General features: G+C 42.9%; 1 protein-coding gene across 6 annotated transcripts; it reads right to left on the reverse strand.

Annotated features, from left to right (window-relative positions):
* Positions 1–2,783: 2,783 nt before the first annotated feature.
* On the reverse strand, positions 2,784–53,898 carry BDNF (brain derived neurotrophic factor). Of its 6 annotated transcripts, none has more exons than XM_081154616.1 (2): positions 52,447–52,864; positions 2,784–4,086 (listed from the first exon to the last, which is right to left on the reverse strand). In XM_081154616.1, the coding sequence occupies exon 2, from the start codon at positions 4,063–4,065 to the stop codon at positions 3,322–3,324; it is 744 nt and encodes a 247-aa protein (XP_081010742.1). In that variant the 5' UTR covers positions 4,066–4,086; positions 52,447–52,864; the 3' UTR covers positions 2,784–3,321. The 6 variants fall into 6 exon arrangements, with proteins under 6 accessions (XP_081010742.1, XP_081010743.1, XP_081010739.1 ...); XM_081154617.1 differs by lacking the exon at positions 52,447–52,864 and adding an exon at positions 34,886–35,102; XM_081154613.1 differs by lacking the exon at positions 52,447–52,864 and adding an exon at positions 53,517–53,898 and having other exon boundaries at positions 2,790–4,086.
* Between the last annotated feature and the right edge of the window lie 18,191 nt (positions 53,899–72,089).

Here is a 72,089-nt window from a genome sequence, read left to right on the forward strand (position 1 = left end):
CTGGATCCTGATGTTGCTAGGATACATAGTTTCGTACTTGATGAAAGTATATCACTTCAAAGGGGAAAATTTTCAAGTGTCCTAGAAAACGACACTCCCATCTTCCACTGTGGAAGACAGGCCCAATCCTCGAGCTTCGTGGGAGCTCAGACTGCAGGATTGGCCTCCCATGCTTTGAAATAAGCATCCTCTCTGGAGGGCTGTGCAATTGCTAAAACCAGTCAGGTTGGTCTTAAAGCAAGGAACACGCGTATTTATAATAAAACACGTTTTCATGTTTGTTTTACAGTGAAGAGAAAAAAACCCAGAACCCCCAGATTTTATGTACTTTGAAAATATATTTAAAAACATTAAAAATTCTATATTTAAAACATATATTATATGTTAATTAGTACACTTAAATAGAACTTGTATTTACAATAGGCTTCTGATGCGGTTAAGTTTTAATGCCAATTTTTTTCAATAACATAATTATATAAATATACTAAAATACAATAAATATTTTTTTGTTTGTTTTACATGGTGAATAATATCTTTACCATAGAGAGAACAAGGCCACAGACATTTACTTACATTTTCAATGGGAATCACCATAAAAAAGCAACAGGCCCGCTGCCATGCATGAAACACTTCTGCCACAAAGAGACCACAGCAAGACTTTAAAACAAAACAAAACAACAGAACGGAACAAAAATGAACAGCAACAGAGAAAGGTCTTAACAAAATAAATCTTAGGTCAACGTAAACCACCAAGCGTGTGACTGTGATGTAACTTATTGGGTAAGAGAGAGCCACTGACTGCACAATTGCTGAATATCTCCTACTCAACCTCTCAACAGACCTGCTCTTTGCAGCACTTGTGAGACTGTGATGGGGACTTTTTTTTTTTTTAATATAATTTTGTCCCTCAAAATGGAGCTGCAAAAAGTTAACATACAGTGGATATTCCAGGTATTCAATACATGTTCAAAATAATTACAAAGACAGTATTTTCAAACAGAACAAAACAAACCTATGCTACATAAATTCTTTCTTCTTTTAATGACAGGTATTCGGATGGTGCTGTAAAAGATAGGCTCATTCTAAATGAAAGACTGAACAAAGAGAAATTATTTGCTGATGGTATCTTCATCCCCTGGGTCATGGTGGATGTCTTCTTTTGTTTATCCCTTGCTCTACTAAGATATGGTAATTTCTTGAGGTTTTCTGATATTCAAGGACACTGGTCCAGGACACTTTCAGAGTTGGACAGTAGAATGAATGGGTAGATAGGTTTAGCCCTAACTTTCCCCAGGGTCCATTTTTCCTAGGACCACTATTCCAGGCTCCCTACTCCGCTTCTCCTAACCCAAGCTGGCAGAGGTGAGGCAGGGACTCTCTCCATGAACAGACAGGATAGGCAGGAAGTTGCTGTGGCCTTCACTGGGGAGCAAAACTTTGCCAGCTCTGTCCTGGCCTCTTCCGCTGAGCAAGGCACCTTCAAGTCTCCGGTGTCTTAAATGTGTAGACACCTTCCCAAAGTCTTGTCTCTGGACAAGCTTTTCTATTGGTAGCCTTGATCATTCAACCTGAGTTTTGGGGTCTTTTCCTGTTCCCTTCCCCCCTTACCAAAAGTTCTCAAAAGACAAAAACCCTGGTTTCCTCAAGTCTAATTTCAAAGCAGTAAGCGTTCAGGTAGCAAGCATCTTGCATCTCACTGCATGGGTCTCATAGTCACAATGTCACATTTGGTTCTGAACCTGCTCCAGGCTAATCCAGCTTTATGCAGCTATCCAGGGGTGGAGGGCATTAAGTCGGCTTGAGCATGGTCCTCCAGCGAGAACCTCTTAGCACAGTTAGATAATGTAGGCACTTAAAGCGTGAGGTCCAAAGCAACTTGACACATGTCATTCCAGAGCCACCTCTGAAGGGTCCTTCAGAGGCCTCCCTCTTGGAATGTCTCAAGTACCATTCCCCACCCCCACCTAGACCTCAGGATGGCCACTCAGAAATTCCTCCCACACCGCCCGAAAATGATATGTCAGCTCCACACAGCCTCCGTACGGCTGTTCAGTCTCATTTCACTGGCAGTGTGGGCTCCTGTTCTGATCTAGGCGATTCTGGGTCCACACAGAACTCCGCCTTTTGCTCGAAAGACATTTTAAAGCCTTACCATGATTTTACCCAAATTGTTTTCCTCTTATTTAAAAAAAAAAAAAAATCTTTATTTTTAACTTTTTGGTTGTTCTTTTTCTCATTTAAAAAAAAAAGCAAAGAAAACACTGTTCTCCATGCTTGAGAGTGCCACGATGTGACAAAATGTGTTCACTCGTTCACAGCAGTGGTAAAATATTTCAGAGCACGGAACTGATTTTTCTCCCTGAAGAGAAAATAAAACAAAGAGGGGACCAAGGAGGGGAGAGGGGAAAGAATGTGCTCGAAGTAAATGTAGGTGTTTGTAATAAAAGGAGCTCCCCCTGACCGAGGCCCAGAGGGCGAGCGAGAGCCTAGGAGGTGCATCGTGGGAACGGGACTGAGAGCTTCATTCAGTAGCCTCAATTTTTATGGACTTCCTAGTCATCTGATTGATGCTGCAAACACCTTTACGGCATACAAATGAACCTATTATCAACCAGAACATATACTGAAGGAATGCTTTCCCCATCCCTACTCCCTGCGGGAACCTAAAAACAAAACAAAACAAAACGAAAAAACAAAAACAAAAAACAAAAGAAAAACACAAAACAAACAAAAATATACCCCTCCCATCCCCCGTCCCCTAAGCCAGTAAAGCGATGACAACAGCACCTTGACATTGTTTTAATTCCAATGCTATCAGAAGTTTGAAAGCAGTAAAACAGAGAGAGCACTGACAGGAACTGAGATACTTACTGTCTAAACTGTAAACGGAATGTTTTGGTTCAAATCTCGGTTGTTGGTTTTGTGTGCGCGCGTGTGCGTGTGCGTGTGTGTCGTCTGTTTTCTGAAAGAGGACAGTTTATTATCGATTCACAAGGAAAGCAGCATGCAATTTATTATTATTATTATTTTTCGAAACTTTTTTTTTAACGTTTTCAATTCTTGGCAACGGCAACAAACCACAACATCATCGAGGAATGTAGATGCAGACGTTTTAAAAGTTGTGCGCAAAATGACTGTTTCCCTTCTGGTCACGGGTATGTCCAATAAATAGATTGTAGAACCACGGTACTGTATAAACTTCATTTATACATGCAGTTCATAAAATTATTTTTTTTTTCCTTAACTGAATAATTTACCCTGTTATGTATATATACAAATAGATAATTTCTGTCTCCATATAATCTATACAGCATAAACGCACTATCTGCCCCGCTTAATGGTCAATGTACACACGCAGGAAGTGTCTATCCTGATGAAGCGCCAGCCGATCCTCTTTTTGCTATCCATGGTGAGGGCCCGCACGTACGACTGGGTAGTTCGGCACTGGGAGTTCCAGTGCCTCTTGTCTATGCCCCTGCAGCCCTCCTTGGTGTAGCCCATCGGGTTGCACTTGGTCTCGTAGAAGTACTGCTTCAGTTGGCCTTTCGACACAGGGACCTTCTCGAGGACCGTGACCGTCCCGCCCGACATGTCCACCGCGGTCTTTTTATCCGCGGCTGTGACCCACTCGCTGATGCTGTCGCAGACGCTCAGCTCCCCGCGGCGGGCCGGGTCCGAGTGGCGCCGGACCCTCATGGACATGTTCGCGGCATCCAGGTAATTTTTGTATTCCTCCAGCAGGAAGAGAAGGGGCGGCTCCAAAGGCACTTGACTGCTGAGCATCACCCTGGAGCTGTACAAGTCCGCGTCCTTACTGCTCTCCTCGTGGGGCCGGGCTTTCTGCTCCTCCTCCAGCAGCTCTTCGATCACGTGTTCGAAAGTGTCCGCCAGGGACGTCAGGCCTCTGGAACCCGCCTTGGGCCCACCGGCGCTCTCCAGGGTCCCATGGGTCCGAACACCTGGGTAGGCCAAGCTGCCTTGTCCTCGGACGCTCGCTTCTTTCATGGGGGCAGCCTTCATGCAACCGAAGTATGAAATAACCATAGTAAGGAACAGGATGGTCATCACTCTTCTCACCTGGTGGAACTGTGGGGAGAGAGCAGAGACAGGACAGAAAACGGGTTAGGGCTTCCTTTTGCGGGGCGACAAGGCAGCAGCCCATCTGATTGCAATTCCCGGCCATTCTGCGGGGTCAAGGTTTTTTGTTGTTGTTGTTATTTATTTATTTATTTTTTTAATGTATCGGTGATAAACTCCAGCTGCACCAGACACAAGTTAATGTCAGTAGTGTGCTGTCCGTGGTTTAACAGAAACCAGAGGCGTGCAGTGCTTTCCCTGAGATTTAGCATATAAACCCGAGATTAGATGGCGTCTAAGCAAGCGAAAAAAATGTGGCTTCGAGTTTTCCTCCTTCCCCTCACTTTAGAAGCTTTGTAAGTTAAATTTTTAATGATCTCTGCTCAGGCTGTCACGAGAAGCACAGAATCAGAAATGTTACTAAGCAACAACTGCAAGGGTAATCGTAATTTTTTTTTTTTTTTTTTAAGTTAGCAAGCGGGTCCTCTTGCGGGAGTGTGTGGCCTGGGGGATCTGAGGGGGCCTTTCTAGCTATGTGATAACTAGGCATGAATAGTGCAATAAAACAGAAGTCAGGGAGCTGTAAGGAGCCTTTCCATTGACTTGCGTCTCCCATAGAGATAATCTATTACAGCAAAGGAGATCCAGCTGTCCTGTTTTACAGATAAGGAAACCAAAAGCCACAGAGGACTCCCCTTGTGTCATGAAGAAAGACTGCATTAGGAGGGGCCAATGGGGGGAAAAAGGGGAACATCTGTAATACTTTCAACAATAAAGATAAATTAAAACAAAAAACCAAACAAAAAAAGAATTCGGGCTCCCAACCCCAGCTCCAGTGTTTTCCTACTACACCTGGGTGGTCATAACTTGAAAATGTTTTGCTTATTTCCAAACAGAAATCATTTTCTACACATTGATTTTAATGATGTGTCTGTGCCTGGGGCTGATATCATGAAAACAATGTGTCTGCTTAAGAGAAAACTGGAGGAGTCAGCATTACAAAGGCACTGAAGTCAAGTTCAAATGCCTCCCATATGCGGATCCACATTTATCTCTGTAACTCTCACAGCCCCTCACCCCTTAGCTTTTCCAGCTCCTCTACAGAACCCATCTAAGAAAGCGCAGCTTCTCTTTTTATTGGAAATGGGGTCCTGCGTGTGTGTGTGTGTGTGTGTGTGTGTGTGCGCGCTCTCTGAGTTTATCATACCTTTAAAAAGCTGAGTGCCATTTTGCACGTTTTGGAATAGGCAGCCAGTGCTTCTTTCTGTGCTTTTGAAGTTTCCTGGGAAGTCCCTTAACAGCACACCACAAAATTAATCTTTTCCTGTTTGCCAGAGGGTTGCTGTACTCTAAATTTGGCCCTACATCTACAAGCATGCTCCGGGACGCCAATTAGGACGGATGAACAAGCAAAATGAGACATACCTACAGACCAACCCAAGGTTACCGTCAGACGGCGAAGGACTTCAGCACCACTTACCTGAAGCGTCGCACCCCTCAGAGCAAGAGAAGCCCAGACGCTCTAACTTTATTCCTACTCTCAGTTCTGGAGGATGGCCTTACGAGAAGACACACATGTGCCACACCTGGCACACGCACACTGTGCCAATCAGTAGGAAAAGGGACTGTGTTTCTGTCCAGGAGGTGCTAGTGAGTGGAAGGGAAACTGCCTCCGGCCAACACGTCACGCTGCAGAAGTGGCTGAGGGCTCTGGTCTTGAGAACCAAATGTTTCTGTTCTGCACTTTTACAAGAGAGCACATTTTCTACCACTAACAGGCTTTACTATCATCCCCGAACACCAACAAACTTCCCCATAGATTCACTCTCACTTTGCAGAAAGGGCAAGCGTGCTCAGAACTGCTTGGAGTGAACACAGTCTGAGATTAGGAAGGGTGCTCTGGTTTGAATAAAACCTAGATATCCATTCTGCTAATACCTGGACTTTTTGTGAATGTTCTGGATTCTGCACCATCAAAGAAACGGATCCTCCAAGGAGGTTGCTATTCCTGGCAGGTGGTACTTACACCGTTGAATGAAAATCCTTTCTCCTAATGTTCCCAGTCCAAATTAAAATAGCCCAAGGGACGCCTCTAATGTAGGTCGATGAAAGAATGCAAATTTAGAATATTTTACTCCAGCCATCTCTAGCACACTGGTAGGGATTTGCTGTGATCAGCTATCTTTTAATATTGTATTTCATTAAATCTTAGATACCATCATTTTAAGACATACCATTTTAGGTACCACTAAGAAATAAAAAATGAAGCCAGTTCGACTGTTGTTTACTTTATCACTTAGAACTGTTACAGTATACTTACAGAAAAGAGTTCTTTTACACTGATTTGGTTACATTGGTCATATGTAACTTTGGTGCATATGTAATAAAATTAAGCAAAATAAATTGGTTAAGGTAATGACAATTATCTTGTGACTGCTGCATGGCCAATAAGAATAAAATGATGTCAGCTGTAAGACACTACCCCAATTCAGAGATGCTAAAGAGAAGAGAAAGACCAATGTGCATCTTAGAAGGAAGGAAGCAGAGCAAGTCTAAGGAGTGTTTACTGAGTGTCCACGCTAACTGCTTAAATGGCCAAGATACTGAGTGAGGTGTCCTAACCTACAGAGTTGGAAAACTGTTTTATCATCACTAACACAGTACTGAGTCTTTTTTTTCAATGTTAAATTTTTTGTAATGAGTCCTCTAATGATACCTTTTTTTATACTAGACTTAAAGAAGTTTATCCTGCCCTTCACTGGGCTCATTTATCTTTGGATTAATAATTTTTTGGTTGAAAAAAAGTAGTACTTTATATATCATTTTCTTATCAGTCCCACAAGCAAATATTTCGGAGGGACAAACGGCATCTGAGTAAATATGACTTGGCAGGCATCCCTCACAGCAGAACATCTGCACAGATTCAGTAATTACCCACCTGGTGGAACAGCCCAGCCCCTTCCCCAGCCCCCATGAGTGACGCTTCTTCAGTGCTAACTGCCTACTCACTCACAAGGCCTTGAAATCAAAGGCATCTGACACCAAAGCCATACTTTTTGTCAGAACATGTTACTTCCTAACTTTTCTGTTTCTGACAATGGTTTCTTGACACTTCGCACCACCCAGGCCGCAGGCTGGAAATCTTGAACTCATGTTTGACAATATATTTCTAGTGCAGCCTTCAAATCTGCTCAGTGGAGCGGCCCTGCTCATCTCCCCTTTAAAACATCTCTCCCGTCTGTCCCTTTCTCTCCAGCCCACTGCCATTCTCTTGGCTCTGCCCTCACCATCTCACTGTGTGACTGCAATGTCCCTCTGATGTGCTCCTTTCTGTCCCATTCAACTCTGATAGCCACTGCCCGACTAACCACACTCATCTTATCATTCTCTTACACAAAAACTTACAATAGTTGTTTTTTTCTCTCTACCAGATCAAATCTAACCTCTTTTATCTGGTCTCACCCTACTTAGCTAACTCTGTATATTACTCATTGCTCCATCTCTGCTCTGGTCAGGCCAAAGTCCTTGGAGCCCTATAAACCTTATTTGCCTGTAAGTGACTTGTTCTATCTCTTGGCAAACCCCTTTCTCTCTATCTGACTAAATCTTGAGGATCTTTCATGGCCCAGTTCAGGTATCATACCTTCTCTAATTACTCCAGCACACACGCTCCTCCGGCTCCTCTAACATTCCACATTACGTCTCATTTAGTACTTCATTCCCTACTCGCTTGTTCAGTGTTAACTGTATTTGCTAATGATGGTCAGTCCTCAGTTGAATGATAAGCTCTCTGAGGGAATGGATCGTGTCTGATCCCCCATAATGCTTAACACAGAATAATGTTAACAGTTACCCAGTAAAAACTTACTGATGAGCTTATTAAACCACGAGAAAAGACAGTCCTGACATCATTTCATGATGTCCTTTGGAAAGCATCAGTGAACTCCCTGAAATTATTAGATCAAGCATAGGCTGTGCTAAACCCAAGTTATAAGCCCTAAGAAATTTGATGGATGGCAATCATCATCCATGAGCAATCTCCGGAGTTCCTCTAACGGGGTAAAGCTTTACTTCAATAATTAAGCCAACAACACTACAGCATGCTAACTGCCCCTACTATCTGTTTCTAACATCAACAGAAGACTTGGACAGTACTCAGGAATAATCATAATAGAAAAGTTGGAAATGCTCAGTGTTTTAACTTTTTTTTTTTTTTAAACAGACCTCTTCAATAGTTTTATATACTGTATTAGGAAATGATACAAGTTTAAGAGCTTCCAAGACAATTCTTATGTGTTAGCCATTCAGATGAGTCTTTATCATGCAAAAGTTAAAGAGGCTGCGCAACACTGCTAAGGAGATCATGAGTCTGTAGATCTGTTTATACATAATAAATTCATTGGTGCTGTGTAATTCTGCTCCAGTGCTCACAACAGTGTACAGTTACACTCAAGGCAACCACATCTCGAAAATGCTAGGAAGGTCTTCTTTAGACCAACTCTTAAAAATTAAATATGGCATATAGGACTAAAAAGGAAATCAATAGAGAAGGAATAAAGATTAGTTCTAAATATGACTCACAAGTCTTATACTTTCAACCAGATGACTACCCATGTGAGGCATGCTCCCCTGCTGTAGTAATAACTGGCATTTATCTAAACGACTGTAGAACATTCGAAAGTATCATCTAACTTGGTTCTTACAAGGAGACAGGACGGGTACTGTTATCCCTATTAAACAGATGAGGCAATTACTGTTTAGCAAGGTTAGGTAACCTGTCAGATACCACAGAGCTAATAGGTCATATGTCTTCTTGTCTAAGCTTTTACCATCAGGACAATGCTGGCAATTTTAGAATATTCAACTGTAGGGAATAGAGAGGCTATCCTACAAAGAGTGGTCAAAGAAGGAGTTTATACGACATGGACACAGTTTTCTACAGTTGTGTGTATCCTGGGGCCCAAGTTCCTCAAGGCAGCCCCGTTTAGACACCACTTTGTAGTACTGGGTTAATCATGACCTCTGAGACCCCCTCCACTTTAAGGCCTGGTTACTTCAGTGGATGGAATTCTAGACAATACAATCTTCCTCTAAAAGAAAGCTTTGCAAAAAATTTAGACATGTTTCCATGGCAAAAGCTAAGAAGGGGAACCAAACAATAGTACAGATAATTCAGGCATACAGGGGGGAAAATGCAAAGCTCTATTCCCAGTCCCTTTGGCTTTTGTCAATGAGCATGTAATCAAACACAGTTTAAACATACGGATGCCCATCTTAGCTAGTTCTATAAGCAACAAGGGTAATGGTTATGTTGAAGAAATCTCAATTAATATTTAATTCCTCACACACATGATGCAAATCTATCAAAAGACCACCTTAATGAAATCTTGCAAAGCAATAGAACCTTTAATTTGTGTCCAGTTTAACTATGTGCATACATTCACCTTACTTTTCTTTGTTCATTCATCAGACATGGAATCTACTTTTCAAGTCTTATAGTCTAGGGGGGAGTTAGGACATATGTGAAGTAACCGAAATATAAAGGTAGAAGTGACCCAGGAAAGGTATAAATAAAATTCTATAAAGAGAAAGCGGTTAGTTCCTGTTAGAGAATGAAGAATTCTTTGAGAAGATGACCGCAAGGGACAGGAAGGATTTAAACGTAGCCAGAAAAGACACCCGTGGATGGACCGCAGCTTGGTTAAAAGCATGGAGGCTGGTAAGCGTGGAGTCCATTTCTGGAGAGGAGTCCTGGCATGAAATAGTGAGAGATAAGACTGAATTGACTGTCAGATTTTGGACGGCTCTGACAATGATGCCGAATGAAGAGTTTGGACCCTGCCTTACAGGCACAAAAGAGCCGATCAGAGTTTCTGAGCAGAATGCTTCAAGAAGCCCAGCTCATCAGCATGTGTAGGGAGGGCCCGAAAGAATGATAGACTGGAAGAGACAAATTAATTCATCGATTTTATTCCTAGTGGCTACTGAACTTTAAAAATAAATACCAAGTAGTTACTTAAGTGTGGGGTCGGGGTTAGGGGCCTGGATATATCTTTAAACTTAATCAGTGCATTCATTCATTCATTCATTCATTCATTCATTCATTTTTAGGCTAAAGTGAGTTACAAAAAGAGACATGGTGAGAGAGAGAAGTGGGCTGAGTGGTAACCATGAGCAATGTCTGGGCTGGCCGAAAAGACTGCATGGAGGAAGGTGAAGGGAGGGCGGGAATATAAACTTTCATTCCAATTATAATTACACTGAACTTGGATTCTACTGCTCAGCACTTTTAATTCAAAGATCGCCAAACACTTTGCAAATATTAAGTAATTAAGACTCATAGGACCCTGGAGGTATAGGTAACTATAATTATCCCCACTTCCTACAGGAGGAAAAAAGGACCAGAGTTTTTAATCAACTCATCTACTTGCTGTGGTTCCCCAGATAGAATAAGGTCAGAACCTCAGACTCCAAAAGAAAACTAGGCCTTCAACTGCAGGCACTAGTTTCTTCCATTCCTCTGCATTATTTCTGTAGTATTTTCCCATTAGGTATATACTGCTTAGCTAAGAAGACTAAAAACAAAACAAAACAAAATAAAATAAAAACAAAAACCACTTCACATTCCTCAAAGAAAATAACTGGTAGTTGGAATCCATAAACAAACTGGGGAGTGGGGGTGGGGTGGAGTGGGGGGAGCTAAAGATCATTATAGATGTTCACCTACTACCTGAATGACCAGCCACATGAAACCAATAAATATTCTAGTAAATGAAATCTGATAATACGGCTGTTCCAAAGCTTGGAAGGAAGTGCCTTTAAAACTGTAGTTTTTAACCATAATGTAGTTTATGTTCAGGGTATCCAGTTACACTTCCTTCATACCAGAGCGCTCTCTCCCCCACCGTATGCTCACAGCTCGCTGTGTGGACACTTGCAGACATTACTCAGCCTCAGTAAGAGTGCCCGAGAAATCGCTGGTTCTTAGTTCAGGCCCACAGTGATACACACATGTAACCACCATGAAAACAAAAGTACATTTCCCTGAATCGTTAATTTGATGGATAAATTTCCATACATCTTTAATAGAAAGCCCTGTAGCTCCAATCCTCTATTAACCCCCTGTATTCCCCACCCCATACCCGAAAGAGTAAGGATTTTTCCATTGGTCGCAGACCTACCTTACCCAAGAGTAAAACTAGGCCATATCCTCTATTAGAATAGGAATTGGGCAAAGTGAGCTGTAATGATGGAATGAATTTTGGAATAAGGGGTGGGAAATGTCTGGCACAAGGGCCAGGTTTGGGTAGAGAACACCCCGCCTGGCATTTCAATCCCAGGCACAGCTGCCACCATGCAAAGGTCTCTAGGTGCTTCCTCCATCCCTACTTCCCGAGGAAACCTACTGTTCTACTGCAACTGGGGAGTCATCTCTAAAAGCCAGAGCCACCCAGAGCTGGCCGCCCTACCGCGTCCTGACCTCCTCCCCTTCTCCAGGGAAAACAGAGCACATCCCTAGTTTAGAATAAGGCAGTCTTAGCATGGAGCACATATATAAGTCACTTGCATATCAAATGATAGGTTGTCTAAAAATGTTTTTTTAAAGTATATTTTAGAGCTACTATTTTGTAGATTACAAGAACAAAAGGGCAGTTAGCATTCCATTAAAAAGTGTACCCTCTTTAATTAGGATTCTGTTTTCTTTAGAATTTCTGTGGGATTTTTGTTATAATGCACTAAAGTAAAGTTCAGATTTAACAATGTTCTAATTACTAAATTGCCAAAAACAATGGATTATTTATCAAATTCCCACACATGGTAGACTGTAATTATAATTTAGAAGATACTATATATCTCGTTCCATGAAGTTTCAGTGAGACTTAGGAAAATTATCAAGTATACGTCCCATTTAATGATAGGGGTTGATGTCTACAGCTACCGTGAAATCATGGGGGACATGTCCATAAAAGAACAAAGGCTCTGGAAGTAGTAAGTAGGGAGATACAAACATCAATGTAGTACAGGCATCCTAGTTGCATTTAAACATACAGCCTTTCGATTTACAGAAAAATTCCAAGTAAGAAATTCATTTTATGCAACCTAAAGTCTCAACCTTCAGGTAATTTTTTGAGTGTTACATTTATAAATTAAGTGTATTAATGCCATTCAAATTTGTTACTAAAAATACAACAAAAATAGGAATTTATGGGGCCTGAAATAAGTCTTAGGAAATGTACATATGGATAAACTTCCATGCACGAAGATTAACTGAAGCCTGCTTCTGCAGCTGTGACCCATGGGCGAGCAGCATCACCCAGGTTACGAGAAATGAAGAACCTCAGTTTCCACTCCTCCACCCCACCTACCCCATCCGCTAATCAAGTCTGCATTTCAACAAGATTCATATGCTTCAAGGTGATTCATATACTTACTAAAGTTGAGAAGCACTAGACTAAATAATAAAGAGAAAGGAAATGAAAGGGTTAAAATCACCCTTAAGTACTATGGTACATTCTGAGTATCCCATAGGCTTACCTGTTATCTTTCCTCCTTGGTTCAACTCATCTTACTGGGACATTTATTATGTAGAAAAAATATTTTGCTTTTGTAATGGTATTAAGTAAAATTTGGGTTCCTTTTATGTTTACTGGCCTTTCCACTATAGTGCTTATACCATAAAGTACAGGATATCTATAAACATGATTGGTTGAACAAGAATTTACAGAATACTACTTATCTAATCCTGGCCTCCCACTCAATCACTAGTTTCATCTCAGTGCTACAAGGCAAGCACAAGCCTAGCTGGCTCCCCTGATCAACTGCACAGTCTACCATCACTCACTCAGGTAGAATCACACTGGACATGACTGACCAGCTACAGCAGCTGGGAGACTTCCAGGTATATTAATATTATTTGCAGCCAGATGTCTCTAAAGCTTGAGTTCTCTCTGTCCTGAAATGGTGAGACAGAGGCAGGGAGAACTGACTCATCCGCTCAATGGAGATTCTTTTTATTTCTAGACTTGTCCTAAAACAGATAAACTTATCTCCTACCAAGTACCATGAAATTTAAAAAAGAGAAGAAAGGAACTCACAAAGTAAAAGAGCAGCAACAAAACTCTAAAAAGCATTAGTCTCAGTATCTAGCATCAGAATCCCCTCTCCAACTCTAACCTCTCTCCATAGGCAAACCAATTTCTCAGTTGGGTTCCAACATTTGGAATCAAGACTGAAGTACCCAAAATGGTAAAAGGGGGGAAAAAAGCCAAATTTCCAAAGAAAAGTATAAACATTTTTGAGTTGAACAACGTATGAGGAAGTTAATGGGGTAGTTTCATAAACAGAAGTGGAAACTGGTCCAGTAAGCTTTTCACAAAGGACTGCAAGGACAGGCTAGTTTCCAAACACCGACAAGTCACCAAGCTCACCAGCACCAACGCAAATGACTCCTACGGGGAACCCTCTTAGTGTCGCTTTTAAATCATTTGCAAGTGGGTAGGGCTGAGATGACACAGAACACTATTTTCCCAGGCAGTATCTCAAATATTACTGGGTTCCACCTTGAGTCCCACACAGTACCGATGTCAACACAGCTAAGGGGCTGTCCCCTCCACGTTAAAACAAGGCGCACCTACACTGCCGGGGGAAGTTGTGAAAGTGCAGCAGAGCACCGTCTTCAAAGTTCTGCGTCCAGGAATAGGCATGCTCTGTGCCTAGAAAAAATGCAAGGGTGGAACAACTGCATTCTTTGTTCCTAAGGGGAGAACACGCAGTAACTCTGAGACCAAGGGATCAAGGGAATCCCCTTTAAGAAAAGAAGTTTGCCAAAACGTGGAGATTGGGACCGTGCCAGAACAATGACAGGGAAAGAAATAGAGCAAACAGAGAGTTAAGATGGATCTGTCCCATTTCAATCTCTTTTTCAGAATCGGCAACTTTAAATCAACAGGTTGCTTGGAGGGTGTTGCTGGGCATCCTGCGTTCCTGCCACGGGATGCTGTGGGAATTCTGACAGCGGCAACCACACCCACTAGATGCCGTCACCACACTCACACACTCACACCCTCGCAATGGACCCCAGAGCTGTGGGAAAGCCATGCCCTTCTCAGTTTTTCCAGATGGTGCTCCTGAAATTTTCCATAGCCAACGGGGTCCTGTGCTTAATTAGTTACCTGAGCAATTTCCATTATAGAAAGAATATCTGTACATAATTGGAAGTAGGTTCAAACGGGAAGGTCCGACCTGGAAGGCTTCAGCATCACTCATTCAGCGGGGCTGACATGAGAACGGGATGGGTAACTCTCGCCTGACCAAGGGACCTCTCTAGATCTGACCCCATCCTCTGAAGGACATGGAACATGCGATTTAAAAGAAGCAAAAGACAGGTGAAAATAGGTGGGGGAAGAAACTGGAGAGAGAAGTTGCTTCTAGAGACAAAAGGATAGCATTCCTTTTAAAACTACTATCAAGAAATCCTAGGGGAAAGATAAAATTAGCAAGAGGAGGCTGTTAGCTCTCTGTTGCTCACCTTGATGAGACCATTTTCAGGAATCAGATTGTTAAATTCCACTGAAGTGCAAAGGCACACACCACAGCCCTTCTTCTGGGATGCACAGTCATAGCATACAGAAGCGTGTGGGTAGATACCAAAACATGTGCGGACACGCAACTCTTTCTGTAGAAACTCAATGCTCTGAGCGTTGACGAGGATTAACCTGCGCACATAGAGAAAACTGGTGGTTCCACACAACCAGTTGTCTTTCGGGTTATTTTTGCATCCAACTCTATAATTTCCTTTAATTGCTTACTGTAAAGCACAGGGAAGTGCTTGTTGTTTGTGGCTTAATGCAGGAGCGAAAATAATGGACTATGTGGCTCTGCTCACTGCCCTCCCCCAGCCCCCAACTCTTCCGAGTGTCCCTGTTCATCTGAACAGCACGAGTAAGCCCGTTTCCAGGCCCTGTGCATAATGAGCCATGTGGACCCTATTCAAGAAGCTGGCCGTGCTCCAGAGCTACTATAAAATGCAGGGAAAATATTAACATCTCAGATGACAAAAGGTCCATATGGCTGGTCAGAAAATATCCACATCACTTAAGCCAATAGCATGCACCTATATGGAAACATTCAATTCTGTGGTTCCACGAGTATCAGGGCTGTGAGAACATCTGTTTGTCTCCAACCCTTTTCACTAAACATTGATTTCTACAGAAGATATGCAAACTCAAAACAGCAATATATTTAGTCTAAGCAATGGAGCCAGGGTTGTGTTTCTACATAGTACCTATAAATAAGTACAGTATTGGTGGTGGTGGTGGTGTGTATGAAGGGGATTCTGGAAGATGCTCTGGGAAGCTGGATGTGTTTAAAATGATTAAAAATAATAGCTAACATGTATTAGCTATGAGGTAAATAATCTAATTATCTACGGTTTATGGGGATGGCTGAGGCTCAGAGAGGTTCAGTAAATTGCCTAAGCCCATACAGCCAGCGTGTGGTGGAAATGGAATTTGAGTCAGGGCTGGCTTCCACGCCTCCGTTCACATAGGGTCAGATGTGGACGTGGTGGCTTATGTTTTGAGGGGGGGTCTACTTGGCAGAGATATCCCACAGACCTTATGCATGGATTATTTACTTAAGCGAAGCCCCATAGGATCATCCCTGATAAACAGTTTGTTTATACACTATTTCCACAGAGGTTGAACATAACCCTAATGCTTCTTCTTTACTACCCTCTTCCCAATATTAAATTATTCCCCCAAGGTACCAACCATCCATGCATACTTAATAGGGCATGGTGTCAAAACTATGCATGCAGGTAATTTGTTTGAAATGTCAGAACATTTCCCCCCAAGAAGATCTCCTCGGGCACTGAGGCAGAACCACATGCTGTTCAGACCAGTAACCACAACTGCCAAGTACTCCTGTGTCAACACGTGAGTCAGAATGATTGCAATCAAGACCCAAGGGACATAAAATCTTTCTTTTGTACCCCAACCTAATCCCCTCAAAGTCTGGAGGCCTGGTACCCTAGGCCACCCCACTTGGGACCCATTCCATTTGTCCTGTAATTGTTATTACTATTATTTTAAATATGTCTTTGATTTCAGAGAGAGGAAGGGAGAGGGAGAGGGAGAGAGAGAAACATCAATGATGAGAGAGTCATTGATCGGTTGCCTCCTGCATGCCCCCTGCTGGGGATCGAGCCCACAACCTGGGCACGTGCCCTGACTGGGAATCGAACCTTGATCTCCTGCATCATAGGTCAATGCTCAACCACTGAGCCATGCCAGCCGGGCCTGTAATTATTATTCAAGAATAAAGCTGAAGATCTGAGATGTGTTAAAGAAAGGCATGGCAAGATGATCTCAAATTTATTCTGAAGGAGTAGTTCAGACAACTAGTTAGGACCACAAAGACAGAACAGATGGGCCAGGGTGGACAGAGAGCAGGTCCTCACAGACTGTGCCAGCAACAGCAACCGATTCAAAACAGCCAAAGGAACAAGGGCCATGGAGTGGAGACCTCATGTGGGTTCTCTGCCACCACACTGCTACCCAGAGGCCCTCGGCATGAGCAGCAGAGGCGAAATGGACCCCACAGCCAGACTGAGCTGATGTGGCACATACACTGGGGCTGATGTCCTGAAGGAGTGTGGCGGGTTACATGGTGATGGCACGGAAGACAGAACACCTTGCTGCGGCCCATAGTTGGCCCTTGGAATGGAGCAGACTTCTCGAAAAGCAACTGCAAGGAGCCTGAGAACAAAACTGGAAATGCCTGTTGTGGAAGCCTTCAGAGGTGTTAACAAAAGAAAAGGTCTGTGTGTCAGCTAGCTGCTGGCAGTCCACCCATTCCATGCCCAGGGATTATTTCTGGTGTCGGCCAGATACAGTCATCAGTGCAACTCCCAAGTGCAACCCGTCCTCAGAGCCGAAGAGGAGTGGCTTTAAAGTGGCCCCGGCAAACATTCTATGGATCACAGAACCATCCTGCCAGGCTCCATGTAGCACACTTTTCTACGCAGTGAAACTAAAGGGAATGTTTTCTAAACAGAGTGCTCTGTCCACAGAGAAAAATATGGTTGAGAATCAATCTTTTCCATGAGAATGGTAAGGAGTTATGTGAGGATGACTTGGAAGATACGCTTTTCCAAATGTGGAGATGTTAGTCAGTCTATGAATCATATTTTTACAGGATGCCCTATTTGTACAATGTAGGAAACTGCCTGGCAACTTTAAAGGACAAATCTAGGAATATTGTGTCATAGTTCACTGTTGACAATGTACCCGGATAGTTTTAATTTATCCTATAAAGTACTAATTGCTTCACTATAAATCTTGGGGCAAGTGCAAAATCATTCTTTAAAAGAGCATCCCCTTGGGTATGAAAGTTCCAAGCTTAACCAGATTTCCTCTGTAATTTGGGGTATATCTCTTGACCTCACTCCTTAGCATATTAACAGCTGGGAAGCAAGGCTTGACAGTCTGGTACGCAGTGCACTGCGGTGGTACAATTCCCTGTTCTGTTCCAGTAAACACTGGGGTGCTCTTCAGGTCTAGCATTACTGGTTAGATGAATAATGCATGCATGCTCAACTTTCCACTGCAGGAAATTCTGCAAGTGGCAACGTGGGCCCATTCCATGTGTGTCACCAGAGTTGGCATTAGCCACTGTGAGGCATTATTTCCATTGGAACTGATGCCTGCACCAGCTCCTGGAACTGTGCAGTGTGCCCACCGCAAACCAGGGGCAAGGTCAGACACTAAGACGTCACTTAGGCGTTCGCCTCCCATTTCTCACCTTTCAGATTGACACACACTCTTTGGTGAGGCTGCGGATAAAAAGTCATTGTCATACAGTGATGGTGGGAGCACAAACCGTTCCAGCCCTTTGCAGGATAATTAGGCAATATCTTTCAAAGTTACAAATGAATTTCCCTGCTGACCCAGCAATTCCACTTCTGAGAATAAATAAATGTACAGATATAGGTAGGTGCACATGTACAAAATGATATATATACAAGGTAATTAATTGCAACAAGATATATAGTAGCAAAAAATATTAGAAATAGCCCAATTTCCAGCTACAGGAAAGTAAATAAACTATAGTACATACGTACAGTAGACTACATGTAACTGTAAGAGCAAGTTAGCTCCCCATATACTGACTTGAAAAGCTCTGTGAAACATACTGATAAGTGATAAAAGCAAGGTGCAGAACAATGCATATGACATACTACCTTTTGTTTAATAGTGGGGGGGCAATAATAATATATATCCATATTTACTTGTATTTCCATAAAACACACTAAAGGGTTCACATGACACTAAAACAAATGATCATAGATAGATGGTATGTGTTGGGTGGGAAAAAGGAGAGGCAAGACTTCTCAATGTACTATTTACTACCAGTTTGATTTTTGAATTGTGGAAATAAATTAACAATAAAAAAATTAAATAAAAAATAACCAAAATTTTAAAAAATGTACTTTTGGCCCCAAAGATTGTCCCACACTGTTCTGACGCAATAGACACTCAAGAGAGTTACACCAGTTCCTCTGTGGTGTGTCCTAGTGGTGGCTACAGTCAAGAAGTCTGTTGGGTGCCATCTCAATTTCTGGGACGCTTCCCTGGAAGAAACTGGTACAAGGTAGGGCCCAAGTTCTGGTCTGCCTTTCCCAATTGCTATTAAGTCGACCCTCTGAAATGGTTGATAATTGGTATGTTTAAGCCACAAATCGGGCCAATGCACGGGTGCCCCTTCATGGGTGAAATAACCCAAGCACAGCTGCTTCAGCTCTGTGATGGGGACGTGAGTTCTTACCCTGCCTGACTCACAGCATCTTGCCCAGGGTCACTGACAGATGGAAACAGGCTCTGTATCTATAAAGGGCAACTCTACCAACAACTGCTGTGGAACACACATCAGTCTGAGGGGTGACCTGGCCAAACATAGGAGGGGAACGAGACTCATCCCCCAAAGCGTCTGAGACACTGAGATGATGGGAAGGAAAGAAAACTTCCAAAAGATGGAATCTAAACATAAACAGAAAACAAGGGCAGGCTGACAAAGATGAAGAGAAAGACGTGGGGTTAAATGAATCCCTATGCAGTTACCTGCAGTTGAATATGCTCTAAATTCTGTAAGCTTAACAGGGACACTGGGGAGACATATATAGGAGCAAGGTTTAAGGCTACAGACTTGAATACAAATGCAAGATCCATGTCAAATACATGATGCAAAAGAATGGCCCTTATTCTTTGTGATCAGCATAGTTGTTGGAGACCTGTGCCTGTACACACAGGTAAGCCTCCCACTTTCCTCCCAAATCAGATGCAAACACTTCTGAAAATGCTCCCTAGAGGATCTTTTACCCCAAATTTAGAAACTGAATGAAAACACACTCTTTGAAAAGGCAAAAAAAAAAAACAACAACAAAAAAACCCCATCTTCTCATCTTCATATGCACAGTCATCTGGAAAGCAGATTTCTCATCAAGGCTGCACTGTGATGTCAAACCCATCGTGAAAATCCAAGGGTGGCCTTCCTCATCTTCCTGAAGTGACACATTCCAAGAGGCGAGAGATGACCACAGGCAGAAGTTCACCGGAGGTGCCCTAACTTGGTACCGCTATGGAGCAGCCTAGCTGGGAAACCAGAGGCTGTGTGGAACTCGAGAAAGAAAGCAGAGAACTCCTTTGTCTTGTGATTAGGGAAGGCCCTTGTGCAAGGTGGCTGGTTCCAGCTGGGTCTAAGTAGTAAAAATGGTGCAATGCATTCTGGGACCAGCTCTAAATAAAAGAAAGGATGGACCTTGGCTTTAGTCCATGCTGAGATGCTGGCTCCAATGCATTTTGGGTCAAATACAATATCCTCTCACCTCTAGCTTCCTGTGTCACAGCAGACCATCTCCCCTTGCAAAAATTTCTTAGTAAGGCTTACTTACTATCTTATATTATTTCAAGGCAGTGTCTCCTCTTGCACAAAAGGCTTTTTAAACTATCTCTGATGAAAAATAACACATTACATTTTAGTTAATAATTCGTTTATTCTTTCAGCAAAACTTATTAAGAACTTACCAGGTTTAGATGCACTTTGCTTTAGGAAGATTATGTTCAAGGCTGCTTCATGTAAAGTGGGAATAAATTAACTTGGTCATTCTTAATGGATTCTCCAAGTGACTGAATCCTCAGTTTAAATCATCACTGATTTTCAAGTCTAACAAGAGACTCAGGGACCCATGGAGGTGGGTGCACTCCCAGCTAATTATCAGTAGCTTTTGAGGGAAATGTTTCAGTATTATTCCAAATGGTCAATTTTCATGGTTAGCATTTAGTTAAAGGTTCACAAGGTAAAAAAACAATTCTTTAAAAAAAAAAAAACAGTCACAGGAATACAGGGACAATAAGCTGACACTTCTGAGTTGTATGTCAGGGTCATGGACAGAAGCTCATGTTTCATCAGCAGAGCTCTGGGCATTCAGCTGACGCTGAAGGTCATACCCAGCTATGTTTCTGTCATTCCCTCATGTGAAGGAAACTCACGTGTAGCCCCAGCTTATCCCATGAGGGACAAAACCCTATAAATGTTTTTAAAGCTCCACTTCTGCCTCTTCTCCCTTCAGAGCCAGAAAGGTCGCCCATTCTCCTCTGGTTGGGTTATCGGTGAAAGCTTTCATATGGATGTCAACTTGTCAGACTTACAGCTTAGGATGACTGTGACTTAGGCTTCTCCTAAAGCTTACCTTTAACTTTTTGCTCATTTAACAGACATTCTCTGAGCACAGATACTGGGGACACTAAAATGAATGAGACAGAATCCCTACCTTTGGAGACTTCACTGTTAAGAGTGGGGATGGAAAGCGGATTAGACACATAAACTGACAATTATCATTCAAGGTATTTTGTGCTATAATTGACAAAATGCACAAGGGCATTCCCAAAAGAGGAAACAGAAAGGGGGGCAGAGGAAAGGTGACAGAGGAGAGGAGTCTGGTGGCCCAGGTTTCTGCTCAATATAGATAATATTTTGTAGAGTAAAAGATTATATTCAAGAAGTATAATCTTTAGCAGAAAACAGATCTACTAACCTCTTAGTACCTTCAACCCAAAAAGCAAGACAGTACCCATGGCGAGTTCAATGTTGGTGAGCTTTTGGGACATATAAGATGGAAACCAAAAGACTCATTTATGGATATTTACCTAGAACTGATTTCCCATTCAAAGTGCTTTCCTAGCTCACTATGATAACGCTGAAATCTGTACCTTTCCATGAAGGGGGGATGTACCGAATTACTTAGCAAGTTCCTGTGGCACCGTCTACTATGTCTGTGTCCACCAGTTGTCTATGTGCTATGGGGACTAAGATAATACAGGAGACACAGTTTTTGCTTTCAAAGGGCTTATTATTTTAATTGCAGAGTTAAAACTAAAACACATGGGAGAGAAAAAGCTAACTTATAAGACAGCTTCTTTGAGACAAAGACCATATCTCATTCAACTTTGAAAAAAATTACCATTTATTCCACTTCCTACTAGCTCATATTTGGGATAACCATGCCTCTTCCCCTCGGGATTCTGAATTGAGATCAGAATAGAAACAAGTTGCCGAATGGGAGTCATAATACAGGGTCAGCCTCGTGTTCACAAAGCTGTGTTAGAAAAACACAGTGGGACCCATTCCTACTATCTTGAACCAAGGCCATGGAACCCACACAGTTAGAGGCAGAAAAATGGGAACCGAGAGAGCAGAGATCTTGGCAGGGCCTGCAAGCAACCATCACTGGGTTTATGGCTTACTGCTAGAATGCCAAGAAGTCACAAATGTGGACGTGGTAGTCCCAGAGAGCAAGAGAGAAGTGGGCTCACCCTGAGCGCAGTGGTCTGCTGCTTTGGTTCACATGCAATAGAATCCAGCAGAAGACAGATCTAGTGGGTCTCACCAAGCGGACTACTCACTCCTGTTCTCAGGAGCAAGCAATAGGGACAAGAGAAGGGCTCCTCTGACAGTGGTCCCTTTTAGGAAACAAGCCCCCTTGTGGAAAAACAGCATGGGGGAAAAGGATTTCCCTTAACATTATTCTAGGCATAGAGAATTTAAGTAACTTGCCCCAAATCACAAGTCTAGTAAGTAGTGGGCCTGCAGTTACACCTACTCATCAGGCCCCAGAATGCAGGTTCCAGGCCTGGGCTGCCTCATGAAGTTTCTATTTAGGAAATGTTTCTTAAAAGTCAACGACTATCCCAAGTAGGATATTCCAGAATATTTTCTAGACTAGAACATCATATCCACAGTCACAGAGAAGACACCCAATAATGATCTAACAGTTGTACAATTGCTTATATAATTAACTACTAAGTTGTGAGATATAGACCAGAGATGACCTAGGAATTCAGATAGGGCAGGTTTATTCTGGGCAGGAATCTTTCTGGAGGAAGTCAAACTGGAGCTGGGTCTTGCTGAGTTCTAAGGATTCAGATGAATGAGAGGAGGAGAGAGTCATGAATAAACAAATTAGACTCCAAGGATTACAACAAAACAGTTTTGGTCTTGTCAAACTCTGGTACAAAGTGAAGCATATTTAGGCATAAAGCATGCGGATAAAGTTTTTACTTGTCTTGATAATAAGTCATAAAAGGTGCTCCTTTAGGGTTGGAAAGTGCCAATAATAATAGTGGTTGAAATCCATTAAACATTTACTATGCCAAGCAATCGCCTAAACCCCTCTTTACACATGTTAACACACTTAATCCCTGCCACTACCCTATTGAGAAGTTGCGGCCCAGAGATCTGAAATAATCTGTACAAGGTGGCAGATCTAGTAAGTGGTGGACCTGTAATCTAATGCAATCCTTGGGCCCAGGAATCCTGTTCCAGGCCTTTTGCTCTCAGGTGGAAACTTATGATTAGGAAATATCTTTTAAATCAGAACAATTTCTTTCTTTTTTTAAATCCTCACCCAAGAGTATATTTTTCATTAATTCCAGAGAGAGAGAAAAGGAGAGAGAGAAACATCGATTGGTTGCCTCACCTATGTGTCCTGACAGGGGATTGAATCTGCAACCTGGGTATTTGCCCTGACCAGGAATTGAACCAGCAACTCTTCAGTGCTCAGGATGCTCCAACCACTAAGCCACACCAGCCAGGGCAGAAGAATTTCTTTAGCAGTCATGCTCTCAAAGCCTAAGAATTTCTGATTTACAAGGCTGCAAATCCCTTCTAACCATGCTCTAATCCAAGTATCTGGACAATAAAGTAAATGATAAGTCTCTCTAAATCACAGGATATTCCATTTATTTGGCTTCCAGTGCAGAAATTCAAACTTCCCTGTACATCAGAACCACTTGTAGAAGTTTCTAAACACAACATATACCCAGGCCCTGTCCTAAGCCTATGTTATGTTGTCCAATTGTTCACTTATCAGGATCCTCAGCTTTAAGCAAAATTACAGCTTCAAAGCTCAAGGAACAAGACGTCGAAAATTATATATTCTTTCCCCCTCTTGACAAAGTTTCCACCTCCCCTCCCGCAAAAAAAACAAACAAAAAAAAATCCCTAAATTAAAAAAAGCCTTAGAATAAATATTTTTTATCTTCCTATCATCATTTTCTGCCTTGGCACACAAAAGCTCGCCCTCCTGCAAAGGTCAAAATTGGGTTAAGAGGGCAGGACCTGATGCTGCCACCTGCAGTTCAATTAGAACAGACCTGCTTATTTTCATTTCAGCTGCTGCAGCTCCATATAAGACCCTGTTAGGGGTGAATACCAGTCCCACAATTTACTTGTATTTATACACTAGTTTGAAGGTTGTGTCTACCCCTCTGATTTTGTCTCAAAGAATGAAGAATGGGATGGTCCCTGGCAGTATTTATTCATCACTTGTTCCCACTGCCCTGCTCAGGGTGAGAGAGAAGGTGAGGTACATGGCTACAGGTTTGTATTTGAAGGAAAACAGGACCTACTACAGCTTCCTGTGTCCTGTGGTTTTTTTCCCCCTTAAGATTCACGAAGAACTACGCGAAAATTTGCTTCCTTTTTTTACACCAAGAGGTTAAACATTTCTGAGTTGATGACTGTGCTCTAGTTATACTGACATATTTACATGATCCATGAAGCCCACATACGGATTCTTTCTTATACCACACAGCTAAGCAAAAGCCCCTCCTGAGCTCACAGAGAAAGGAGACCCAATGGATTGAAAAGTGGCTTTTAGCAAACTCTAAAGAAATGCCATTACAAACTTTAAACATGTTTTGACCACTGTTTAAAGGCAAGCTAGTAGTGACTGAACTGACTTTTGTCTTCTTTTCCGTAGCACAATCATGAAACCAGCTTCCAGCAAAGTAAATGAAAGCCGTCTCACCATTAAGGTTTCTTTAGGGGGAAAACACACAGGATTTATAAACACTGTCAAATGAAAGACAGATTCCCAAATACTAAGAGGCCCAAACACGTCCTTGTATTTAAGGAAAAAAATCCATCATAAAATAAGTGGTGCAGAGGTCTCCCTCTATTGTGGCTTCTATCGGCATTATTACAAGAGTTCCTCATGAAATACCCTCAAAAACAAGATGTTTAAGACAATGTCTAACAAGCATTTTCACTGTCTTAATTTGAACACAAAATGACGTCTGAAAATTAGGGGGATAAAAAAAAAGATCAATAAATTCTTCCAAAATGTTACAGTCCATAGTATGGGCTGGAAGTTCAGAAATAACTCAGGGGATTTGTTCAACAGATTTTTTTCTAGACCAGGCCTCTTTTGAAGTGAGTCTATAAAGAGGCAATAGGATCTTTATGTGGAAGAACCAATGGAGTTCCTTATCAAGTAGGAGCTGAAGACACAGGGCTCCATATGGGGGTGGGAAGGAAAACCCCAGCTAGCCCAGTGCCTGGTACCCACTGGATGCTCAATGAATGCCTGGTGAATTAATGAATGGAGGAATCATTCCCTGTGTATGACATCTTTAGTTCTTTTAAAGAAAAGCTATGAAACAGGAGGAAACATATGTGCAACATATAAACTATATGATATATCCTATCCTATAGGGGATGCAAATAGTAACTTGTTTGCTTTGCTGACTGACAGTATGAATACTTGGAAGCTGTATGAGAGATTATAAAGAATAAACACCCGTGAGTACTTGGAGTGGGCTGTGCATCTTATGATCTAAACTTGCATTTTAATGACATCTTCATGCTAGTTAATCTCCACCTGTTCTTACAGAAGAGCAAAATAAGTTATAATAAGTCATAAAAAAGGAGCTCTATCCATGTTGAAGCCTGATGGGAGTGGGGGAGGGGTCAAGTTCTTTGACAATTTACATTTAAAAAGAGAAACTCTTTGGAAAACTAATATCTGAAGATTTTATGGTCCAGAAGAGAAGGTGAATTATTTTATTCAGTTGCTGGACTCTCTAAAAAATCTAATGTCAAAAGTTAATTTCTTGAACAATTCTGGCATCTGAATCTGATCAGGATTCTTTTTTTAAACATTCCCTTCTGTCTGATCCAAAATAAAAATAACTACTTTTGAGAATCCATATGTAAGTTCAGAAAAAGTAAAAGTACTACACTGCAAGAAAACATGAAGATTTCTAAGACTTAATTTGTGATGCTGCACATATTTCAGGTAGAGGATTCAAAGACAGAATATATTATTGCCACCATTAGGATTATATATGAATTAAAAATAAAGAGGATACTTATGATATCAGTATATTTGAAAAAGTTAGGAGTACAAAGGTACTGCAGAGTATACCTGGCTGCAATGCCCCATGTTAGTATATAACCCTTTAGAAAAGGGTTTCAGTTTTTAAATATCTATAATAGAAAACTGACCATATGCCAAAGAAGCCTCTTTCTTTCTCTGTTAGATTATAAGCCCCCCCCAATGCTTTGTATGCAGTAAGCATTACATATTTGCTTAATTAAATGGAACTAAAAGTTCTTCTAGATACTACACACAGTCTAAATTGATATCACTGGTCCTAGATCTGCTCTCAGGGCCAACACAAAGCAAACCTATTCCCTCCTCCATCGGCCTGTTCTTCACATTTGTGAGGGCTCTTCTGTAGACAAGTATGTCAAAAACATATCACACATGCTGCCCCAGCCATAGCAGGCACTAGCAATCGGAACGGTCTTTCTCATTGAGCCTGGACAGCTCCAGCATTCTCAACGCAGCATTCCAGGTAGCTGCTATCACGTGCTCAGAGTTTCTAAGGGAGGCAAAACCACTTGCCACTCCAGCCGAGTCTTCTTGTCCAGAGCCACCTATTGCAAGTTCCCAATTTCCTCAACCATTCCTCACATGCAGTGGCTTCAGATCCCTTGCACATCCTGGTCACAATGATCTCAGTACAGACCAATTTGTCAATGATGCACCTAAAGCAACCTATTTCAGACCCTTGAACTGAAGGTCATGCTCTTTAGTCTATTTAAAAAGTGGAAGAGAATTATTAGCTTCCCCATTTCAATATTATGCTTCTACCAGTACAGACCAGTAGCTATGATCACTGGCCCTACCCACACCACTGGCTCATACTGAACTAAACCTGCAGTTATTCAAGACATCCAAGTTTCCTTTCTACAGTTTAAGTCATCCCACAAAACCTTGTCCTAACTCCCTATTGGATCCTACTTACATAATTCATTTTTAACCTAATCATAGTAGTTTACATTTAAGTGAAAGTAAATGATCCAGATTCTATCATTCCACAGAATGTCTGCTGGCTTTACGTTTCAATATGATAAGCATATCGTCTGTGCCTTCAGAGACACTATCAGCCAACACGTTAGTGCCGGATGCCTTTTCCCAAACGTTGCCTAAGAGAGAACACCTTCGACAGCTTGGTCTAGGAATGCGGCCTGGGACTCCACCAAGCATCCCTTCCAGCAGCATGAAGGAAATTTCTCAACCTTCAGATTCTGTATGATGTAAAAGAAAGTTATCTGTGTTTAAAAACACTCCCCATAATTCAAGAAATAAATGAGCATGTGAAAAGGGAGAAACTTGTTTTAGTTTGGGCACAGTTTCAGTTTTCAAAAGCATATGAAGGCAGAAAGAAAGCATGAAAAAACGCAGCAAATGCTGATGGCAGCCGCTCCAAAACCAAGACTGATTTAGACTACATCCCATGTGGCAAAAATTTTATTCAATGAGTTTCCTTCTTTCTCGCTCTCTCTCTTCCCCAAGCCCTTCTTCCTCTTCTCTCTTTCATTTGTAGATTTTTTTTCCTGAACAATAAAGTTTTGTGCACCTGACCGCTTCTATGATGACGCAAAGTGCAGACTATGATGACTTTGATTCTGCGCTTACCAGAAACTGGCACAAGCTTAACATGTACTGTTTTCCATTTCCTGAAGCGTAATAACTGGCATCACCACTGACATCCAAAGATTGGAAACCATTTAAATGACAATCCACCAGTAAGTTTATACTTGCTACTGTCTATATTGACTTTAACATTTCATAGGTTCCAAATAATTTTATGAGTGAACCAAATTGTGCATGAGAAATTTTAGCACTAAGCCAACGAAGGGACAATCATCATAGGTACTCAGAAAAATAAAGTATTATTACGTATAGTTTCTCCAATTTCTGCCTTTTTACCGGCAAACAAATAAATATTTTCCTGTAATTAGGAAGTTTCTTTATTGTCTACATTGCTAGTCAAGATCTGAAGCAACTATTAACCAATCTATTTGTCCATCCAACAATATTTGTTAAAGTGCCTCCTCTACGACCAGTGCTGTTTTAGATCCTATTATGGGAACACGCAAAAACGAATTAAACACAGATTTTGTCATCGAAGCATTTTAAGCTCATTTGTAATTATTGGTTCCTGGTTCCATTGCTGTATTTTTTTTTTTTGGTGCTGGCCCAGATGTGTATTTTCAGCTATTTTAAGGTTGAGGTAATGCTTATAATTTCCTTCTCCATGTCCTTTTTTCCTTACTTTTTTTTGTTTAAGTCTTGCTACATATATGACCATTTATTTTATCCTTAAATCTTTTCAAATCATTAAAGTTAAAATTAGATCACACATCTCTCTACCCAGTTTACCTGGGATTATTGCATCTCAGGAACTGCAATGAATTGCCTGTAGAAAATGAATAAAATCAGAACCTTGGTATTCAATGCTGCAGTACATGTCCTTGAAACTAATACATGTAAAAGAGGAGGCCAGCCCTTATTCCTGGCAGCCTATTCTACATTTGGCTACTATATTAAAATGCTAAAAGGCCTTAGTGTATGTACTGACTTGTGGATCTGCCTAATTTAAAACCTCATCTACAATCCCAAATGCAGAGTAACCCCTCAACGCACTCTCCCCCCCTGCCCCCCAACAAATCCAAATAGGATCTAGTAGCTGTAGCCTTGGAAAAGTGGCTTACATGGCAAATAAGCCATTTGGCTGGTAAAGCTGGTGATTTTGTTCTCTAGGTGGCACTATTACTTCAACTTTTGATGAGTTGCTTAAATTCCTTGAAGATGCCCATTTATTTTCTTTCGTGTTTCCATTATAAATAATTTTATACATAATAGTTGTAATTTAATGACAGGTTGCCTTCTAGTTTTATTTTAATAAGCCAATTTGAAGTTACGATTTTTAAAAAATATTATTTTACATTTCCTAGTTATATTGTCTCAGAATTAAGGACCCTTTCTTTGCCTGCCCCCCTCCCACCAAAAATGAAGAGACCTGTCAAAAACACAGAAGGTCGTCATAAAGCTTCAGGCAGACCAAAGGGAACAAGATGAAAGCGCATTTAAGAGCTACTAGGTTCTGCGAGCTTTCAAAATCAGGATGTTACTACCATGACAACCAATGAAAGTTCTTTCAAGTGAACCTTTGGGGAAAACTATATAACAGTCATTACTCTGGGCTCTTTAAAAATAAACTTTTACTTTATTATGGCTGTCACCAAAGCTTAAAATTTACTTTGCTTCCCCCCAACCATTCTCCTGTCCCCCTCCCCCCTCAATTCCCCCAATGGAACCCATCCTCAATCTTTAGGCAACTTATAAATAAGACATCAGGGCAATGAGTCACTTGTTAGCATCCAAGATATTTGTTCATATTTGTTTCACCAAGAGCATTAAGTGCCCCAGAGTTTGTACCTGAACTTGAGAACTTGCATTTATTTTTTAATTTTTTTCCAATTACAGCTGACATTCAATATTATTCTGTATTAGTTTCAGGTGTACAGCACAGTGGCTAGACAATCATACACTTTACAAAGCATTCCCCCCCATATTTCCAGTGCCCACCTGGCATCATACATACATCCCCGTGACTATTTTGTAACCACCGGTCTGTACTTCTCAATCCCTTCAGCATTTTCATCCATTTGCATTGAAATGAAAGCCTCCACACTTCTTATCTGACCGCTGGTTTTTCTACAGAAATGAGCACACCTTCCTGTTCCACTTAGAGAACACGCCCATTAACCACTTCCTTGCCCTAAAAAGTTTTTCAAAGTCATTGTATTAGTGAGTTCTACTGTTTCATGCCTGTCATCAGTGATGATTCCATATATTTAATAAGTGGAATTTATTATTCCCTAAGGCTTTAGTATCAGCATTTTGGGAAGCCAGAGATGCATTTAAGTATAAAATTATTTAGGATTAAACAATTCTTTGCCTTAAGAGGAATTTTAAGGGAACTCTGAGGACACATATGCCTAAGTTTAAAAATACTAAAGCCTCCCTCTGCTTCCAGGGTTAAACGCCATGTACAAATGACATACGGATTTCATTTTCCAACATCATTTATTGCTTAACATTACTCCATACCAAGCAGAGTAAATGGATGCAGAATGTAACCAGTAAGTTTGCTCATTCCCTTTTGAAGCCCATCTGGGCATGTTATTTATCCTAATAAAGAGAATTTATCACAACTTAATGTGACTCTTGTTCAAATGATTTCTCCCTCCACTGAACAACAGCCAGCACTGAATCCTAGAATTCCCCAGAATTCTCTCCTATATTCCTATTTAAAATGCAATTCACAGCTTGAGATCACAGAGCCTGCCAGTGGGTGAATGCACTAGATGGCTGAGAGTCCTTCAATTAAGCAGCAATTTTGCAATTAGTGGAAACTGAGTGCTCTGTAACAATCGTTTGAAAACAAGTTGAGACAAGTCAGCAATTACCCTGTTAAAGGGATATATTCACTTGCATTGGGCTAGGCTAGCCCCTCACACAAACTGACATCCTCCTGAAAACTGAAATCTTCCACACGTGGAGTTGCAAGTTGAAATGATGTTTTAACCATCACAATAAATTCAGTATTATGGGCACCTGAAATGAGCATGCCTTTCATTTGAAAAGATATCCAGACTTTAGCTATCATATACTCTACATGCTGTTTTCATTCAGGAAATCTAAAATTGTCCTTTTCTCTATTCTGGGACAAACGTCCTAAATCTTACAATGTTAATAAACTATCTGTATACGACTTTTGCGGTGTGTACATCTTAGATATTTTTTATATTTCTTTTTCTGAAATATTTTTATTGATTTCAGAGAGAGGAAGAAAGAGAGAGACAGAAACATCAATGATGAGAGAGTCATTGATCAGCTGCCTCCTGCACGCCCCCCACTGGGGACGGAGCAGGAAACCTGGACATGTGCCCTGCCCGGGAATCCAGTTGTGATCTCCTGGTTCATGGGTCCGTGCTCAGCCACTGAGCCACGCCGGCAGGGCAATCTTAGATATTTTTGAAGCTTAGTAGATTAAGTCTATGACTGAGACCTAAAGCTGCTAGCTGTTACATTCCCCAAGTTTATTACCTGGAAATAGGTGTGTGTGTGTGTGTGTGTGTGTGTGTATGATCTACAGAAGGTTTGAAAGACAAACATAAAAAAAGTTGTGAACAAGCTCTTCCCTATACTATCAGGTGGGCGTGCTCAGCTTGCTGTGTGAGCTGAGCTATAAACCAGAGCTATTTATGTTTGAAAGAAATGAGATTATCAATCATCTGCATTTTCACTATTGAGAAGCTGGGACGAAAAGCTTCCCAGAAGGAGGAAATAACTTACGTTCTAAATATGCCCTATTAACAGAAAACCCAGGGACTTCCAGCCAGGATTTTAGAAAATTACTTTATTTACAGGATTCCCCACCCCTTCCCTCTAGTGAATGAAAATGAACCAACAAAATTCCAGCACCTCCAGACCCTCTTTGGCCATTAAGAGATTTAGGCAATTAACTCACATAGTATAAAGGAATCATTTGAAGTGATCATTGCATTTTAGGCAAAAAAAAATCACTTTCTTGGTTCTTTTTGTTTGCAAGTAAAAGTTATACTTATTGAAAGGACATCCTAAAACAGATTTCTGAAATGCTTCATTTTCTCCATACTTTAATGTTCACCTACATCTTAAATGACCTTAAATATCACTTTAAAATAAACAAGATTTCCAGGCACTAATTCAGCTCGGAATGGACTATGAAAGGCTTCTAAGGTATGCGAAAAATCACTGTTATTTTGCTTTAAAAAAATGTGATGTCTAAGTGTGTCTGCAATGTTCCAATGTTTCAAAACATGTTCGTAAGTCCTGTTTATCTGGAACCATTTCTTTCTGCTTATATCATTTATAAATAGGAAACATTTTGTAATAACTTAAAATAGCTCTACATACATAACACTTTTCCTGTCATAATACTTATTATCGGTCTATATTTACCACCACTTATCAGATTTTGCAAAATAAAGAAGAAGAAAAAACACGACTTTATGGCCCTGGAATTCCAGTAATGGTGACCAACATGTTTTAAATTCCAGTAAAGGTTATGGTTACATTTCAACAAGTGTCTCTTTCCTTTCTCTTACCTCCACTGCTAGTCCAGAGGTTCACTCACAAAGAAAAAATCTTAAACAAGGTATTTGCAAAATCGGGGAACGGGAGTTAGTAATTGTTTTAAAGGGGTGCCATTCCTAGGGTCAAAAATTTGTAGTGTGTAATTTTCACGTGCAATGTGATCTATTATGTTTAATAACTTGAAGCACTATACTCCATAATCTCAGAAACCTCCAACATAAAAATGATAATGTTACGTGAGGTAAAACTGAGGGCTCCCATGTTTAGATGAATTAAATCTGTAACCATACCTCAATAAATAAAAAGTAAAAAATATATGTATATATCAATATAACTTTATAAACAAAATGACTTTTGACTTTACAACAAATTCATATAAAAATAGATTTTTTTGGATAAAAATAGAGAGGAGTTATCTTCCAAGAAGATGGGCCAGTTTGAAGGTTTCATTTAATAGCATAACACGTTTTATATGCAGTTGAAAACCAGCGTCCCCTATTATATACTGCTTTGCTTTAAAAGATAACTGCACTAAGACAATTAATACACTCAGAAGTATGCTTTTCTTTGCTTCTGGCCAAGAACATGCCTGCATTCTTGTCAGAAAAATGTTCACTGGGTACTGCTGACAATGGGGAGCGAGTGTGAGACACCCGGGGAACCCGAAAATAAGACCCAGGAAGCCCTAACGCACCATCAACCGCAGCCTGTCAAAGCTCCACCCGCGAGGACAACTTTCTGTAAAGGAGCCAAAGCGGCGCGAGAGTCAAAATCCCCCTGGAGTGAGGGAGCCCCGCTCAACAAGTCCCGAGGGGCCCCGCGCCGCCCCCCGCGCCCCCGGCTCCCGCCCCAGCCGCTGCTCGCGCGGCGCGGCCGGCAGAGGGCACCCTCCACCTTCCCAGCACCGCTCTCCCCGCCCCCTCCCCGGCCCGCCGCCCGCGCCCCGCCGCCCGCTCCACCCGACGCACAAACACAGCATCCTCCGCCCGCGCCTCCAGCGCGTCCCGGCGGCCGCCAGGCTCTTCTCCCCCGGGGATGCCCCCAAGTCCGCAATCCTGCTCTGCCCGTCGGGGCAAAGCGCCCAGCCCTCGGCTGCTTCCAGGCACAGCTCACGCGCCCATTCCTCCGTCACGGCTCTGCGTCCCCGGAGACCCACCCGAGTCACGGCATCCCCCCCACACCCCACCCAGCCCCCAAAGTCAAAACTTTTACTTCCCGGGAAGCTGCCCCAAGGGAGGGGCGGGGGGGGGGGGAGAGGCGTGGGCACGGCGAGCCCTGGAGTTCCGCAGCCCCTTAAGGTCCGAGCCGCGGGGGTGTCTCAAGTTTTCCAACCAGCATTGATCAGTCCCCTTTAAACTCCTGGGAGCAGGTGACGCCGTGCCGCCGGCATGGAGCCCCGGGGACGGGACGCGGGCCGAAGGAGCAAGGGGCCCCCCAAAATCTGCGCGGGGACCGCCCAGCCCACCGGAAAGACTCATTTGCCAGCCTCGACACCATCACCTCAGTTAGAGCCCCCGACAGCTGGCGCCCTGAGTCTCTCGGGACCCGTCCTCCGCTGGGGGAGGGTTTCGGGGGATCCCCGGAGCGCCGTCTTCGCTCCCATCGAGCAGCGCCGTGTCACCCCATTCTCTCCCCCATCTTGGGGCTTCCCGGGGTCCCCTCTCCCTCGGGGGTCCTGGCTGCGCCTCTAGGTCCTGAGACAGGAGGCGAAAGCTGCGCAGGAACAACTCCACATCCCCCTTCTCCCGGAGGCGACGAAAGTAGTTCTGGTCCCTTCCCACAACTTCGGGGCCCTCCAGCCAACTTTCCCCCGCGGACCGGTGGCTCCCGCGCCAAGCCCGTGCCCGCGCTCGCCTACCTCGGGGTCCACACAAAGCTCACGGGTCCCCGGCGGCGGCGTCACATCGCGGTCCCGCTCCTGGCCCCTGCGCCCAGACCCGGTCCCGGTCGCGGAGCAGCTCGCCACCCGCCCCAAAGCAGGGGTGGCAGCTGCAGTTCGAGCGTCTCATCCAAGCTTCCCGAGGAGGATGTGGGGGGCGCGCCGAGCCGGCTCCTCGGCCCCGCCCCGGAGCCCGCAGCGCGACGGGGTGCGCGGGACAGCGAGCGGGCGGGTGCGCCCGGGCGCGGCGGCGGCGGCGACCCGGAGCTCCAGCCTGCGCCGCGAGCGCGGGTCAGACATTATTTAGCCCTTCGGTTGCGCGTCGATTGGTCAAACGGCGCCGCCCCCGCCCCCCGCCCCCGACGCCCCCGCGCCCCCGCTACCAGTGCGGGGCGGCCGCTTAAAGGGAACGCCGCGCCTTTTCCTCGCCCCGGCTCGGCCCCTGGGACTCCCGGGGCGTCCCGGGCCCGCGCGCCCCGCGCCGCCTGTCCCCAGGGCCCCGAGACGTAGCCCCCAGAGCGCCGCGCCCGCCCGGGGCACCTCGGCAGGACGCACGCGCTGTGCCCGTCGCTCCTAGGGGAGCCCTAACCCCCGCCCGGGGGAACCCCGCGTCCCGCGCCCTCGGCGAAAACCCCAGCAGTGCGCGCTGGGCGGGAGGGAGCGGGTGCAAATCCGGCTCCCCCGGGGTCCGGCTCCCCTCGCTTTAAACTCCCTCCTCCCCACCCCAGCGCCCAAGTTCTGCGGGAGAGGGCGTGCGTCTCCCCGGCCGCAGACACACCTTCCCGCACCGCGGAGCCTGCGAACGCGAGCACACAATGAAACTGCGCGGAGCAGGGGGGCTGTGGGTTTACTCCGCCGCCGAAACGCGCCGGCTTCGCGGGAGTTCGCGCGCTGACCTCTCCGGAGTTTGCCTCATAGGCATCCAATCGAGATAATAACGGCATTCCTTATTCATGAACGCCCCCAGATAACGTTACACCAAGTTACTTGCTCCGGCCAGGATCCGAGGCAATGACAGACCTCCCCAAAGCCACACGCTTCCCAGCCGACCCCGCGGAGAAGCACGGAGAGAGAGAGAAAGGACAGAAACCCACCTTTTCAGCCACGACTTGTCAAAGTCCACATCCAGGCAGGCTGCTGGGGGGAAGACTTCGGTCCCAAAACTCCCAGACTATTTTTTTTTTTCTTCTCACGTTCCCTTTCGTTAAAAAAAAAAGGGGGGGTAGGGGGTGGGGGGCAAGTCTTTGGTGCCCGGTCTGTACTCCTTCTGCTCTGCAGCAAAGAAGTTAAATTATTGATAGTGGAAATTGCATGGCGGAGGGGACGCGCGCACCCCCGGGCGAGGAGCTCCGCGCCCTGGGCAGAGGCAGGCCGAGCTCATGCCAGCCGCGGGAGCGGCCCTGGCGGCGGTGAATGGGAAGGCGGGCGGGAGTCCACGAGAGGGCTCCACGGTGCCTTGACGCGCGCTGTCATATGATACCTCCGCTGCCTCGAAATAGACACTCCAGTGCACGAATTACCAGAATCAAAATTCAGCGCATTTAAAATGATACATCTTTTATTAGAAGAGTTCCGTTCCAGGCATTGCATGGTTTTGCAGATGTTTTCACTTCCCTCCCGAGCAAACTTACACACAGAAACCAACCCTTTTAATAATGAACCCGGGCAGCAAAGATAAATAAAAAGCCTTCGGTTTTAACGGGGGGGGGGGGTGGTGGTGGTGGTGGTGGTAAGCAGTTGGCTCAGTGGATCTTCCCTTCGCCCACCCCCTCCCCCCAGCAGAAGAGCGCACAGCCTTTCCGGTTCGTATTTTCCAGGAGCCTAGACCCTTGGAGACAACTAAGGTGGCTAGGGTCCCCGGGGCCGCTTTCCATTCGCCATTGGACCAACGCTGTCCACCGTCTGCACAGGTTCCTGCGTGAAAGCTGAATTTTCTTCCCATTAGTTCCACCGACTGTAAGCACCAGGGCAGATGTTAAATTTCAGAACGAAGAACAATACAGCAGGACTTAACTTGGAGTCCCTGAACCTGCTCCGATCAAAAAGATCACTTGGGTGCCAGTTAAAATGCAAATTTCTCTCCCAGAAGTGGTGATTTAGTAGGCGTGGGGCAGGGTCCAGGGATTAGCATTTAACAAGAACCTCAAACAATTCAGGTGCAGAAAATCCGAGGCCACACTTCAAGAAATACTCTTTCTTAAGGATGCATAAATTGGAGTCAGAGGAATCTCCTCCCCCCCCCCCCCCACGCCAAATTTGGACAGGCAGTTTTGTGTGTGTGTGCATTTTTCTGTACTCTCAAAGAGGTCTGACCTAATAAATGCTGTAAGAATTTCCCTAAACACTCCAACATTAATTTGGGGAAAGGGAAAGATTTATAAACAGTTTCCTTTCCTGGACCCTCTTGCGGTTATCAAGAATGTGCTGTTGAACTGAATATATAATGTTAATATATACTCAGTTCAGTTTACCTAAGGGTTTACAGTTAACAAAATGAGTTCACTTTTATTAGCTGTTTTAGAGCTTCTAAAGACTGGTAATAGAAAATATTATTCTCATTTTATATGCCAAGAACCAGAGGCTCAGTGCCATGAAATAATGTGCCCAAGTTCATACAACTAAATGCCAGTGAACTCAGGAACTCCAGCTAGGAACATCCCTGCCTCCCCCACTCCAAAATAAGTGAAGCTATCTGTTCCTTGGAAGTGTTATCAGGATGTGTGATAGTTCAGAGCGTCTTTGCAAATTGTTGGACTGAATAGTCAAATTATTCAAATATATGCGTAGTCTTAGAGTGTCACATATTTAGCTTTGCACCTCTGTCAACTTGACGGAACACATGACCAATACTAACTACCCTACTGCACAGATGGTGAAGTTTATTGTGGAATATTCAATATATGTGAAATATGTGGGCTAGCCAGAAGCAATAAAGGACAGCGGGCATGAATCTGGGCTCGGCCACCTCAAAGAACCTCTATATTGATTCTCAGGGGTGTGGGCTGAATGCAGACACAATTTCTTTTAATATTGCAAAATAATTTAAGAGGCTAGTTTTATAAATAAAAAAAATACTTGCACTATTTTGTAAAGTACAGTTAGAGTCCTACGGTAAACTTTGTTTTTTTTATAACTTTATGCTAACTTCAAACCGATGCTTACTTTCCAACTTTAAATTTGCTTGAAAATCAGTTATTTCCCCAGGTTTTCAAGCTCAGTCGTAATTTGCTTCCTTCTTGAAAAATATCTGGCAAGTGAACGTCAAGAAACTTAGCAACCTTCTCAGTGCTGCTCAGTGAGAAACGATGGCAAATTGTCTACCTGCTCAGTTCACATTGCCTCGTCGGCATTTATGCTGAAGAAAAAAAGGAGTGTTCTCATTTCCGAGACTCTGATTGTGTCTGTGGCCAATCTTCTTATTTCTACTCTTCCTTGACATTATGCAAATAAATGTTTGTATCTTTACTTTCCAGTGTGTGGTGCAGTTTTACTGAGGAAAAGACAGAGGAGTCAGAGTAGAAGGAATATTTCGAAATAAAAAAAGATTAAATGCCAATTTAGATAAACCCTCTGATGAATTGGATCTCTTGACACCTCTGAACACTGCCAAACTTTCTGGGTTGTAATTACAGTGTTTTATCAAACTTAAAACACTTGCCTTCTTGCCTTAAAAGGACATCTTACATTCAAAAGCAATGACGCCAAGATGAACTAAAGTTGGACCAATGCCTTGCATGGAGTTGTAAATGATATTTTTATTTGTTTAATTCAGGTAACATAAATAGTGCTTAAGGTCTAAGATCAAACTTTTTACAAAATTGGTTTCCTGTTGTGATCAAGAGTGATACAGAGGAAAAGTTTCACTGCTTGAAAATAAAATGCTCCCTGTTTCACTTCTGTGGGGCTTAAAAAATTAATATAGAATTTTGACCTTTTCTTATTTTTGATTATGGTCTAATACTGTGCTAACCTAATGTTCTAGAAAGATAAAGTTCAGGAAGAAATGTGAATTCCCATCTATTCCTGTCAGGAAATATATGCTTATCTTCATTACCCAAGTGGGAACAGGGGCAGTAGGCTCAGATTTGGCATTGACATACTTTTTTCTATTAATAATTTTAATTGGCTGAGGTCAGTTCTAGTATCACTATAAGCATCTATGTTTAATTATGTTTATTTAGGCTTCCTAGTTACTCCTGCCTTCACTCTCCAAAAAAAAAAAAAATTGTTTAGAACTATGTCACTCACAATCCTCCACATTATTAAGGCCTGTCCTGAGAAAAATCTCAAGGGAGAAATAATATCCCTGTTCATTAGATGGCATCATAATGTGAGGTGTACTCCTCCACAAGCTTTTAACGAACCATAAGGATAGCTCTATGCCATCCTCAACTGTGTCCAAATCGGTCAACACCTGTTACAGGAATTATGTAACTAGGCATGGCCATTAGTGGCAAACAGAAGAAAGGAACCACAGTAAGGCAAAGTTAGAAGCGCCAAGATTAGGAGAACAGAACAAGAAGGTAAAACACTGGTCCCATCTGGGAGTAATATTTAGTTGGATCAAGAAAATCAGCACAAAACCCATCACGAAACAACTGAGACTAACCCCCAAATACATGAGAGTCATCAACTTGTAGCCCTTCGTATTACCAGACTTTCCCTGAGAACATTTAAAAATTAATGAAGAATACATTGGTTTACTCAATGTGATGTTTCCATAAGCATGGTCAAAAGGGATGTGATCGTGGACTTAGGACAAAAGTTAGAGCTGACAACGATAGCTGACTGTGGTATCTGTCGGAGAAAGCTGGGGAAAGAATTAGAAACTTTAAACCAAAGGGTTTCAGGACATTGAAACAGATTGTAAGGAGCAGATTATCTTATTCTTGAGGCCCAGGTACTGAGGTTGTGTGATGATTGGGGTGAGACATTTTCTACCATTAAATTTTGTACTCTTCATGGGGAAAGTTAGAAAGGTTTGCAGAAAGGTAACTTAGAAAAAAAATAACTGAAATTCCCAAAGTCATACTAAAGAATCACACTCAAGAATTCAGCCTATTTTCACGTGATTCTGAATCTACATAATGCCTATCTTTCTTTTTTTATTTTTTTAAAGATTTTTAAATTGATTTTTAGAAAGAGGAGAAGGGAGAGGGGGGAGAGAGAGAAACATCGATACATCAGTCAGGCTGCCTCCCACACGGCCTACACTGGGGATCGAGCCCGAAACCTGGGCATGTGCCCAGAACTGGGAACTGAACTGACAATCCTTCTGTGCAAGGAGTGACACCCAATCAACTGAGCCACTGCGGCCACGGCAACACCGTGCTTGTCTTTGATGGTCTTTTTTGATGAAGGACCTGGGCAGGATGTGCAACTGGCTCCCTTGTCCAAGCCCTCTACATAGCACAAGCATGGTGGAAATCAAATCTTCAATAGCATATGTGTGGCAGCAAGGATCAGGCTTTAGATTTGTCCAGCATACAGAATCATTTGGAAACATCTGCAGCTTTTGGCTTCCTCCATGGCAGTTTACCTTCAGTGTATTACCTTCGTCGTTAGTCATTCAACTGATGAAACCTTGCCGAGCACCTATCACTAGATGCTGCTCTATGGATTGGGATACAGGCAGATGGATAAAATACATTTGAGCCCGTTAGGGGCTCAAATTCTAGAACATAAGATTTGTCTTTTAATCCATCTGGGCCACTTGTGAATTAGTTAAAGGCAGGAATTTTGCTTTGCTTTGCTCTACGATGGGCTTGGTGTATGGGAAGATGAGCATTGGCATGCCTCTAGTGGCCAGGGGGTGGTAGGGACCTGCAAGAAACTTACCCCCAACCCATGGGCACTGAGCAGCTGGGGAGGGCCTGCCGGATAGCTCAGTGCTCTAGCCATCCTAGGTTAGCACTGTTTTACAGAAACAGACAACGGACAAAGGGCTGGGGGAGGAAAATGAGACTGCTCAGGCAAATAACTGTTTCTGAATATGATTAGGTAGACATACAACAGTAGATCCAGAAGAGATCTTAAGAGATGATCTCATCTTCCTCACTACTCACAGGCCCATCATTGCAGACCAGGGAAGTAGACCTCTCATTGTTTTTCTGAGGACCTTTCTTAACAATCCAGCAATTCTGGTGCTTGAAAGTTCCCACTTGTAACATATTTTTGTTCTCGTTGTAATTTATATCTTATTTCATTTCATCCAACCTTAGTGAAGATGGAGAACAGCTGCTTACTAACCTCCTTGTGTTATTAAGTCACCACTCAGACTTTTCTCATAGCAAGAAATCGGATCTCACAACCTTTCTTCATAAACTCCAACTTCCAATGCATTAATCTTTCCCTTGGTCTACCCTGGACCTCCTCCAGGATCTCCATATTCTTCTGAAAATGTGGAGCCCCAAACTAGACATGTGTGTGAAATTATCCAGGGCTCAGGAAACATGGGAGTCATGAATTATCTGAACACAGCTGTTGGGAAAAACGAAAGGGAAGATTCAATCGGATGGACAAATCTTCTCGCAACTTGGAGACAGAAGTGGTTGTGTCATAAAAAGAAGAGCCTTCATGTCAAAGTTGTATCATCTATCCTTAGAGTTTAGAAGAAGCATTTTTCAAAATAAACAGATCTTAATTGGGACATTTAATTTTACTTCTTTTACTTTCAATAAAATTGTTTAAGAACAAGGGATTTTTCTGTACTCCACTTAATTTATCAAGTTGCAGACCTTTAACTGTTAAATTGGGATAGTGTTTATTTTCATGTAATTTTAATATAATTTGATGTAATTTTGATAGTGTTTATTTGGATGTAATTTATTTCAGAAGGTAAGGCCTACAAAACACCACACTATTTTTGAAGTTTGAACTTTTTCCTAAATTCAACCATTGCCTCTCATTTTGTTTGCACACAAGACCTAATAAGAACAGTGTAAGACTAAGTTAAAGACCATAAAAGGGAATTATGCTAACCTACATGATACCTAGCATTAAGTTTACCTGATTATTTCACTTGTCAGGTATAGCCCCATTATGATCTTACAATCCAACGAGACCAAATATTTTGGGCCTTCTAATTCTCTATAGCCTTGCTGAAAGCATGGGATCAGCAGAAATACCATTCCCACTATTCATGGCTGCCTGTTTAGGGCATGTTTAGGACATTGAATGGTAATAGCAAAGTCAATCAGGGAGTCCCAAGAAGAAATTAGGCCAGACATGGAATAAAATCAGCACTCCAAAAAGAAACTGGGAAGGAGAGGAGAGGAGAGCATTCACTTCCCCTTCATAATATTATTTTACAAAATTGTCAAGGGACTCTGTGACCAAAAGAAGAGTAACAAGAGTGTTTGCTGTAGGTAGGCTCTTCTGAAACCTTAGCCTACCAGTGCAGGGCACCTAAGAGTGGTGAGTCTGCCTGGACCTGAGAAAGGGTGAGGTTGATGCAGATGGATAGGACAAATATAATGCTGCGTAAAAGCTGGGGATAGAGAGATGGGGTAAAATGGGAAATGAATGGGGGAGCACATGCATTTAAATTCCAAGACCCCTGAATCGCTTTTTTTTTTTTTTGTCATTGCTATATATGCACTCAGGGGAACTCATTTTTCTCTGTTTGGACAATAGTCATGACAGGGGAGAGGGGACAATGCATGTGAGGTAAGAGTGTACATGGCTAGATACCAAATTTTGGAAGTTAGATTTTTATTCCATCATACAAATTAAATATATTTCTGGGATGCAAATTCAGACCACAGTCAGCTTTCCTCAAGACAACCTTCACGTTGAATTAGAAAAACGAAGACCCCAAACTTTATTACCAATTTCATGTCTCTCCCAAATGAAGTTTAGCATTGAGACTCTTTTACATCATAGGTATATTTTTCTTGGAAGTCTTGGGGAAAGTGAGCCAATCCTATCATATATTCTGACTTTTCCAATAAAAAGTGATATATTTCTGACCTTTTTAGTTTAAAAAATGTTCCCAGGATAAACAACTGAAGTTAAGTTGCATTGCTCATTGCTTTATGTCTATACTGAATGCTAATTTGCATGATCATTCTCACATAATAAACATATTCTTATGGCATTACAGCCAGACTGTGGATGTTGATCATCTTAGAACTACTTTGCGAGCCAAATTTCCATTGCTTTCCATTTTATCTGCACACAAAAACTAATTAAAGTAAAAATAAGTTGAATTCCATAAAAGAGAATCGTACTTACTCACATGATACCAATTTATCTCAAAAAAAAAAAAAGTAGAAGTTTGACATATACTTGACTATTTGCTTGACTAATTACCATTTTTTCTAATCTTACTTTTTGTGTTTTTGGCAATTCATAGTTATTTACTTATATGATTTTGCCCTCCATTCCTAGGAAGAATTTATGAAGTATCTAATTTACCCTCCAATTAATTGGTGTTTTTAAGGGCACAACTTCAGAACAGTATTTAATAATAGAAATTAATCACAAAAATGGAATTATGTGTATGGATGTCCTGTGCAGAACAAAGAAATAGGCTTGAAGAATATTTTTTGGAAAATGACATGGGTTAAAAAATATAAAGTTTAAAATCAGTAAACATTTCCTAACATTTTTAAGACTAGGGATTTTAATAAGTACAAGGACTTTCAGAATGCCCCCCCTTATTTCTCGATCATTTTGAGGGAAGGAAATGTTTTATTGGAAAACGGAGGAAATAGCATTGTAGTATGATTTTAAGGTCAGTAGTAGTCAAGAGAATTTGGGTCTTAGTTTAAACTCTAGCATTTTCTGGCCATGTGACCTGGGCAAGTCACACTGGCCCAAGCCCACACAGGTATCATGCATTCCCCAGAAATGTTTGTTGAATAAGTTGAGAGATCTTCACTACTGTGCACCTCAGCTGCTCAGTCAGTAAAATGAGGACAGTGGGCTGTAAGCCGTGGTTGTCAAGTCCGGCAGTGCATTCAGACCTGAGCTCAGAAAGAACAAACGATCCAGGTGACTTCAGTGCACCAGGATAACCAATGAACTAGATCATCTCTAAGGTACTTTTTGACATGTAAATCTGGACTCCTCTGAGAAACTGCGTATCATCTGGTAAACTACACTTGGAGTTTGCGTAATTATTTCCCCTAAAGTTAGAGCCTCGAGCCAAGGTAAGGATTCTTACTCTCTGATTCCTTACATGACTTTGACAGCTCTGCAAAGATCACTGACTTGTGCTATCTAAGACTTACCAGAATGCACCCAATCCCTCGTTTAAAACCACCTCTTTCTAGGATTTGCTTTCCAGGAGGACAATGGATGACATTTATCAGGAGGATGCCCAAGCAGATGTATAACTCCCTTACCCAGACTATCTCCCAGCTTAGTTTCTAGAGCCGGTGTTCTGAGTTCTGAGTTGATGCAAATACACAAAGGACCCAGACACCAATTCTTGGCATTCTCCCAAATGAGATGCTATTTCCAGAGAAGTTCCAAGTTTGGAGTGGAGTCTTCCGAGGAAGAATATTGAACTGCACAAGGAAACCCAATAAACATTTTAGTCCCCAGCAGGGACTGTAAGCCTTGTAATTATGTTTAGCTTTGTGCTTGTCCATCTTCTTCTCCATATCTGTAAACAACATGTTAGCTTTGGAGATTTGCCATCCACTGTGTTTTTGGAGAGGGCATTCCTCATAGCATCTGCAGTGCTACAGTCACTAACAATTTGAAAAGGCAAATTTATGAAATGGTCTCACTAAATCTTAATGTAAACAATTTATAATGTTTCTTACTCAATAACTCTCAGAAGTCAATGAACTTGGAACTGCCCTAAACAAGTTAAGAAAGGAGTTAGACATCACCCATTGGGTTGATAAAATAAAGTAAGTGGAAGGAAGGACATGCAGGTGAAAAGTTCCAGATACTAATCTTTCTCTTCAGTGAGTATATATTTATATCTGGATAATTCTCTTTCCTGCTGGAGTTTTAAACATGGTAACAATGGTAATAATAACAGCAAAGATTGCACAGGGATTTACAGATTAATTTACTGATTAAAAGAAAGGGTTTTGTAATTAGACAGATGTGGGTTTGAGTCAAGCTTTGTTACCTATTGGCTCTGCTAACTTAGAAATAGTTAATTTATTAATGGATGCCTGTGTTTCCTTATCTTTAAGATGGGAATAACAATAATCTCTGCCTACAAAGATGGTTGTGAGGGTTCAACTATGAAAATATAGAATGCTCACCACGGTAAACTCACTAAAGTTAGATTTTATTATTAATTTATTTGATCCTCACGAAACATTTAAAGTATTGTCACTCTCTATTTTGTGATTGTGAGAATAGGGCTTCAAAAAGAATAGGTGACAATTAGTGGTTCGAAAGTCTTTCGTTAGCTAGCAAAGATTCAATATAATTGTAAAACAGCACTTTTGTGGCCACTAATTTTGAGATTCTCAGCCATCTCAAAGGGTTGTGGTGAAGATCTTGTAAAAAAATGCATGTGCAAACCTAAAAATGGGGAACCCAAATCAAATCTGGGTGGTAGCTATTAGATAGGGAGACATGATTTTATAATGGATTTTGGAACCATAAAAATTTAGTTTTTCCAATTAAAATTTGTTGTATAATTTTGGGTAGATTATTTAACCTCTCTGAGCTCCAGTTTCCTTATTTATACAATTAGAATATAATCTGTCTCAGAGAGTTGCTTTGAGGGTTAAATAATATATGTCAAATGCAAAGCAAAGAACTTGGTGCTGGACAAATGCAAAGTAAGTGTTATCCCATTTCATCATAATTTGCATATACTTTCCATAGTATAGTAATGACAAAAATGAAATCTGCATAGTCTGTTGAAGTTAGTGAAGTCACACCAGGCACCTATGGTAAAGTTCACTGAGTTAATGAGCAGAGTCTGAATTTTTCTCTTTTTCAATAGAGTAATGGATTTCTAGGGCAGTGGGGTGGTGCTAGTGGTATTAAGCATAAACTTTAGAGTAATAACAAGCTCAGTCAATACAAACATCTCTGCTACACCTTATCCGTCTCATTACTAGGTTCCTTCTCCACTTGACAACTTGTTTAACCGCAAAAGTGAGTTTTATCAGTTTTCTTCAAATGCCAGTTTCCTTTTGCCCTGAAGGAAAACTCAATGGCCAATTACGAAAGACTAAATTAACATTTCTGAATCTAGGTTATGTTAGTAAGCTCCCCACCCAAGTATTCTGTTGTCAAGTATGTTTGGGAAATGCCACAGAATCGTTGCAGACTTTGTCACCAATAGAAATCACAGACACCTTCATGTCACATGTCAGGTGTTATAGATATCTTAAAATACATTGAAGCTTATCACCGCTTATGAATTATATTTACCTTACTGCACTTAAAAACTGCATTTAAAAAGCTCTGAACTATTGTGACACAATATACTATTTTTTATACTTTTAGTTGTATTTCATACACTTAAATACAATCTTAGTCTTTATTTTAGTCACTTAGAAACATTATTCTGAGAAGGGTTTACACAGGCTTGACCAGCCTGCCAAGAGTGGAGCCCATGGCACAAAAGTAGTTACAAAGCCCATGTTAACTCAACATTCCCCAGGGAGAAAAAGTAACAAGGCCCTTCTTAAACACTGATTATGGAAGTTGTTGGGGAGAAAGCTCTTACTGGAGGAGGAAGGTAAAAGCAGAAGAAACCGTTGCTTTCTAGCAATGCAACCAGAACAGCCGTGAGCACGGATAGCAGAGATCAGCCTCAGTGGACAGATGGCCCTTGAGGAACACTCACCGAAAAGACTCTTCAAAAACCCCTGGATAAATACTAACCCTGTTTTATTTCCCCTTTTTATTTCTCTGCTCAACTTTCTTCCCAGTCCCCCTCTTTTTTCTACTCACTCACTCTGCAATATCCTATTCAAAAGGCTTTAGATATTTATGGAGCTTCTCAACAGTCACCCAATTTGGGTATTTCTTCCCACAGTCACCTGTTACCTAGGGAGAGTAGGTAGTTGCTGTTTTCCTTGAAGTTGGAGATAAGATAAATCAGTTCCAGCTCCTTGTGGTTCTGACACATATAGAATTTAGCACATCCTGAAGAAATTTCTAGATTCCGTAACATCCTACCGTGCACTCTGGGCACAAAGATCTCAGAGCATTTTCTTCTGCTCTTTAGGGCAATTGATTAGATTTCCCTTTTTCAGTGTGGGAAGGTTTCAGAGAGCATTGAACATTCACTGGGAGGTTAAAAATTAGCCAAGTACTTTCTATCTCCTCAGGCAGTCCAGAAAATGCCCGCAACTGGCCAGAATGTCTCACCTAGGCCACACGCATCTCCTAGCTTCAGACAGAACTGTTAAATTCAGAGGTCACATGTTGCTAAACTGCTGGATTTTTAGAAAATAAACTAGTTTTTTATTTTTAAATTAATACTTTGAAATGTATTTTGCCATTTGTCTAAAATAGGATACAAGAATGATGTCTGTCATCCCTAGTGCATCAGAAGTTATTTTAAATATGGCATCTTTATAAAAGTCAATAGCTGCCTCATCAAAGGGCAATCATGTCCAGAGTGGGTGGCTGTGCCAATTGTTTTTGAACTACTGCAGCAATCTAGCCAATCCTAGGGAATGGCTTGCAGCCTTCCTACACCCACATTTTTTCTTAATTATCTCCACCAGGCTGAGTTAGCTAAGGACAGATCTATAGCATTTCCTGGATGTCAAAATGCCCACACACCTTCTGCAACCGTCGGGCTACCAGCTCCCTTTCATGTTTCTCCTGGCTGGTCCATTTAATTATCCAATATCATGTATATATAATGCATTATTCATGAGGCCCAGACAATTTCAGGAAGTAATACCTTTGATTTTAAAGGGAAATGACCTGAAAAATTAGAACTTCTGCTTGCACAAAGAAAATAGGCATGTGCTGGTGGGTCTCTCATCCTGTCCTTTTAAAATGTGATCTGCAGAAGTTTGAGATCCTTGTTCGAATTAAGACTTTCCAAGTCATCATTCCTCAGAACGATAGGTTCAATATCTAGATTCTTTCTATGCTGGGTTCAAATAAGCTGCTTTGATTTTTCATAATGTATTTCTTTACCAGTTGATGGCACCCAAAACTGTAAATCATCAAACGTTAGAATGACTTTGACCTTCCTTTCTACCAAGAAATAGTTGTATTGTCCAAACTTGGAACTAGAATGGTGTTTAGAGTTTATCCTGAGGACATCCTCCTTGCTTTATGTGTGAGGAAACAGAGATCAAGAGGGATTGATTGATTTTTCCAGCTCCTGACAACTAGTTGGGAGCAAAGCTTGAATTCAGGCTTTGAATCTGGTTCACTGTGTTCTGTTGAAAGAAGCAAGACTCCAGAAGTCTGTCCCCTTCTGCGGAACAGAGCAAATTAAAGGACCAGTCATGTTTCTAAGCTTTCAGCTCCACCAAGATAGGTACCACTCCATCTTGCTCATTGCTGAATCTCCAGACTCTTGGCACAGAGCAGGTTGTCAATTAATGCTTTTAGAATAAAAATATAAATGTTAGAGTCTATAGAAAGTATATCTCTTGGGCTAAGTGGGAAATGGTCAGTCAAGCGCCCTGATCCCCTTAGGTATCAGAGTATCCACTAAGATAAGCAAGATCCCAGGCGTCCAAGACTGGGATAAAATTCCAGAGGGTTCGAAGAACAAGCCTGCATGAATTCATGCGTCAGATGTGGGTGGGGCAGTCACCTCTGAGAACCTTCCCAGCCCTCAGATTCTATGACTCACAAGTAAAATAAAGTGCTCTTGGCCCTTCTGTTCTCTCTGTTGTTTTGGGGGGAATTAGTGACTGTGTCTTACTTAGATGGCGTGTCAGCAGCTCCAGGAAGATTCCTGCCTTCATAGAGTCTCTAAGTGAGGGAGAGTGAAAGAATGGCTTAGGAAGGGAAGGTGGTAGGCTGGTAAAAACTTTTCATTTATGCCCGCAAAATTTTAGAAACTCTTTGTTTATCATTTTTTTTAAAAATTAAAGCAATCAAAATAGGAGAAAATAATGTCTACAGCCCCCTTAAGGTGCCTGAATGGGGTTTGAGACTTTCTGGTCTGGGGAGGAACAAGTGCAGTCCTTAAAATTTGAAGAAATAGATTCTGAATCAGTCTTCACCTCTTACTGGCCATGTGTTCTTGGGCAACTCTGAACCTGAGTTTTCTCATCTGTGGAAGAGGTGACTGATGATTCCTGCCCCACACAGTTGCTGGAGACATCAGATAAGGAAACCCTGTAAGGAGCTTTCGAAGCACTCCATGCATATAAACTACTATTACTAGGAAATACAAATAAAGTCTGCATTACAGCAGAGTTCTTCAGAGGACTCTTTTAGAATGTTAGAAAAAGAGAGAGAGAAAAAGTCAATCTGAATTTTTAAAAATTCAGAATGAACACTCTGGAAATTGCCAAATGAGAATGAAGGCAGGGAGAAAGAATTAACATTTTGATTTTTTTTCACTGTGGAGTTTTGGGGTGTTCGTCTCTATGGAACATGTGTATCTTATGTATATCTTTCTCAAGAAACACCTGTTAAAGCAATAGCTTTAACTTTCAAACTAAAAGAAGAAATACTTCATTTTTTTAAAATTATGGTCACTCTTAAGCCAAAGGGGGGAGAAAATTTTCTTTTTATTGTTTAAGAATTTAATCTTTCTCCCATTAAAGGCATCCCCTCTCTCCATTTCCATAAGATTCAATAAATGGTAAGCTCTCACTAGATGTTAATGTTTCTTTTTATATATTAACTACCACTTGCTGTTCTTTACATGGATTATGGAATATACATTTAAGAGACTAACTGCTTGTTAAATTCACTAGAAGACACAGAGACAAACACACACACACACACACACACACACACACACAGCAGTAGCAGATCAGCAGAGAAAGATACAAGCTAAAGAAAGATAATTTGAGATACTTCTGAGGTAGCAGTTGTAAAATTAAAATAGGCAACTCATTAAATTATCCACAGAGTGAAGAGAAAGCTACAAAAATAGATATTTTTCTGGCAAGTCAGTGCTTTACAGAACGAATTTAGTTTTAAGCAAAATTTAAAAATCAGATGATATCAGTTCATATTCGTTAGAATTGTTTAAATGGTTGGATTAATCTGTCCTAATTAAAAGTAAAGATTAGCTTCCCTGGCATTTTGTAGAAGTATATTTTATATAATATATATATATATATGTTCAGTTAGACATCATTTTAACTGACAGATTGTATGCAATTTGACTGAGTGTATGTTATTTGAGCAAGTTGGAGCCTGCTCCCCAAATCACAGAATTAGAAATAAAAATCCTTTGTAAGTCATGCCTCAATGCTGACTTTTTCTCATTTTCATTTGTTGTTTTCTGTGGCTGATTATCTATTTTGTGGTCATCCAGGCCCTTACCTCTCAATTGCCTGATTTGGGAATATTGTTTCTTACTAAAGCTTCCCCTAGAGGACAGGCCAGGAAAAGGAAAGAAGCTAAATTCACTAGCTTCTCCTCTTATTAAGAATTTAGATTAGAGATCGGATAGGGAAAGAGTCTGGCAAATGAATGATGAAGCTTATAATATGCTGATTTTAGATCTTTTAAAGGTCATCTCTCCAATTTACATTGATAGGCAATAGGCAAATGATATTTTGTAAGCCAACAACAACAAAAACAACACACTTGTTTTTAAAATCCCCGTTTACTGCCCTGACCCTACAAATGAGATGATATTTAAAAACAACGAGTACTCTGGTTCAATCACATGAAAATGCAGAGAGAATGCCATAGTGATACCTCCCACTTACGGAGTGTCTGCTTCCCACTTTGCAAAGCCCTTTCAGACATTCCCTTCCATCTTCCAAAAACTGCTGTGCTGTAGGTCTTACTATCAATGACACTGAAAAAGCTACCGGCAGGATGAATATATTTTCATCTGAATTAATACTAATAGATGCCATTGGGGGAGCTAGACCAAGCTAAAATCTCACACACAGAAATATGCAAGACCACGGGGTACAAAAACAAGCTAGGTTACTGTCTTTTTTTTTTTTTAATTTTTTTTTAGGTTAAAAATATCTCCTGCCGCCCCCTCCCCCCTTTCTTCCCCTGTCCTTGTCACCTTCCAATCTGCCTGATTTCAAACAAGACAAAAGAAGCGCCTCGCCTGGGTGCGGAGCAGCTCCGCGTAAATACACATACACAGGGACGGTCAGGTGCGCGGCTCTTAAAGTGACACGCGTTCCCAGGACACCGCGAAACCAGTCGAGGGTGCGGGTGCGCGCCTGCGAGGGAGGATGACGTGACACTTTTGAGGTTTGTTTAAGTGGTTACGGATCTCGAGGTTAAGAGAATGAGACTGTTAAGCAGTTTCCCTCCTTGTCTCCCAGAGACGTGAAACCTACAATCTTCTCGCTCCCACTGTCAGATCAATTGGCAAGCCGACTAAAAGGCTACTATTCCCTTAACGAGGCGCTCGTTCGAAACCCTAGCAACTGTATCAGGCAGCCGCGAGCATTCGCGGGCGAGGCATCTCGCCGAGAGAGGAAACTACAGCGTAAGAGTGACAGATGCGTTTCTCTCATCCATCAAGCCGCTTCAGAATGTCACAATATTTACACCTCTTGCTTGGTGAATTGGAATCCAGAGACTGGCAGACAGGAAAAAAAAAAAAAAAAGATCCGACTGGTTGCCGCTCGATTGGGGAAAAGCAAGCGTTGCACCTTTAAATTCTGCCCCACCATTCCCGGTGCGCCCCCCCGCCCCCCGCCTTCCCGGGATTTTGCAATAAATCTCCCAGTTCTGCGTTCAGCCCTGCAGATCCGTATTTAAAACAGCACCATCTGGGAAGGGTGGGTGGTGATGGTGATGCGGACTCCTTGGAGTTCCTTTGCAGCACGCTTGGAATTGCATCAGACTGATCAGAAATCCCCCCGCCCCCAGCGCGCCCCGCCCGCCGGCGCCGCTCCGGCCCCTCCCCGCCCCTCCTTTCGCGTAGATCTGACTGGGAAAACGACTGGATCTCGGAACAATCTGTGCTCCATTCGCTGCAGGCTCTCTCCGTAAACCCTGCCCTACGCTCTCTTTGTGTGCTGAGCAGCCTATCACCGTCATCTGATCCTAGTGCCTGTTTTTTTTTTTTTTTTTTCCCTTCTAAATCTCCACAATATCCTCGCGTTGCCCATGAATCCAACCTTTCCACCTGAGCAGAGTGGGGATTTTCTTTGGCTCGCTGAAAGTGTCAAGCCTTGAGTTTCGGAAATAGGTTTTCCCCTACGCTCCCCCCACCCCCACCCCAAACCTTAGCCTCTTAATTAAGAAGGGCTGATCCGGGAAGGAGGAGTCCAAAACGCCCAAGCCCTGGGGCGAAAACTGCTCGGGCCCGGCTCGGCGGCTGGAACAAAGGGCCCGGGAAAGGAGCGGGGTGAGGGGGTTGTAGGTGTTTGGAGAGGTTGGCGGCCCCCGTGCAGGGGCGCGCAAGTCCCGGGGCTCCCAGAGGAGCGGCTGGAGGACAGCGCTGCTGCGCGCTCCGGGTCCCCTCGGGGCCGAAGCGGGGGAGGCGGAAGGCAAGGCTGGGAGGCTCGGAGCAGCTTCGATCTCCTCCGCCCCCGGCCCACCCGTGCGGCGGCGGCCCCGCGGCGAGCCCGCAGCCCTCCGCCCGCGCCTCCCGGAGCAAACGCGCGGTGGCCGGGCGGTCTGTGCGCCCAGCTGATTGGCGGCTCTGTCCAGCCGCCGCGCGGAGTGTTCTTCGCCACCGCCTCCAGCCCCGGGTCCCCTCCCCGGCCCGCTCCCTGGCTCTTCGGGCCGGAAGGGACCTTCTCCCAAGCCGAGGCCCCCCTTTCCTTAGTTACCCCGACTGACTCGGACTTGGGCTCTGTAAGGCATCCGGCCCGGCGGGGGAGCGGAGCGCAGTCTCCGCCGCTCCCCTTCCCTTGAGAAAGCGGGAGCCCTCTAAGGCAGCGCCCTAAACTCGTGGGGAGGGAGGGGGGGGGAGAAAAAGAAACATCCAGCGAGGCGTGAGGGCGATGGAGGGGAAGAGAGAGGATACGGAAGGGATGGAGGCAGGAGGAGGGGGCGGGGTGGGAGAAGGGAGAGGGAGAGAGGGGGTGCCGAATGAACCCTCACTGAAATTACCTTGATTCATTTCGTGTTGGAAATTCAGCGTTACCTTCTCCCCTCTCCCCAACCTCAACCCCCTCTTTCCTCACCGCGCACCACCTCCACCGCCTCGTTCTAAATGATACAAAGTCAAAATTTAGGAAACCGAATGTTGTGCAAAAGCTTCATAATTAGTAATGAATCTACTGTACACACACACACACACACACACACACACACACACACACACCAGCAGAGAGAACGGAAAAAGGGGGGTGAAGGGGAGGAAAAGAGGGAGAAACCTTACATTTGAAATCAGACATCAGCAGTCCAAGTTAACTAAACTCATTATATTCACAGGAAGACTGCACATCCCCCCCCTTCTCTCTTTACCCCAAGGTTCTCACCTAGGGCAATTCAAACTGGGCAAATACCAAGAAACAACCCCCCTCTCTAGCTCTCCACCTCCTCCCCTCCACCTGGCGTCCTCTCGGGAAGATCGAGTGTCAAAATAGCTCAAGAATTGGGGTTGCGGGGTCCCCGCCCCGGTGCTTACCTTCTTTGCGGCTTACACCACCCCGGTGGCTAGATCCTGGAGATAAACACTTGCATTTCCCAAAGTTAACCCAGTATACCAACCCGGAGCTTGCCAAGAGTCTATTCCAGCCTACACCGCTAGGAAGCCAACTTCAGCGAGCTCAATGAGGGGACCAAACTGGGGCTCGCTTTCCAAATGCTCCGCTCCAAAAATCCGACTCTTCAGCCCCGATCTCAGTGTGAGCTGAACCTCAGAAAAGACGCTTCTTAAGGGCGACACCGGACCGGCTTTACTGCGGGGCCGAGACGTCCACCTGGAGCACCACCACCTCGGGCAAACCCGTTGGCTCTGTCCAAGGTGCTGAATGGACTCGGCTCGTCTGGATTACACACACCGGGAGCCGCGGGAGGAAAGGCTAAAAAATCTCTAATTAAGTGATACTTGATATTGCTCTGGACGGTTTCTTCCACTTCCTTACGTTTTGTCACGTGCGGACGGCTCTGCCAAAGCCATCCTGTTAATAGTCGAGCCCATGCTGAGGAGACCCTTTTCTTCTATGAGAAGATTACCCATTTCATTATCAGTGATAAGCTCTTCTGACTTATTTCTCTCCTACCAACCCCACCCCCATGTGCACCCAAACTCCCAGTCTACCCCATCCTTACCCCCACTCCACCCCAACCCCAACCTCTAATAGCATTATTGTTTTTAGATGGAAATTAATCCCCTTGCGAATGGCAATTACATGCCCATATATACATCATAGACTATGCTCAGACACCACACACATAGAGGCAAAGAATGAAATGCAGGAAGGCTGGGAGAAAGGCATCAGCCTCCAACAGCCAATATAACACACACACACACACCCCTCTCCAGCTCCAAGTTTGTTCCACGCAGTTCCACATCGCTGTGTTAAATTTCAAATGATTCCAATTAAAGTTGCACTGTGTAAAAAACCCGATTCTCCTGGCCCGAGTAGCTGCTGTTCTTTGGCGTGTGAAATGCCAGGAAGAGCTGTGATATGCCCGTTGTTAAGCAACATGTCAAGATTTTTCAATTATAATGCAGGGCTGATTGCTACTCACCATTGCGCCTTTGCTGTCCTGGAGACTCAAGTGTCTTAAAATCCCGTCTCCCCAACAGATGCTGGAAGGTAATGTGTCTTGTTTGAAGTCATCATGTGAGAAGTTCGGCTTTGCTCAGTGGATCGCCCACCACTTGGTGTGACTTATGAATCTAATAACCCTTTGCAATATCCGCAAGCTTCAACTCTCAACCACCTTGGCGACTACAGAAGACAAAGCAACTGGCATCGATGTTGAAAAAAATCTATAGATTTACGCAAACGTCCTCACTCCGGGAGACACGTTTCCCTTTGAGTTCTTACGTGATTCTAATGAATGAGCGAGGTTACCAAGGACTGCCCAGCTGCCCTGCTATATAGCGGTTGGCTCCTGGAGCTGCCTCCCCACCGCTCGTCACCGGGTCCTGGTACAGAAAGTTCCCGGGGAAAGTGAGGAGTTTCAGGGTACCCTCCTAAAAATAGCCCAGCCTGCACACCGCTCCCTTGCCCACGACTCAGGTCACACCTGGGGCTCTGGCAAAGCTGAGCTCGGCTCGGGAGATTTCTCAGTCGCCAGGTAAGAGAGCCTTCGCCTCGGCAGGCTAGGGCGGGAAGACCGCTGGGGAACTTGTTGCTTATCAGCGCCAGCAGGCTACCGCTTTAATAATAATACCAGAAAAACGCGGGGGGAGGGGGCGAGGGGGCGGCCGCGAAGGCGGCTGACTGTCCGTGCTGTTTACGTGACCAACTCCCTTGGTATAAAGGAAACTTCTTGGAAAAGTTCGTGCCCCTCCCCCTCCCCCATCGTGACTAAGGGTCTCCAGCTGATGAGGTCGTGAGTGCTGATCAGGTGGGGGGGGGCTAGGAGGCGGGGGGGGTTGTGTGTGTGGGTGAGTGAGTTGTCCTCGGGAGCAACTACGTGCGTCGAAGCGCGCATCACCGGGCCACTCTCCCTCTCCGTCTCGGGGACCGATGACTGGGCGAGAGGCGCCGGGCGAGCCACCAGTTGCCCGTAGGAGCCCGTGTGAAGCGAGCTCTAGAGCGGCTGCCCTGAACGAAGTTACGACCGCGCTCGTTCTAACGGGCCAGGGCTTTTCAGACGCGAGTTCAGAGCCCGGGTGCGCAGCCGGGTCGGGTGGCGCGCGGCCGAGCGCGGAGCCGCGGGCGGAGGCCGGGAGGGGCGCGGGCGCTGCGGCCGGCCGGGCTCCGCGCGCCGCGTCCGCTCGGCGCCGCCTCCCCGGAGCCGCTTCCGCCTCCTCCGGGGCTGCGGGCCGGCCGGGGTGCCGAGGCGAGCGCGGCGGGAACCGGAGCCGCGCGCCGGCGGGCGGGGGCCGCGCTGCGAGCGGCGGGAGGGGCTCTCGCGGGAAGCCCCGCCGCTGGCACCCGCGCGTCCCCCCCCGCGGTTGCGCAGGCTGGGAAGCGGAGGGGTCACGTGTCGGCGCAAAGTAACTTGGAAGGGGAAAGATGAACTTCAGGGAGAAAAAAGCACTCCGAAACAAACCGCCTTCCCACCCCCCTGCCATCGCCGCTCCCTCCCCGGGGTGTAAAATACAGGTGAGGGCGGGCGAGGTGGAGAGCCGAGCCTCGCTCTGCTGGAGACCTGAGGAGGACTCGGGAAATCTCGGGCAACAAAGTGTAAGTCGGTCGTTGGCAACGTTCCCCAGCTTAGGAGGCGCTAACCCGAGGTATCTTTCCACTGAAGCTGCCCTTTGCCTCCCTCCCGCCGGCTCTTGCACAGCCGAGCAGAGGATCCGAGGATGACTGTAAACCAGTTGTTATGGTGATGCCCGTCGCGCTGAGGAGCGCAAGTGCCCTGGGAAGTCTCCAGGCGCATTTCAGGTTTCGTCCTTTTGGCACCGTGGCCAGGATGTTACTCTCCACCCAGGGTTCCCACGAAGGGGAGCCCACCAGCCGCGTCCCAGGCGCTGGCTGCGGCGCTGTTGGCTGCGGGCATGAAGCAGATAGCTGCTGCAGAAGATGGTGGAGAGCTCTTGGGTTTCTGACCACCGAGCCCTTTGCTATTTCCAGTTTCCTTATGCCAATCAAAAGTGCTATATTTGAATGCCACTCGCGCTTCCTTAGGTGTAAAAACCTGAGTTACACGACAGAATGATTAGAAGCAACAGAACATTAGCATTTAGTGGCTACTTCAAGGTCCCGCTCCCTTCCCCCTCCCATCCCAGAAATGCCTTTCCTATGGAAAACAAGCTTTACTTCCTAATTCTGTATGTGGACTTAGGTTCATTGGAGCCCCCATTGGTACCAGGTTATTATTACTATAAGTAAGTTCAGCAATCAGTTCAGATGACTCTACAGATGTTTGCAGAGCCAACCTAGCTTATTCTAGGTTCCAGCCAAGGTACCTATATACAAATGCTTGTTGGACCTTATTAGGGAAAGTTCTAGACTTGCCAGGCTCCTGGAGACCCAACTTGGGTCATCATGAAAGGATGCCAGACATCCTCACAGTACTAGCGCAACAATTCCCTTCAACTGAAAGGACTGCTCAGATTGCCCACAAACTGCCACTTTTTGTTGATCCATGAGTTAGCCAGCAGATGCTGCCCTAAGACTGGAACAGGTGACACATACCATCCTCAGAGGTCTTGGGGTATAGATTTTGTGGACAAAACTGGTTTCCTGAGAGTGCAATTCATAATAATATAATTACGTTCCCTTGACTGTTCAGTGACTCTAGTAGAGATCTAAAATCTTGAAATAACACAGGGAGATGGATCACTGTATGAACATAATTATTCCCCAATGTCATCTATATGACATATTTATCTGACTTCTTTGTCAACAGTTTGTGGTCTGTATAGGGAATACCAGTTATTCTCTGATGGGTCATTATTCTGAAAATTAATGCCATATTTTATAATGGGATTCCCTGAATTACTAGCTTGGGTGCTTGGGGATTCAGAACATGAATGAATGATTAGTCTGAAGTGATTTAGACAACACATGATCACACTAGAAATATTTCCCAAGGAATATTCTTGACCATCGCCCTTCTTTCTTGGAATCATTACTTACACCTACAATATATGAGGCAAGAGGCAGAGCAAGAGTTGCTGTATAACTAGAGTTGCCATAGAGAGTTGGAAGAGGAGTGAAGAGACAGTGTTGACGTACATTTCCCCCCCCTCTTGATTCCTCAGTGATCTGAGGGAGAATTCTCTCCTCCAGCTCTCGATCTTTTTATCTCTATCCACTCATATATTTTCTTTTTTTCCCATCTGCTGAAATCCAGTGTCTAATATAAGCAAAGGCTGCAGTCATTTCATTTGTTAAGATAGATGTCAAGTACTGTACCTGCCACAACTTTAATCTCAGGAGCATTTATCTTCTCCACACAACCTTAGTAGCTGTGATATGAATATCACACTTCTCTAGGTTCTTCCGACCCTGTTCATTTTTAGTAATGGGAAGAACATTTCACACTGAACGGTAAACAAATCTTGTTCCTTAAAGAACACAACCTAACGATGTAGCCAAACTTAAAACAAAGTGTATTAATACAGCCAAGAAGGAAGGATTTTACCTTTCAAACCATGAGTATTGTGTTCCTTTAGGTGAACTGGTTGATGTTCACGTGCAGTTTTCTACCAAAGCCATAGTTATAAAGCTTGTCCTCTGCCTGTACCTTTATGAAGGTGGGCACAGAAATGAATAAGGGGCTTATCAAAACTAAGAGGCACAACCCAGTTATAAAATAAATAAGTCATGGGGATGTAATGTACAGCATAGGGAATATAGTCCATAATATTATAACTTTGTATGGTGACAGAAGGTCACTAGCATTGTTGTAGTGACCACTTTACAAAGTATATAGATGTTGAACCACTATGCTCTACATCTGAAAAACAATATAATATTGTATGTCAACTATAATTTAAGGAAGAGTAGGAGACATAAAAATATTAAGGTGTGTGAAGGGTCAGAATTAGTGGGAGAAAGGTAACAAAACAGTAGTCTAAAAAAATCAGAAAGGAAACAACTTTTCTTAAGTAATTAACAGATACTTGGAATATCTCTTGAGACAACTCTCTTGATTTCTAAAAGGAAATTCACATTCTAAAAAGCAAGTCACATGAAAAGGAATGGTTTGGGTACTTTCTCTCCCATATCAAGGCAGCAGTGATGAAATAGTACTTCTGTATTTTCTCTCAACTTTTCTTTCCAAATCTCTTTGGTTGTAGTTAATTGCCAAGCTCTCCATCTCACCTTGCTGTTGGATAGATTGTTGGATACACTATTTCCTTTCTTCCCTCTTACTCCTATATCTTCTCCCCTTCAGGACTTACTCTATGCCAGGCACTTTGATAGGGGCTGGTGATCTGTATATTAACAATTACCTACCCTGAAGAGTCTCAGAGTCTAATAGACCCAAGATCTAATCATTTAAGAATTAGGGAGTCTGGTAAAGATGATACCGTTGAAATGTGCTTGGTTAAGTATTGCCAAGATGTCAACAGTGCCTTCTCCTGCTCATTAACTTGGGGTCTTTTGTTATAGTGAATGAAGAAGAGGGTTCACAGAGAGGCTTCAGATGGTGACACAACTGCAGAAGAGTTCTGATTATGATATAAAGAGTGGTTCTGACCAAGTAGGAAGAAAGATTGGCTCTCTTAGTCACTTCCTGATCTCTAATGGTTCTCCACAGGCAATAGAAGGAGAGGCAAAGAATCACGATGCACAGTTTGGAAAGCTTTTTGAAAACAAGAATAGGCAGTGATTGCCAAGAACCTGGTGTTGAGCTCATATTTAAAAAGAATCAAGGAATCTTCCATCTACAAACCTAGTTTAGTTAGAAAGGAAACAATCAGAGCATCAAAAAGAAACAAGCAGAAGGAGGCCTTGGAAAAGTGATGATTTAGTTGCCAGTAACCTCTGCATTCCCGAGCCTGACAAGTACACATGAGACAGAAGATCTGGACCTGATTTAATTCAATTTCAGGAAAACCAGACAACCTCATAATGAGGCTGAAGCAAGACCACATTGAATATTAAGAAAGAACTGAATGAGTCTTTTAAACCACCCTGCAGACAAGAGATGAAATAGAGGAAGTAAGGGTAGTAAGTAGGGGAGAAGTGATGTTGCTGATATGAAAAGTGGATAGGAGATTAAGGACGGGTCAAGAACATTGCAATGCAGGGCTTGCAAGAAAATATGCTTAGCTAAATTAAACACAAGGTCATAATAGAAATGGAATAAAATAAGAAAATCACGTAACTTAGGCTCTTGGAAAGACAAGAGAAAACTAGTAAAAGCGGTAGAGTCTATATCACGGTGGCACCTAACTAGGTATGGTGGAGATCTCATCTGCCTAGAGCATCTGGAGGGAAGCTTTCACAGGTGCTAAACCACGCCTCTGATCAGTTAACGTGCACATGAATCTCCTAAGCAGTTCGTTAAAAAGCAGAATCGGAGTCTAGGGTGCCGACTTAGATTTGGCATTTTTGCCAGATTCCCAGGTGATAAGGGTTGGACTACACTTTGTGCATGCTGCTGCAGCCTGTGGTATCACTGGAATTAGGTCTTCACTGAAGATGAGCTAATCTCTTTATTAACTGAAGCGAATGGCAAATAACAAAAAGTAATTCTAGAAAGAGGCCTGTTCTTTTAACCTTAATGTTATACCAACTAAAAACTGACTTGCTCTGGAATCCATTAATTCTAGAAAGTCCCTGAACACGATGGATGTCAACCTCTTACTATCAATAAGATTGGCCATAGTTTGAATGCTTGTCATTTCATAAGTATTGGAGTAAAAGAAAAAAGAATTGGCTTGGAATATATCAGACACATTGCAAAACTGCACAGGAGTCAGGGAAAATTATTCTAGTCATGCAAAGAGGATTGGTTAGGTCATATTATGAGTCCTGAGCTCATTCTGGGTTTCTTTCTATAAATAGGTTATTTTGGAACTAGAGAAGGCATAGCAGAAGGCAACCAGAATGACAGAGGGATTTAGGGAATTTGCTTCTGCTGAAAGGTTAAAGAAACTAGGTCTGTTTTCTTTGGTAAGGAGAGAAAAGATGGTACCTTACTGAGGTGATAACATTCTAAAAGTGGTGGAAGTAATAGGATGCGACAAGAGTGCCTTATGGAAACTGGAGTAGAAGGATTCTGGCAAGGAATGAAGGCCAGAAGAATGGCTGTAGCTATTCTAAAGGCCCTCAGTTAGCAGTGTTTCTCTTGGCAAAATTCCACTAGTCACAAAGGAGGGGTAAACACTGGATTTAGATCAGGAAAAAAGTGAGAGACAGAAAATGAGGAGGCGAGGGGGATCTTATCTCGTTATTCTGGGAGAACATTTCTAATGGACATTAATTAAATCCTGTGGAAGCCCTGGGCTCAGAACACATGGTGAACTTTGCCAGCATTCCCCAAGGTCAAGGACTCGGCTTCTGTAACACATCACACTTCTGCATCCTCTCTATCCCCAAACGGTATGTTTTCCATCAGTTCAGCAAAGAAATGTAAATAATCACTTACTATAGGCAGGGCTCTTCCTCTAAGTTACTTCATCCTCTGTAGCAATCCTGGAAAACATTCTCTTTTTCAGTTGATAGAAAAGCATTGTCCATGAATTTGCATACGAGATCTTAACATCTTCATCTGATCCTTGAAGCTCAGAGACTGAAGGACTTGTGGGTCACTCTGGTCAGCACCATCATTTCTCAGTAGGGGAAGATAGAGCTCATAGAGTTGATAGTCATGTCGTTTTGTTTGGTATTGGAATATATACACTTCCCAGAAACTTTGAAAATCCCCCAATGAACTATCTGGAAAATATCAGTCACAGCATGAGTTAACTGAGAACTCCAGTCTTTCATCAAGATTCAGTTTTAGCTCGGTGTCTTTTCAATTAGACAAACTTTGAGGTGGGGGATTGTACTAGGTCCACTGCTTTAAGTGGCCTCAGGCTGCTATAAATATAAATGGTAAATAATTCAGAAAAGCAAGTAGGAGAAGGAAGCAGGTCTGTCTAGGTTTTCCTTAGAACTATAAAGGCCATATGCATGTTATAATCTCTAACTGTCTCTGCCTCCACCAGCACAACATGGGATTGCCCATGTCTACTTTCATACTACCCTATACCCCTCCGCATCCTGAATAAGGATTAGCCTGAGGAATAGATGAGGAAAATGTTCCAAAAAGAGAAAAAAGCCTCTGGGAAGCTCCTAAGATAGGGTGTTAGTTAGTGCTGTGTAACAAATTGCCCCAAATTTTAGTAGCTTAAAATTAAAATAAACATTTATTATAGCATGTTTTCTGTGGGTCAGAAATTCTCAATCAGCTTAGCTTGGCAGTTCCAGCTTGGAGGGGTGAACCTTATGAGGTTGCAGTCAAGATTTCAGCTAGGGCTCTAGTCATCTGAAGACTTGATGGAGACTGGGGGAGCCATTTCTAGGCCATTCACTAGGAGAGTAAATTGGTGCTGTTTGTTGGCGGCCGCTTCAATTCCTTCCACATGGACCTCTTCACAGGCTGCTTGTGTGTCCTCACAATATGGCAGCTGGCTTCCCCAGAGCAAGCAATTTAAGAAAGAGAGAGCCAGGCCAAAGCTATCCTTTTTATGACCTATTCCCAGAAGTCATATAGCTTCCCTTTGCCACATTTTATGTGTTAAAAGTGAGTCACTAAGTCTGGCCTACGTGCAAATAGGAGAAAATTAGACTTCACCTATTAAATGGAAGATTGTCAAAGAATTCTATAACATATTTTAAAACCACCATAGGTGGGGAAAACTTTGACTTGTATAGAATACCTAAAAGGGCAATGCACCTGGGGCAGAGTGCAAGATGAGGCTGGAGAAATAAGCACGTGGGTTGGATCACACAGGGCCTGTAGATCATTTTGGATTTTTATCCTCAGGGCTTTGGCAAACCATAAAATTGAAGGAGTTACATGATTAACTTTACATTTTAAAATGACTACTCTGACTGCCCTGTGAAGACTGGATTAGAAGAGTCCAGGTAGGAATCTATTACAGGGCAGGGGAAGAGAAAACAGAGGCTTAGACTTAGAAAAGTGGGTGGATGTAAGATATATTTTAGAGGTAAAGGACTTGGTGATTGATTGGTTGGTTCATGGGGAATGAGGAGAGAGGATTCTGGCACGAGCAAGGGCAGGTTTGAAGGAATCATTTACTGAGTGGAGAAGATTGGAGGAAAAGCAGATTTACAGTGTAGGGGAGGAATGGAGGGGGAATCAAGAGTCTAGGTCTTTTAATTCTTAGAGCCACAGTGAGAGACAGATTAAAATGATTGCTACTATCCTGTGGCACGAACTCTGTGTCAGGCACTGGGTTCAGGACATTACCTACATTCTTCAGTTTAATCTTCTCAATAATGTGACTATTACTGAGGAAAAAAGGTGGAGAAGTTAACTAAATTTCCTAAAGTCAAACAGCTTATAAGTGGTAGAGAAGGAATTAAAACTCAGGATTTTAGATTCCAAAGCTTATACTTTTAATCACTAGGCTAAATTTATGCCTCCTGGCCCTTTCCCTCCCTTAATCTATCCCTTAATGCTTTTATTGTAGCCTATTTGTGTTAGAGTATTGTGACAAGCCAGTCTCAATGAACTAACTGCCCCCTCCATCCCCTATGCTGTGGCTGGTATATGATTGAAGGCTAATATAATTTTGCTATATAAGTTGGAATTAAACTGCTCCTTTCATCTCTGGGAAGACTTGTTTTCTAACCTCATGCAACACAGAAACATAGATTAGAAATTCGAGGTGAGTCTGGAGGAAGAGCACTGGACACTAATTGCACTAATGTTCCAGGAAGGCTTAAACCACTTCCGGAGTCTCCCCTTCTCTCACCTCCATCCTAGAAGGTAGCAGATGCATCCTAGAGGAAGCCTAGATAGAACATAGGCAAATTCCTTTCTAAGATGCAAGTTATTCTTGAAATCCAAGAGTTACAAATCAAAGCTGGGGTATACACTGCAAATTAGGGGGCACTAATGTGATGACTCAGAGTCCCAGAATGGGTCTGAGTTTACAAATCACTGAGGAGATGTTCCCAAAGTCTTGACAGATCTATGTTGAGGCAGAAACAAGGACATCATATTTTCCAATATTACTGTGATTCAGAATCTAAATAGTGACCTGAATGCCAGAAATGTCAACTATGAAATGGGAAAAAAAAAACAAGTTGGCCAGAGATCTGGGTCTGCTGAGAGGGCGACGAACCCAGTGATTTGGAATGAAGATAATTGTAAAAAGCCTGAAATTTCAAGAGAAAAGAAGGAACCTCTTGCTCTCACATGGGCTTTTCTTGGTGTCCCCTCCCTCTGTTTCCTGCCTCCTGTAAGTCAGGGTATGAGTCTTGGAATCATTTGATGTGTAGAGAAAAGGACTGCACTGGAAAGAACTGATTCTAACTCTATTACTAATTGTATCCACTGACCTTGGCTAATCATTTCCTCTCTCTGGACCTCAGTTTTTCCACTTATATAATGTCGTTAGATTTGCACTGGTTATGGGCTGGGATATATTCCTCCCTCCCCACTGCACCCCAATTCATATGTTGGAGTCCTAATCCCTAATACTTCAGAGCGTAACCCTATTTAGAGACAGGGTCTTTAAAGAGGTGATTAAGTTAAAATGAGGATGTCAGGGTGGGGCTCTAAGCCAATATGACTGGTGTCCTTATAAGAAGAGAGAGACACCGGGGATGTGTGAGGAAAGACCATGTAAGGACAGGTAAGAGGGCTGCCAGCTGTAACCTAAGAGACAGGCCTCAGAGGAAACCAACCCTGCTGGCACCTTGAACTTGACTTCCAGCTTCCAGAACTGTGAGAAAATAAATTTCTGTTGTTGCAGTCACCCAGTGGTATTTTGTTATTGCAGCCCTAGAAAACAAATACGTACTTCAAACTGCCTAATTATCTGCCTTTTTATTTCTGTTATATTTCCTTTAGTAGGTTTAGTATTGGGATTGATTGAAGTTAACTGCAAATTCTTTGACAGTTTTTTCGCCAAGAGGTGGGATCTATATGCTCATCCCCCAAATCCTGGTGGGCCCTGTGACTGTTTGACTTACAGAATGTAATGAGATACTGTGGCAGTTTCTGGGGCCAGGCCTTAAGACATGTTTAGCTTTCTCTTTCTGTCTCTTGGAACACTTGCTCTTGGAGCCCTGGCTCACCAGGTCAGAAGTCCAACCTGGCTGGAGAGACCGTTTGGAAGGTTGAGTGTAACATGGAGAGGGAGAAGGGCCAGTTGAGCCCAGCCTTCCGGTTTGCCCTGCCAAGATGCTGGCATGTGCGTGAAACTGCCCGAGAATGGCCAAACCAGACCATCCCCGACTGAGAGCTATCAAGTGACCCCCGTCAATGCACGTGGAGTGAAAGAACAGCCTAGATAAGCCTGCCTGAATTCTTATCACACAAAATCATCAGATATAATATGGTCACTGATATAAATAAGCCACTAAGGTTTGGGATAGCTTGTTACAGTGATGAAAAAAATTTATGAATGGATTTATTGGATGCTAATAGTTGTATCAATTCTATGCAAGCCCTTTCTTACCAGGCCTCACTTGGTGGAAAGAAGTAAGGTACAACTATTAAGAGACTGGGCTTTGGTTTGAAATTTAGATTTTGATAAGCTCTGCCATTGACAAGCACTTGTTTCAAAGTCACTTTTCACAACTCTGATCTCAGTTTCCTCATCTGTAAAACAGAGATAATCACCCCTGCTGTGTGTGGTTTTGGGAATTTAATTAGATATCATGTTGCTAGGCAGACAGGAAGCATCCTGTGATGGTAACCACTATTACTGCAATAGTGATGCTACTGCTGCTGCTGATCGTGATGATGACACCAGGTCATATCAGCCACTGGAGCTGGATGAAATGAGCACTCCAAAAAAGCCGCGCTCTCATAGCCTGCCACAGGGCCCACATCTTTCCAGCTGCAGCATTTCAGTTTAAGGACGCAATATCCTTTAAAATTCCAATTCCACCTGGCAAGATCAACGCATTCAAAGACATTACAAACTGGAGGCCACGTAGCAAAGTGTAAAGAGCATAGGACTTAATGTATCCCGGAATTAGTTTTGGCTGCGAGTGGCTCGATATCCAAAAAACAGTGGATTAAATGTGTTAGAAATTTGACTTCCATGTAAAAGTCCAAGTAGATAGTCCTAGGCCCTATGACATTCCAGGGTGTCAGGGACCTAGGCTCCTTCTATCTCCTGCCATGTGTGCCCCCATTCTCACTGTCACCTCAGGGTATAGTATGGATGTTCCTTCTCCACCATCAGGAAAGAAGAAATGGTTGGAGGAGGACACACCCTGTCGCTTTAAGGACACTTCTTGGACACACTGCTTTTTCTTATAACCGTTGGCCAAAACTTAGTCACATGACCAAATCTATCTGAAACACAGATAGGAAATGCTGGGAAATGTGGACTTGATTCAGGACATCCATGCACCCAGCTAAAATTTAGGAATTCTATTGCTGAGGAACAGGAGAGGATGACTAGAGAAAATAAGTCATCTTCAGGGCAGTTCCCATTTATTGAGCATCCTTCATATCTATCAATTCTCAAGACCCCAGCAAAGGGTCCGGTACAGCACAGGAGCTAATAAATAGTTGTTGAATTAAATTGAATTGAGGAAAATGCAGACTTGGCGGCACAAAAGGGAGCACAAAAAAAGCAAAGTTACTAATTTCTTTATGGTGTGATATTCTCTAGGCCTCAGTTTCCTTCTGTGAAATGAAGATGTCAGACCCATTGATCTCTAGGAGGACAATTCTGGACCTGACAGCAGTGAACTAATTAACATCTTTGCACTCTACATTCGCAGAGTGCAGGTTTTATACCTTAAATTGAAGTAAAAATCCAATCTGGAGGCCCTGTGTTCATTAAAAGGGCCTACGGCATTTCTGGGAAGTGTCAGATGCTGGCCTGCCCAAATTCCGGCAGGGATAATTGCATGCTGACAACTTCCCCTGCACGCTTCAGCTGGGTAAGGTAAGCTTTGCTTCCTGTTCCAAATTATTTTGCACTGCTGTCCTTGGCTGTTAAACAGAGATGTCACCTCTCACGTGTAAGCCATTTTTCTCTTTCTTTTGAAGGGTTCTGCACTTTTTGCTGAGTTTAATAATAATTTTGACCAGTTAAGACATGGTATGATTTCAGGTAATTCCCACGAATAACAGGCTGTTCCCACACACTCTATGGGAACTATTTTAGAACCTTATTATTTGCCCTCCAGTGCTAAAGGGTGACACAGCGACATGGAGATTCCGTCACAGTGATTCATGTGTCTATGGGAGAGGGAAATGCTATGAGAGTGTAACACTCCTTCTCACAGAGGCAAGGTCTTAACCTGAAAGATTGCCAGGGGCCGCACGTGTTCCCGTGTGAGTACAATACCTGCAGGTTCCTGTGGGTTCTGCATTTGAAATCTTAAACACCCAGAACCTGATCTGATATGCCTTTCAATCTAATAGAGGAGCGAGAACAGGTGAGTGAGATTGCCATGGTCATGAGTACATTCACTTGTTTATTTTCTGTCTTTGTCACGAATGCAGAAGCAGGAGAGCTAATGTGCCACGACTTGCCCTCATAGTCGGTTCCAGCAAGATACCTCTGTAAAACCATTTGTTTAATGTTAAGGAGGTAATTGAACCCATTTTATAAAGCTTTATTTTATTAGCAACTTCTATAATAGGTTTGCATCTAATCACCTTTCTTTGGTTATGGTAATAACATCCTTACCCTCTTAATGATGAAATTTTCTCCACTCCTTTTGATGTCTGTGCTAATTGCTATCTATTGTAATACTTAAATTCAGAATTAGAATGAGTTTCTTCCTTCATCTGTAGCTCTTAAAAAAGTCAAGTTGTGAACACAGTGACACCAAATCAAACCCTAACTCGAGGCCTCTAATCATCTTAGTGAACAGCTCAATGACTCCGCGGTTGTACGTAGATGGTTCGTTCCTTCCATCGCCAAGTGTTTACTGAGCATTTCCTTTGGCTCCGTATGGGTGATGAAAAGATTGCCATACCGGATACGACCCTGTTACCCTCTCCTCCTTGACATAGATGGTGTATGTTTTGGGGAAAAAAACCTAACAATTTCACAAATTGTATCTGGAGTTAAGATAAATGAAGATGGGGCATAGAGGAGAGGAAAGAGTGGTGGTGGTGGTCATGAATTACAAAGTAAAGGTCTTGTAGGAGATCTTCTTAATTATTTTGGGATTTCTTTCTGGAATTTCTTTTTAGAAAAATGCACCCAGCTTTGTGACGTATTTAGGTGAAATTAAGAAAACATTTACATTGCTACAGGAAGCATGCAATGTGCTACTGGTAAGATTTCCCACATGATTATTGACCTCACCCTAGAGTTTTATGCATTGCTCAGTCATGTCACCCAAGATAGGAAGCTTTCTGCTAAAAGGCCAGAGTGTCTTTATGACCTGAAAATTTCATCATTGTTATTAATAGTCAAAATTCTCCTAATCTTGCGACCATTTGATTGATGATTTAAAAACCTTTGGATTGTATGCTTTTTCAGTGATTTTGATTTGGTTTAGTTAAAGGACTGTAAAAACCCTTTAATTTAGGAGACTGAAGGCAGAGGTGTGACATGATATTCATACAACTTCTTGGCCAGATCTGTTTACTTGTGCTTTATTTGCCTACTGCCGTGACTCTGGTAAAGAGAACAGACAAAAAGGCTCATGGATAATCATGAACTTAGGGCAGGTAACTATAGGCATGGTCCTTAGAGGCACCCAGGTCCTACAAGCAAACCAAAGCAAAAGCAAAATCTCTGTTATCATGGGTTTATGATTGAGGTGTGTATGTGTGTGCGTGTGTGTGTGTGTGTGCGCATGTGTAAACACTGACCTTTTCAAGGAGGGAGGGAAGGAATTTAGCAATACATTTATAGAGGAACCTTCAACTAGTAGATGCTCAATAGATGTGTTGGTTGGTAACCAAAGCACTAGATATATATAAGGAAGCTACCTGGTTTATTGCAAATAGTCTTGAAAGTCATGATTCTTCCATTTAATGGAATTCAGTGACTGTATACTTTGTCTACACATGCCATAAATTGTGCTATGCTCTCTGAGCAGTTCAAAGATGCATGATATCTTTCCCTGAAGATATTCATTGCTAGTGCAGGTTGGTAAGCACATGTGTAGTCACTACCCTGTCCTGCTTCCACCTTAGACATTTCTAATTGATCATGATGCTCTTTCTGTCTGACCCTGGATTTGGTCTCAAAATCCTTTTAAACACAATGCTCTAGGCATCTCTTTCTAATCAATCTGAGTTGGAACAGGCAGTAAAATCCATTTGCCATTCTGACTCTAGGGGAGGGACAGATATATGCACAATACATACAGTATTATGCAGAACATAATCATCAACAAAAATAGATATTCCTTAAGTATTTATTATATGCTGAATCAAGTTCTCAACAATTGATTGTAGTAGCAATATCCTGCAGATAAAAACTATTTAAGGAAGTACTATTGGGACCTTCTTTTGAAAATCAAAGAATCACTTTGAAAGCAAATCATCCTCTAATTGATCTGCTTGATGAGATCAACTGCGTATTGAATTTTCTTTGTGTTCCACACGTGTAAGAAAGAAAATAAGGTTCAATTTCAGTTGCTTTCTCTGGAGTGTGAGATGAAGCAGACAAGTAGAAGAGTGTTTTTTTAAGGAAAAAATATTCAAAGTAGAAAAAAAAATTAAAGCACTCAGTGGGAATGAATGAAAAGATATGGAAACCAGTATTACTATATGACTCTTTTCTCACCTCCATTTGTCATAGAAAATATATTCATTTTCCTTTTCTCCCCTAATGGAAAAAAGACCTGATCCTTGTTAGATTAGCTTTCTTAGGACAATCCAATCCTTAACATGTTAGCAAAGCACAGAAGGATATTTTTAAAGTGAGGCATTTCAATTTAACAAGGTGCTATAGACTGAGTGCTTATGTCCTCTCAAATTCATATGTTGAAACCTAATGCCAATATGGTGGTGTTTGGAGGTGGGACCTTTGGCGGAGTCATTAAGTCATGAGGGTGGAGCCCTCAAGAATGAGGTTAGTGCCCTTATCAAAGAAGCTCCAGAGAGCTTCCTTGACCCTTCTGCCAAGTGAGGCTACAGCAAGAAGACTGCTGGTCTGTGCACAGGAAGTGGGTTCTCACCAGGCACCAGATATGCCATAGCCTGGATCTCGTACTTTCCAGCCTCCACAGTTATGAAGAATAAAAATTCTGCGTTTACAGGCCACTCAGACTTTGCTATGCTGTTCTACCAGCCTGAACAAACTAAGACACAAGGGTTTTCCTTAGCACCCATAAGAGAGTTTTTTTAAAAGATCCCCGGGGGTATGCACTCAATGCAAAGAGAAATATCAAATTAGCAGAAGGGCCCTAGGTATGGCATTTGTTAAAAAATGAAATATACATACAATATTCCTAAGCAGAAAACTTTGAACTCCGTGGAGTGCCTCATAATAACTTTATTTTCTAGTTCATTCTTTCTTTTGAGGGAATTTTTGGCTGAAAACAAATTTGGACTGATCACCTGTCATATGCCAAATAGTAATAATAGCTACTTGGGTGCTTTCTGAGTGCTAGGGACTGTTCACAGAGTTTATATGCCTTAACATTTAATCTTCTCAACAGTCCTGTGAGATAGATAGTAATAATGTTCATTTTACAGATGATGAAACTGAGCTAGAGTAAAAGCTAAATAACTTGGTCAAAGTATGTAGTTAGTAAATAATAGAGCTGGAATGAGAACTCTCAGAGTCTGGTCCCAGTGCCCGCATTCTGAATTGATATGCTTTACAGCTCCAGATGGGAGATTGAGGCCCAGGACTGGTATTCTGGGTTTCCTGGGATAGTTCCTCTTTGAAACATTACTATTAGGAATACTGGCCTTCCTAACTCAACCATTATTCTTATAAATCTTTTCTGATTTCACTTGCATTACAGTTCTTGAAACTCAGGAGTCCAACTCTTTTACACTTTTCTTCCCTGCTTCCACACGGACACGTTGTATTTCAGCAAGAGGCAACTCCTGTGTAGCTGTCAGGGCTGAAGGGCACCGAGTTCATGGGAAGAAATAAAATGAGGAGTGAAGGTAGAAGTGGAGTGGGGAAATCCATGGAGAGCAGTTCAAAATGTTCTCTTGCCCTACCACCACTTCATTTTCTGGGTAAGGCACTTTTGCCAAACATGGGGTTCAGTCTTTTATCAGGCATCTTATTTAACTTTCATAACAACCCATGGAAAAGGTATTATTTTCTGATTTCATAGGTGAAGCAAAGGAAGCCCAGAGAGGTTAAGTAACGTGCACAAAATCATACAATGCGTGACAGCAATGAAATACAAAGTCAGGGCTTTTTAACTCCGCAACCCAGTTGCTTAACCGTTCTCCCACTACCCCACTGCTAGCCCAGAGAGATGCAATCGGAGCAAACACTGCTGTGCCCTCTCCTTTACCATGGCTCTATATTTCTGATAGCAGGTTAAACCGGGGACACATTAAAATTGATGCTTAGACCCCCACTTACCAGGTTGCTGGAATGTTAAGAGGCCCAGCTTCCTACTGCTATCTGAGCCAGCCCAGAGGGGTCAGCTTTTCTTTTATCTACTGGAGGTGTCTCCTACAGAGGCCCCAGGGACCCTCAGGCGCCCAGCCTGCATCCAGTGCTGTCCCGCCGTAGGGGACCCTGGAAAACAGCCAGCAATTGTCTTCCTCCTTTTCAGGCCCAAGTCTCTCTGTTTTCACCTGGGCCTCCTTCTAGTAAACTGTATTCTTCTGTTTCCCCGGGATGGATGGCTACTCTGGCCCAGTGCCATCTCCGCGGGAACAGGAGGAGCCCTCCTCTCTGGGATAAGAGACCTCTCATTCTCCACAGCAGCTCCCTCGGCAGATAAGGATTTCTGGCGTGTTTTCAAGGATGTTGCAGCTGAATTATCCACCGCTGTGCTTTCTCCCATTTGCTTTTCTGACATTTCTCCCATTCTCTATTGTTCCTTGTAACTTTTGTTGCTGACAAAAGATACCCTCCATTTACATTTGAAAAAGGGTAGCAACTCTGTTGTAAAGCCAGAACAATACCTACCGAGGCTCAGCTTCAGTCCCACTTATTCCACCGAGTCGTCCTTTAATATTTTAATAAAATCAAGGCCTCTTTTAGTACCTGCTGCTGGGTCCGTGAAGTTTATGATGCATGTATTATATTCATTTCCATGTTTAAATTCGAATATTTTCCCTCTGGCCCCAGAGCAGCTTAATACACTGCAGGGAGCACTTTCCCTTGATGATGAAAACAATATTTTTAAGGTAAGTGGGGCTTTTAGTTTAAGTACAATCAGGGGACTCATTAAGGAATGTGTTCAATGTCCCAGTACCTGGATTCTCACTTCTAAACTACTATTATATGCTGGAGTTTAAAATATTGTTATTTCATAATTTCAGGGGCGGGGGGTTAACCATTTGAGTAAGGTTAATGAAAAGTCAGTAACACCTGCCAGCTGATCCTTAGGATGATGTTATCTTGGTGAAGTTAGATGGTCTTCCAGGCTTATAGCCTCTGAAACCCGATTTGTCATCACCCAGGGAGAACTACTATTGTCTCAGAGACATTCTTATACTAATGAGGTATATTAACATTGCTGTGTAGCTGGCCAGGCGTGGCTCCACAGTTGAGCATCAACCTAAGATCCAGGCGATCGGGGTTCGATTCCCAGTCAGGGCACATGCCCGGGTTGCGTGATCGATCCCAGCAGGGGACGTGCAGGAGGCAGCCGATCAATGACTCTCATCATCGTTGTTTCTATCTTTCCCTCTCCCTTCCTCTCTCTGAAATCAATAAAGATATATTTAAAAAAAGAAAAGATTGCTGTATAAATTGCCAATGCCAGTTTATCAATTCAGAAAAAGAAATGTAATAATTATTTGAACTGGAATACTTGTGTGGCAAGAACCTGTACGTTCTTTCTCTGTACAGAGACCTATATTTGAAACCAAATTATATCCAGAGATTGTACAGTGAGCATAAAATCAGTATAAAAATGATTAAGTTGATTCCAACATCAGGCTAGGTCTCTGGAACCAATGGAGTTGACAAAATTTTCAGAAGCTTGGGATTCATTTCAGATCTAAGATTAGGGCTGGGCATTTGTACTTTTTAAAAAAAATTCTGTATGTGATTCTCTTGGTCAGTCAGGGTAAAGACCATTAATCTACACATACTTGTTTTCACAACAGAAATGGCTTTGCAGTGATGCCATATTGCCCAGAGTCTATTGGGCAACACTCTCTCCTGGGTGGTGGTTAGAATCACACCACCAGGATTTGCCCTGCTTATTTCCCTGTGCCTGGGGTTATAAGGATGATCAATTGTCTTTTTAGATAAGTTTTTGCATTTAGACAAATGCTTGCTCTGGCAGGAGTAATTTACATTTTAGAAAGCTTTGCCTATCTCTGCTAGGACCTAGCAAGCACATCTCCTAAGCACATGCAATGTTATTTTCTTCTTTGCAAGTTTTGAAGGACCCTTGTTATTTTAATCCCATG

The sequence above is a fragment of the Miniopterus schreibersii genome, assembly GCF_964146895.1.
Source record: "Miniopterus schreibersii genome assembly, chromosome: 12".
NCBI classification, from domain to species: Eukaryota; Metazoa; Chordata; class Mammalia; order Chiroptera; family Miniopteridae; genus Miniopterus; species Miniopterus schreibersii.

Bases quoted from the DNA above. Each gene is read 5' to 3' on its own strand.
- BDNF (XM_081154612.1), bottom strand. From the start codon at position 5,305: ATGGCACTCAGCTTTTTAAAG. The intron at 4,087-5,284 runs GTATGATAAACT...CTCTCCCCACAG, and splicing joins TGGCACTCAGCTTTTTAAAG to TTCCACCAGGTGAGAAGAGT.